This window comes from Phaenicophaeus curvirostris, chromosome 4 (genome assembly GCF_032191515.1).
Source record: "Phaenicophaeus curvirostris isolate KB17595 chromosome 4, BPBGC_Pcur_1.0, whole genome shotgun sequence".
In the NCBI taxonomy this organism is placed as follows: Eukaryota; Metazoa; Chordata; class Aves; order Cuculiformes; family Cuculidae; genus Phaenicophaeus; species Phaenicophaeus curvirostris.
In genome coordinates, this window is record NC_091395.1 from 40,358,106 (window position 1) to 40,420,547 (window position 62,442).

At 37.4% G+C, this 62,442-nt stretch overlaps 1 protein-coding gene across 2 annotated transcripts; it reads right to left on the bottom strand.

Annotated features, from left to right (window-relative positions):
* Positions 1 to 7,612: 7,612 nt before the first annotated feature.
* On the bottom strand, positions 7,613 to 60,046 carry GLRB (glycine receptor beta). Of its 2 annotated transcripts, XM_069855852.1 has the most exons (10): positions 59,969 to 60,046; positions 58,615 to 58,768; positions 46,100 to 46,206; positions 43,347 to 43,414; positions 36,366 to 36,595; positions 33,407 to 33,489; positions 30,603 to 30,743; positions 27,904 to 28,056; positions 22,489 to 22,781; positions 7,614 to 12,245 (listed from the first exon to the last, which is right to left on the bottom strand). In XM_069855852.1, exons 2-10 carry the CDS (start codon positions 58,734 to 58,736, stop codon positions 11,949 to 11,951), a joined length of 1,494 nt encoding a protein of 497 aa, XP_069711953.1. In that variant the 5' UTR covers positions 58,737 to 58,768; positions 59,969 to 60,046; the 3' UTR covers positions 7,614 to 11,948. The 2 variants fall into 2 exon arrangements, with proteins under 2 accessions (XP_069711954.1, XP_069711953.1); XM_069855853.1 differs by lacking the exon at positions 27,904 to 28,056 and having other exon boundaries at positions 7,613 to 12,245.
* Positions 60,047 to 62,442: the final 2,396 nt, after the last annotated feature.

The window sequence follows — 62,442 nt, forward strand, 5'->3', positions numbered from 1 at the left end:
TGTTACATTTTTCATAAAAATTAGTAGAAAAATTGCATCAACCATACAAAAACACTTGAGAAAATGTTAAATCAATGTATTTATGACACAAATAATTAAGAGACAAATTGAACTCTTGCAGAAATTATACTATGGAACTCAAGAATCTAGCAACATTAAAAATAAGATAAGTTGGAGGCATAGATAGAACTGCATAAGACAAGATAGTAGTTCATTTATTCAGGAAATATCAAAAAAATACAATTTTTTTGTTTGCTTTGTTCAATGACCTACTACAGGTATTTTACACTATTCTTTGAAAAAGTCAATAAAATAAGATATAAGTTTAAAAGGACTGTTGCGGTTTGAAACAACAGTTCTCTTATACTTATCATTATGAACCTTCAGCAACAGAAATTACTTTTTGAATTCACTGTTTACTTTTTTGGCATCAATAACTTTTATTTTGAGAAAAATCACCTTGTCAAGAAATAGCTCACTCAAGAAATCACGGAAATGTACAGACTTGTGCTCAACAGAAGTTTATTTTTAGTTCTAAAACACCACTTCAGTGGTTCAGGCCCAGAACTAGTTCACAGCACAGATAAGAGATATTTTTACTTTCACCTCTGCATAGGCAAACCTTCTCAGAGTTTAACTGTAATAAAGTGGGGTGTTAATGGTAAGCTTTTATGGAAGTAAAACCAACAAACCAAAAATGTAAGAAAAAAGAAACAATTCTTATGAGGTGTTTAATTCCATACTTTGGGCTAGGAATACATCTACATCACAGTAAATGTGCAAAAAAATAATGTTCTTCTAATTGCATAATTGCTTTAAACATAGGCTTTACTTGCAGCGTTTATAGTAGAAAAAATTCTGCTTATAATATTTGGCACCTAAGACAACTTAAATGATACTGCTTGCCTTCACTGAAACTTCTTTTGTGTTACAATGGGAAGTTGTCTTATAGAGATTAACTGCTAGCTGTTATTAGTCTCTGTAGTTGCCATTTAACCCAAGACTTAACTTTATTCTTTGCATTGCCCTAATAAGACATACACACAGAGATGATCTGCATGGGTATCTGAGTTCAGAACAATTTTACATTTTTGCTTTCCTTTCATTACATGTCGACATACAAAGTGCAACGCGTCAAGGGCTTAAAAATAAAGAGGCAAGGTGGGGTTTCAAGGGCAGCTCAAAGATGGCTGTTATGAGTGCACAAGAACCTAACCCTGAAATTAGAAGCATCACTGTACTGAGTCTAAAACACCTACAAAGAAAAACAACTTAAAGACGGAGAAAAAAATTATGCCACAACTATGAATATGTGGACCAACAACAGGAACGCTCACATATGGATCCATCACCCTCTCCCCCAAATTCTAGTTGTCACCAACCTGTCAGTGCAAGCTGTAGCAACTGTGAATATGGCATTTATATCTTTCTGTTAAGTCAAACAGATCTGCTAATGTCTAATGATCTCACTTTCCATAACTAAAACTATAAAAATTACTTGCTGATGATATCTGAAGGAAATGTTAAAACTGAAAGGCATTTTCCAAAGAACACTTGCTGATGTTCGCCTGTATTCTGCTGGGCTCCCCGTGGTTTTAGTAGTACTAACAAAACAGGTCCTTAATTTTAGAGGTTGTTTAGCTATAGCAAATAAGTGTCAAAGGCAATGAAATGAGCTTACCCAAAACACACAAGGTCTTTAGAAAAAACAAGGGAAATATAAAGATTAGAAACTTCTAGCCTCAAACATATATCCAGAATCATCCATTTTTTTCTGATGTTTTCATATCAGAATAGTTGCAATAGTTCAGATTTTCTTCACAGCAAGAAGAGTTCAGTTATTTGAGGATTATTTGAGGAAGCTAAGGAAAATCACAAATCTCGCAAGGACTCTAAGCGCTACTGCTGAACCGGATAGCAGAATGCAATATTATTTCTTAGCAACTATTGCAGCACTGCACATAAAAAGTCTATAATATACATATTATGCTTTGGAGTGGAATTTTCTTCATTAATTGTCTGATTATTTTATAATTTTATTAATTAAACCTAATCTCAATACAGTGCCTCATTAGGAAAACAATTTGGTGTTAGTGACAAATGACTGTGTGATACATATGGATAATCAATTACAGTAACATCCCATGAAACAACAGTGAAATTAAATGGATTGAAAATGCCACCCTTCATGGACTCCCACAATCTTTTGCTGATGAATTTTAAGAAATAAAGCCCTGCTTTCTGACAAGATCAGTGCTGGGCTTCCACTCCACCCCGGAGAGGGCAGTAAGCAACTTGTGAGTCAAACACATGTGTGGCATTCATTTTTAGCTTTCTGTATAGACAGCAATCCCTAGGTGATTATATCTATATTGCTGTTGTATTATTGTCCTGTAAATGACAGGCTGCATCACCTAATGTGAGCTTCCCATCTGAAAGATTTAGCTAACAACTCCCAGGAAACTTATCCATACTTTTTAGTACCCCTTTTGTTAGTTTGTTTACTAGTAATTAACTTAACATATGGAATATTTACTATATAGCATTACTAGTATTAACAAGCTAGAAAAAATAAGATGCTGATTAATCACCATTTTTCTTTAAAAAATAGTAATTATTGATTACATTATATGTGACAAAGCTTGTTCTAACCTTGCAATTGAAGGAGCTACTGCAGTATGGAATTTAATATCCTGTGGCCCACATAGCTCACTCAGCACCATTGCAGGGGATGATTTATTTTACAAGGAACTGAAAAAATACACAGTATGATATCGATGTACTTTGAAAATACTTGCAAAACAAAATAATACCAATGGAAGGGGGAAATAGTGTCAAGTTATTAAATCCTGACAAGCTGTTTTCATAAAAGCTTACTGCTAAGAATGCCGTTACATTAAATATGGACATTTATGCGTATGTACATCAAATTATAAATAAAAATAAAGGTACTGTTTCAAAAGGCACAACTTTTTCCTTTGTTATTCTGCAGATTCTTCTGCAGAATCTGGAACTGAGGGAGGAATTGTGAGGTTATTTTAAAGATCCATTTTAGAGATCAGAAAAGAGTGATATTAAAGGGAAGAATGTATACATGTAGTGGGTTTGATACTCCTCTGAGGGTAAATCATAAAGAACTACAGTGTAAAGCCAATGTAATTGTAGGGACTATCAGGAATTTGATATCAGAGCCAGATTACTTCCAGAAATGTTAAGAACAGGGAAAGACAAATACAGATATCACTACTATACAGCACTGAATCTATTATTAACAATGACTGAAATCATTTTTGTTATTATTTGTGCACATTACAGTAGTGCCTTGAGGCATTGAACAACATATAGCAACAGATTATTTTTCATCCAAGCCATATCCAGTCTAAACAAAAGGCCATTAGCACAATGGAAAGCAGCCTTGTTATCATCTATCGTTCAATGCAGAGGGAACAGTCTCCTAAACTTGCACAGGAGATCTGGAGAAGGGACACCTGGCTTTCTTTAGCTACTGGATATTGTGCTGAGGTGTAGACCATCACTTCTGTATGATGTTAAAACCTACACTGTATGCTGTGCCTTCAGTCATGCACCATGTGTCAGTCAGCTAACAGCAGTCGTTTTTCTGCTTGGTCAGAGAAGAAATAATTTAATCAATTGAATTCTTGCAGCATGAACTGGTAGAAAGACTGTACTACAGGAGAGCATGCTGGTCAGGGGCAGCTGTGAGGTCAGTATGGACAATGTTATCTGGTCTTTATTCTACAAAGCTGTATTTTTCTTTTCAGCTGAGAAATGCAAACTGTTGAAAGATTCAATGTTGTCTTGTCTTTTAAGGCTGGAATCTCCTTTCAGCCAAAATAATTTATTCCAATTGTCAAAGCTCATCAGACTCTCAGCATGAGTCTTGCATAAATGGATTTATTCCTGGCTGTTTCATTTGCACACTCCACGAAATTTTTTTCCACCTATTTAATTTCATCAAGTCTTTCTTCAGAGAAACTAGTAAACTTGCTGCAAGAGCACTGTAATGTAGGAGACACTATCTCTTACATTCCTGGGGAAAAAAGAGGATAAAACATGGTATGCTTTAATAATTCATATGCTTAGAAAAAAATCCCATTTTAAGATGCTGTTCCTGAAATGGGAACAATATGGAAGCATATGATAAATAAAGTAATAAAGCCACGCTTGTGCATAACAGATACTATTAAGTCCTGCCAACTTGGATAAATATTTTCTGTTTAAAGTCTCCCATGGTGAAATTCATAATATTCTGTATTCTACAGTAGTGGTGTAAAATCCTCCCATGAAACCAGTGTCTGGAAATTTTACTATGGCATTGTTGTTAGGTTTCTAAATAATGTGTCTCTCTTCTGCAAGAAAATTTAAGTGGAGAATGTGATGAACACGTCATTGCAAAGGCACAGAGTTTGGGGAACCTAGCTGTGTTTTCTTTTGTCTAGTTTGCTTTGAACGCAATTGTGTAGGGCAGGTCCTACACAGGGTACCTTGTCTTTGTCCATGCTTCTGTTGGGCAGTCATAATGACTTAGGCAGCAGTAGATCCTTCAAAGCCTTCTTGGCTTAAGACCACAGCAAAGGAAGAGCTTTAAGTCCACGGAAAACAAGCAGGGCCAAGCAATCCTCTCCTGCTGTTACACACATTTGTTTCTTCATTTAAAGAAATTTATTTACTTCAGAATTTTTCACTTCATGGAAATAAGCAACTAGAAAATTCAAAGAATTAATAAATAAAGACTAAAGTTTAATTCCACAGAATAGATTATAGCTCACAGTGGATGCTGTATTCATATTTGCTTGAAAAAAGAAGAATGTTTCTGATCCTGAAGCATATCCAGGAGGGGAATGGAAGCAGAGCTGCCTTGGAAGCCGATACAATCAGACAAATATCTTAAAAAGCCTGCAAAGTTTTTACGCCCTTCACTAGGCTGAGGCTAAACAGGATATGTCAGAAGAGGGAGCAGGTCTCAAGATAGGCTTTGTCAAAAGCAGAAACAGATGCTGCAGTGGATTGGTCAAAACTATTAGTCTTTAGAGTCAGTTCCTGTCAGCATTGTGGCTTTGAAACAGGCAGCGTTCAAATGAATGTTTTCCAATCAGCTGGCCTTTGGGAGTCAAAGAAACAAACAAATTAATCTGAAAGAATGAGCCTGCCTGAGACACTGATAAATCTATTATGACAATGTAAGACTTATTAAACACTGAGAAATATATCTTTCTATCCTCTGGGTCAAATTCAAGTTTTAAGGTTAAAAGAGAAAATTAACATTTTAAAAAAAGTCACATGTGCTACTTTTTCTTGTATTCTGTTTTTGACAAGAAATTCATGATTCAATAAACTTAACTAAAATATATAATGCGTGTAGTGAGGTGCTATCCAAATAACACAATATTCTGAGTTATAGGGACATAACTGACATGGGATAGCATGGATGATGTTAACATTTGAGAAACAAGAGGGTCCCAAGTCTTTTCATTTATTACTATAATCTGTTCTTGAACATCAGCACTGGTTTGTCCTCATGAACTCCATCAGTCACACACACGATCTTTGTTCTGACTCTACAGAGATGAAAGGTAGGATAGCTGAAGTGTATTGCTGAGAAAATAACTCAGTCTTGATAAAAGAAGTGCTTTGCAGAACAGAAAGGCTAAACAGCACTATTGATTATCATGATGTATGCTACAGTGAAAGAAGGCAGAAACACAAGGGCTGCCTACACACAGCTTTTCTTCTCAGCAGCAGCTATGGTTTCAGCAGGGATTTTTCTTGCAATTTATGGCATTAGAGATGGATTCCTCTGAGTTGAAAGGTTTTTACAGGGGAGCAGTGGTACAGCAACTTCACCTCAGGAGGGTTTACTGGGCCCAAAAAAATTCTTGAGTCTACTTCCTCAGCTGAAAAATGGTTCTGATTGTGGATGCTCATAGAAAGAAACAGACTTAAACAGATATCTGAAAAAACCCCATACTATTCACTGCCACAGCCTGAAGAACTTATCAGGTGGAGAACAGTTATCCAAAACCTTATCCTTTCTACCCGATGGTCCACATACTTCTTCCTTTCAAAGCAAACCGCATGGCTTAGGCAATTGCCTTTTGGCAGAGAAGTTCTTAGTTACCCATGTGGTCTTACTGGTTGGTGTATATCACTGTGAACCATGATTTCAAGCAGTAAGGGGAAAGAGTGTTTATTTTCTTGTACTAAAAGACCTGTGTTTTATATCCTGCTGTCTCTGTGTGTTAGTTAATAGAGCCAGGCAGACTTCAGCTTTACCTCAATACTCCAAAGATGGTTTGAATAACAAGCTTGAAGGTCCTTCAAGTATTTTCTGTTTGGAGAGAGTTGATGCTGTTCTCCAGCATCCTGATAGGCATTGACTTGTTGAGAAACACCACACTAAAAATAAATCAGTGCCCCCCAAACCCAGAGTTCACCTCCATGGGCAATCTAGAGGCCAAAAAATCAATTGTATAGTCTTTGTCTCATTAGTCTCACTGTCACTTCAGTCTCATTATTCTTTTAAAAATTTACAAACCAATATTCACTATTAAAGTGAGGGACGTCAAACAGAATGGCTCTTTTAATGTATGAAAGGGATTGTCTTATGACTTAGACTCGGTAGGCAATCTCATTCATGCTCAGGTGGGTGAATCCAGATCATTCTTTTACACATGCATTGGTTCAGGAAAATCAGTTTCCTTTTTGACGCTACCAGTGAACACATTTTCAATGCATGGAATTAAGTATGACAAAAATACTGTATATGTCATCAAGAGCCATAGAGAAAATATTTTACAGCAAATCTTTCACATCACCAGTAGGAAAAAAAATCCAATTCTATCACACAGTGTGTCATACAGTGTACATCTACATTTCACAGACACAGGTTGATAACACCCACATGAACTAACTTTAAACTGTTTGAGCGCAATAGCCAAGGCAGCATAAAGCTTTGTGGGGGTTAACACCAAAGGATATTTTTTCATTTCCTACGCCAGCAGGTAGGCTTCCCAGCCGGAGCTCACTGTTGCCATGGCTACATTGCCAGCCATCCCCAAGTCAGCTAGTTCAAAGCTAATTTGGATAAACCTGCATTAGCTGCAGACATTTTAGTGACTGCAGTGTGTACCTACTCATAGCAGTGAGGGTTTTCAGAAAGATTTCAAAATAGTTATGCAATTTTTAAAAAATGTCTGCTGACGCTGTTACCACTGATGGAATGAGGACAGGTGCTGTGAGTTGGATGGGAGGACGACTTCCCTAATTAAGTCAAAATGCAAGGGAATGCTGCAAGCAGCCCGGACAGTTTGTAGTTTATTTGTTACAGTAGACAAAACCACAACAATGAGAATTTTGTACCTTTGAAATTGCATTTTGCTCTCTGTATGTTACATTGGTTATTCAAGTGTGGAGCTTCCTGTGAAAAGAGCTAGTTTCTGTTATCTTTCTGGCACCACAGATGACCACCACATTTGATTCTGGCACACAGATGACCACCATTTCTGGCACCACAAGTTTTATCTCTTTTTTAGCAATTCTTTACATAAAAATAAGGTAATTTTTATAGCATACCTTTAGTATACAGAGCAATTAAATTTAGACACAATTCAATTGAATTGCAGACACAAATAAAACTATTATTCAATCTCTATGCATCTGAATTTTCTTTTCTTCTCACATTATCTTCCTTAATCCCAGAATTAGTATACTAAGGCACCAAGTAACAGTGTCCTATAATTCCCTTATCTGTTTCACATCGCATTTGTACTCATTTCAGCACTAAGCTATCTCTATAGCCTAAGAAATCACTTGACATTGCATATATTCAGGTTGCACTGCCTTGGAAATAAATAATTTATTGTTATATATTCTATAAATATCCTCAGCACAAGTCATCCAAAAACCATAATAGAAAGCTGCTTTAATTGAAGAAGAGACCAACAGGTTCAGCTGTATTAGAATGTCTCTTAATAGATTGTCTTAACAGCTATGACAGACCTCTTAAGTAAATTACTGTCACTCTTCAAAGTGAAACATTTTCAAATAAAGGTTATTTTTAAGTGCATTTCATACAAAACGATTATACAGCCAGATCAATCTCCGTGGTTCATGCTCATTGAAACCACCCCAAAAGGCAGTGTTACTCCTTTCTCTGTAGGAGGAGTGTAGGACACTGAGGATACTCTCTCTTTACCTACACTTTTCCTGTTACCAAGTCCAAATTTATTTGAAGACTTAAAAGAATGAAAGCTGATTGGCAATGTTTCCAAGTGACAAGTCAGTCTTCTGTATGCTGCACTTACTTACAAAAATAAACTCCCTTCCTTATTCAAAGTACAGACTGCTCACATACACCATATCTCAGCTAAAATTAATGCAAAAAAGAAAAGAAGGTGCCAAGAAACACCACAGAGCCGCTCCTAAAACTAGATGTCAAACATGAGTCAAATCAGCATGAAAAACTGATGTATGGATTACTCTACATGGTATATTTCACACATCCAAACAGGGAATTAATGCATAGCTGCCAATGTACTTTTCAAGTCACATCCTCATTTATCCTATAGGTTAAATTCATGTATGCAGGTCGAAATTAATTAACTAATCTCCAGGGAAATTCTTGATGCAGTGCTTGAATGTGATCTAAAATCCTGAAATAGAAAGGTATCTAAGCATCCATAACACTAAGAATGAAAGGAATTAACTACTTGTATATTACCCCTATATGCTTAAGAGCCAAGAATATATTGAGGCTTATGTAAAGGACAGAACAAAAAATTGTGACTCTCCTGTCAGTAAACATGAGAACTTAAAGTAAATGTCAACTGAAACACAGATGGTCTCTCCCTCACAAACAGATTTTGCATTCATGCAGTTTGTTCAGACAGCATGACTAGTTATTCTAGTTACTTACGTATACTTCATGAGCCTCACTTTTGCTACTATTTGAATGACTTACTTTCTACAGTTTTAAATTCATACTTCATGGCAAGTTTTTATAGTGGTCCATTAATTCTACTTCAATTTATTTTTACTTTATTAAATTTATTTTCCCCTCACATTGTCCTATCAAGTAACATCCTATATTGCGTATACAGTTTCATATTGGCACCTTGTTCTGGAAATAAGTCAACAGGCAGAATTTTACAACTAGAGGGTGCTGGAGGACCATAATGCGATATGGCATGCAAAACTAAATGACCTTTAATGGTAAGAAGAAAAAGAAAATAAATCAGTTATTACTGCTCAGTAGGACAAGCTACTCTATTCGGAGGTAATAAAATATTGCTGTATTATCTAATATAAGTACAAAGAAAATTAATATTTTGTAGCTGATACTGATTTATTTTAAATTTTGTTTCAATTTTGCTGCTAAGCTTTGCTTCTGTCCTTAGTTTTTGTGCTGTAATGAATGAAAAGTCTTTATCTTAAAAATACAGATTCCTTTTGCTTCCTTTTGTGTGAGATGGAAAGCAATTACAGTGTATTATTGATTAAATGCTTTATGATAAAACACAAAACCCGTTAAGTAAGCAGGAAAGCAAGAAGGAACAAAGATTAATTAAACAATAAAATCTATAATTGAGATTATACAGATAGAATGTGGACATTAATTACATAGAAATCATTTAATAAGAGTTCTAACAAGAAAATTATCTTCCAAAAGTCATATAATTTCAAACACAGGGTAATTATTTTCTTGCCTTCCAGTACTACAAGAAAAAATACAAGTATGAGAATAAATAATATCCATAAATATAGCACTCTGATTTTATGTATAAAAATTACCCCTCCCTTCCTTCCTCTCTTTGACTATCTTTATTGCTTCTCAGTCTCCAGCAATCCTCTACACACCTTCAACAGACAGTAATATTGAAACTTTGAACTAGACCTTAAAGATTCCACTCCCACAGATGAGTAACATTTGGGATTTCCTTTCTGTTTCCTCTGATGAGAAAGAAATCTAAAGGACAAACTGTGGTAAAGAGGCTCCCTGATATCTCCACTAGAAAGCGGCCAGGAGGCTGGTAGACAGGACATGACCAGGTTCTGAGGAGCAGATCTCTTCAACCCAAACATAAATTTTAACAACCAGACTGTTGATCATAAAGTGGCAGTGGCTAGAAAAAACCCTCCGTGTGTGTGGATCGGCCTGATGCCCAGTGAAGCTGGTGTGATATCCTTTACTTTTTTTATATTCCCACTTTTGACCTTATGGTTGTCCAGGCTGGCCATATGTGGAGAACACTCACATATTAGGCAATACCTAAGAGATTTGACTGTCCATTTGAAGCCTGACATCCTGAGCTAGAAACGCAGCACAAAAAGGGGGATTGTGTCTGTTTCCACTCTGTGGAAGCTTTCAGGCCTTTAATTCAGTCCCTTCCTTAGCTGTAATCCATACTTCCTTTTATGAATTGCCAAGTTAGTGAGAACTATCTTATTTTCATATTTTAACTAACTGTGGTGCCCAGGCTTTACAAGTGGAGACGTGTTTCTCCACAGCACACTCTCAAGGGCTGAGGCATATTCTCTGTGCATTCCCAGGGAATACATGCTGTTTAGATGCCTGTTTACAAGGAGCTTTCCTGCGGCTGCATTTCACTTCATGACTTGCCCTTATGAAGAGGTGCATCCTGGCACCCAAGGGAGACTGCAAGTCCTGCCCTACACACCTTGGCGGGGGATTATATTTCTGTAGTCTCCATGTCATGGGGTTTCCTCTGGGAAATGGAGACCAATCTCCTATCAGAGTAGATACACACGTAACACACTGTTTTCCAAAAAGTAGCTGCCAAATCAATGCGTTGGTAAGGGCAGCCATTAATTAACACATAGGCACAAGGGCTCATTATATATTTAAAAATCTCAGCCCTTTAGACCTTTGAACATTTCCTCACTTCTACAATAGGCAAACAAAAAAAGTGTAACTAGTAATAAAAGTGGGATTTATTCTTGACAACAACTGATTTGTTCAAACTGAAAGCCTTCAAAGGGATAGACAAAACAAATTGAGTAAGATGTACCTGATGTGACAACAAAAAAATGTGACATATATTGCAGGTTTGCTACATACCAAAGAAGATGAGCCTGAGGACAAAGTAATATAAAAAAAGTACAACATAACTTGATACTGAACTGCATCTTGTGATATTTCTCCAAAACTCCTGATACCTTTATCAGTCTAGAAAATGGCTTGTTTCTTTTTGACATACTGTATCTAGCTTGTGGCTAAGGAATCAGCAGTCAAAATTTAACCCGATGTTTTCTTGTCAGCATACTTACACACATGTAAGTGTGCCTGCTTGGTGGATAGAATTGCTGGTTTTTTACCTAAATGAGCTGATTTTACAAAGTTAGTAATTCTCTGATCTTTATTTTTCCACATAGACAAGATCAGCTTCTTCAATGCTGCCTTCACTTACAAAGTCTGAATAATATGAATTACAACTTATTTTTTTCTTCAACAGTGCCATCTAAAATTATACAAGAACAAGATGTTTGATTTTTTTTTTCCCTCTGGAAGTCAGCACAAAAGCTGTTAAATACTACATATACTAGAATACTGATTTTAATAATACGCAACGTGCACATCAATTTCATTGTCAGAAACACTTTAAATCTCTGTATGTTACTAATACTGAAGAGTGTTATTCAGCTTTATAATGCAGTAAGCACTGTCCTTCATATATATTCCTAAAGCAGGATGTATGCTGTACATTTATATACAAAGTTGGCTGGAGCACAGACATTGCAGTGTCATGCTTCATTCAGATTTCAGATGCCATATGTTCAGTACAATCGCATGGCATCAAAATGCAACATATTGCTTTGCAAATGCAAATAATTCACACAGTGGCCTTCATGACTGGGAAGGGGTAATGAAATGGTCTATATTTTACATATATAGGAAAAAAAAAGATTTATCATAAATATATGGACCAGTATATGACATTGAAGAACAAGAAGCAAAAAGGGAACAGTGCTCTTGCATAAAGATCAATTCTCTTTGCAGCTGATGGAATGACAGGCTTGGGAGGAGGAGGCTTCTTGTTGTTCTTGGCTTGAGATTTCCCGAGCCCATTGTTGACTTCAATGGGCTTCCCATAACAGTCATAATTCGATAATTCAAAATCCCTTGGCAAGCTTCCAACGATGCTGAAATCATTGGATCTCAGATCAGATTTCGAAGTGCAAACTTTTTTGCATCTGGTCTCACCAACCTATGAAATAAAGTGAGGGGAATCATGATCTAGTCACCGTATTTCATTTAACAAACTTAATGCAGCTGCTAGAGAACACTGCAAACAAACATATATGAAATTACTTGTTGACAGGGATACATTACGTCAGCCTAATTTGCTGAATGGTGGCATTATAAAGTACTTAAGGATGATCAGTCAATCATACAAACTAATCCAAACATTCATAATTGTGTAATTCTTCATGCACAAAGTGCCTCATGCTGCAGTTAGACTCCCTTATTTTAAGACGATAGAAGTGGAGAGAATATTTCTGTAGAGAGTATTTTTGGAAATGGGTTCTGTGCTGGTGAACCTGCAGGACAGACGCTATTCAATACTCATATTTTACTGAGGCCTGGAAGCTACAGTCAGAATTAACCCTAAAATTCAGTATTTGATACAACAATTAAAGTCTATTCTGATTCCACATAGTAGGAATCTCGAAATCCTATATCTCATCCTAGGGTGAACACCTTCCATGGCTAGAAGGCACTTTGTTTGTACCCTCAGTCCTTGGTGCCTCTCTAAAGACAGGTAGCAAAGATGTGACACTGTTCTCAGTGCTTCCCATCAGTACACTGGACAACTGCATAACTGGGAAATCTAAATGCAGCAGTTGAATACCTGTCTTTCCTATAGATCCATCAATCTTCTTGGGGATCAAGTACTACTGTGCTAATGGGGTAACCCCAAGAGAATGATTCTTTTTTACAGACTAGACAATAATTGTACTGGCGTATGCAATGAACATTTAAAAGAAAGAAGTATTTGATGCTCTTCAAACTCACTTGTTTTGTGGAGAAAACAAAACAAAGCCAAAAACATTCCTACATTGGCTTCTTTGAATTCTGTAAAGTTTATATTTCAGGTACAACAAATCTCTAGGAAGACTGAGGACTACCCCCAAAGTATTCAGGGACCTTGAGGAGACTACTTGCAAGGTACTGGGCTATGTGACCTGGGTATATCTCTCCCACAGTTTCATTTCAATTGGACCATGCAGCAAAGTAGGATAAAGAAAAAAAAAAGGAAAAAAAAAAAAGGATAGAGGTTGTGAAATTTAACTGCATTATTTATACTGCTATTTGTTCACATATGTAACCTAAGAGTTATTTGGAAAAATGCTGCTTTACAAAAGAGGTTATACACATGGGCAACTGTTACAACCATGAGTTTCACTAGGGCTTCCTGGAGCCACAGATACACTAAAACCTGGCTCTTCCCAAAGCTGCCTTTCCTTCCTTCCCAGTAGCTCATGTCTCCTTCACAAAGCCTTCAGGCATTTTACTCTCAGCTCTCTTCACCTCTGACATTTCTGCAGTCTTAGGCTAACGGTTCAGGATATCTGCATTATCACATTTTGTAATTAAATTAATAATAGCAGAATACAGTACCAGACTTATGGATGAATGAAAAACATTCTGGAGAACATCATTAGCTTCTCTATAACAACTGTGAAGGTATCCTGGATGAAAAGAACTCCCAAAGTCAGGAAGAGAGCTAAACTTTGAATAGAGCTTTTACTCCTACTATTGACAAGTCTGATTCTGGTGCAAGGTGGAAGAAAAGCACGGCACTGTTCCTCCAGCCAAACCTATATTTCTTAGGAAAACAGTAAATTTTGAAACCAAGGTGCAGGTTACATCACAAAAGGAAGAATACAGTTTATAAAAAAGAAAAATAAGATAGAAGGTCCATGATCAAAATCTTGCAATTTTGCATTGCAAAATTCTAGATACAAATTTCCTGTAACTGTTTCCCAGTCATTGATAGGAATAGTTGGACTTGATGATCCGGTGGGTCTTTTCCAACCTGGTGATTCTATGATTCTATGATCAAACAGCCGATAGTCTGGGACAGCGTTCAGTACTGGAGTAGCAGGGGCAAGCTGTCTAGTAAGGTGGTTATTGAGACACATGTAAACACAATCATGTCACCCTTTGTGGCAGGGGCTCAGATCACTGGTGATATGAGGGGTTCCTTCCAATCAGATCATATCCAGTGACGTGGGTGATAAAGATAGAATATACGTGCAATGAAAGGGTACTGGGAGGACTGGAGTGCACGTTAACCAAAGCGTCATAGGAATGCTACAGTTTTTTCCACAGTCAAAACTAGTAAGATTTAGTAAAGCCATAGAAATAGAATCATGTATGAAATTCTAAGCCTCCTTTTGGATTTGAAAATTTGCAGACCGTTCCTCATAGTACCAGTGATGTATTGTAAAACTCAATGACACTAATTGTAGCCCAAGTGCTCTCATTTACAATACAGAATATTCCTGTTCCAACTGCAGTATCTGGAAAGTGCTCCCCTAAAGGCTGTTATAAGTTGGTTCTCATTTCCTTGGGGAGTGCTGAACTGAGGGAATAGCTTCTAGGACACTTGTGCCCTATAAGCAGAGGACTGTTTGCAGCATATTCGCACACAGCTCTGCTTATTTTAGTGTCAACTGGAACACTGATTTATCAGGGTGACACAATTTCCCTTGTAAGAGCAACCTGGCCCACATTTTTCTTTAGTAAGTACATGTTACTCTTACAAATAGTTTCCTTCATTGCCCTGGGTTTATAAATCTAATTTGTTTCTACTTTCTATATTCTGTCACAGCCTAGACATATTTTTAAATTTCTTCCCATACATCTCTTCAACTCTTTCAATATTTCTGTAGTTTTAATCTAAATTTGCTGACCTACAGCTTTCCTTAAACAAAGTGAGATATGAGATAATTTATATTAAAAGTAGTTTGTCTGCTTTTTATTCATCCTGTCTTGGTTTGTGCTAGAAGTGCAACAACATACCTGACACTTACCAATGGCTATACAAACCATTTCTGCACAAAATGACAGCACAGTATTTGATTTTAAAGTCCTGCACTGAAGACTTGTACTGAAAGTAAAACATTGTTAAATGATCTACGCCACTGACTTCAACCTGACACAGAACTTAGCCCTGCGAAATATTTGATATTATTTGCCTTACCCTGCTCAGCATTGTGACCCATGGGCCAGGCCCAGCCCACAGGATGCTTCCACCAGATCTATGGCTTTGCCTCTGCACGGGACGGGGAGCAGCTGTGGGGGAGGAGAAGGTTTCTGGAACAGTGCGGGGCCTCCCCATGTTCCCAGTGGAGCTGGCAGCTGCTCCTCAGCTCTCCGGCGTGGGAAGTGAGGAGGGCATGGGAAGGTGACACGGCTTTGTGGGCTTGGCCCAAAACACACACCTAATTCCCATTTCTCCCAGGATTGGGCCACCTGGTCTAGGTTTGGTATGTTGGACAGGACACTTGCACTTGATGAACGCCTCCGAAATGCCAAAAAAATGAATCCTAGAAACCAGAAAGCCCTTTGCAATGATCTTTGCTCACCTTGTACAAAATTCAGGCTGATGGGTGCCCACTGCCAAGCTCAGCACCTACTGCTGCTCTGGATGCAGGAAGAGTTTTTTCCATGACCTTGTTCCTCACAAACATATGTACCTTATTTCTAACCTGAATTTATTTGGCTTGAATTTTAAGGCACAAGGCATGACTATAGTTAGTCTGATTAACTGCTGGTACTTACAGATGGTCACAAATCTAACCTTGACTTTGCGTAATTCAGATGACGTAAGCAGGCTGACATATGAAGCCAAGTCAAATGTTCTTCACAGTTTCCTACCTGCACATCATTACCTCTGTCAACTTAATTGATAATATTTAAAAAAATTATATTGTTTGATTAAATCAACAAACACATGGATCAGCTTTAATTTCACTGACCTATTTAAATTAATTAGCTAAAATGGGGCTGACTTATGAATAAAATTATTGATAATTAATATTTATGAATAATAATTATTAGTCAGCTCTCTGTTAGCGATGCAGTATTTTCCACTGATTGATGTCAGGTTTGTAATTATTCATGTTATGCCACTTAGCCTTTAAAAGAACTGGCACGATGTTAGCTTCTTGCTGTTTTTTGGAATCTTCCCAGTTTCAAACAATTTATTAAAAAATCAGCATTAGTGTTCCACAGCACTCACAGACCAGCTCTTTAAAAAAATCCTAGATGCAGCTTAAGCTGAAATCTCAGTTATAAAGTGTCTAGCTTTAATAGCTACTGTGTAACATCCTCATTAGCTTCTGTCAATGAATGTTTTTTCATCATCTGATTGGATATATCTGGCTTTTCCCCAAACACCGAGCAGAACATTTATTCAACACTTTTGCCTTTTCTGCTAATTCTTGATTCTTACAGCACGTCTATCTAGTACTGGACCAATACTCTTGTTATTGTTTATTTTGTATTCTTGCTATACATGCAAAGTAATTTCCTGTTGCCATCAGTTATGCCAACCATATATCTCTTTTGTTATCTACACTTATTATGTACACCTATTTTTTGGATTTCAACTTTTATTAATTGCTATCAACTTCTCCATTTGCCAGTGAGAAGAAAAGAGAAATGCTTGAAGCTGATTTAGTTTTCAATCTTTTGGGAAGTTTTTTTAAATTCTGCTGGGTTGTTTGATTTATTTATTTTTTCAATAGTATAGCTTCCCTTCTGGTCTTTAGCTGTTTTGAACACTGTGAAATAGCACACCAGCAACATCCATTTTTTATTATTATTCCACCCACAGAAGAGAAAATAGTTTTTAAATTTGTGAAATCTGTCCTTTCACAGCATCAGAAGTACCAGGACTTGACTAAATTTGTTTTGTACATATAGAATAAAGATCCTTCTCAATTGATTGTTCATCCTGGATCAAGTCCTCTTTACGTGTTAGGATGAGGTGTAATATAAAATGCCATTATTTTGGATTAAAGAATTTTTGAAAGCAGAAATGTATTATCCATAATTTCTAGTAAAGCTTCAAGCATGCTACAGCACTGGAAGCCTCTCAAGCTCAACATGCATCCCTCAGGCTGAAGTGCCTCCCTACTGTAGTGCAGCATTCTCTGCCCTACACAGCACCTCTTCTCTGCCGTAAAATCATTTCTTCTTCACACAACCTCTTCTGGCATGCAGATCTGGCACTAGTGCTGCCAGTTGTGCAAGTCTTCCATTCAAGATGAAGGAGCAGTTCTAACAAACCCTGTCATCAATCTTTCTTCCACTCATTTTGTGCTCTTTTCTTGCTCTTGCCATAATGATAGATGTAGATCATCAATAAAGTAATGACTGTTTGGCATTAATGTGTATTCAGACTGTGTATGTTTTCTGGTGCAGCTCAGCAGGAATTTGCTATCACATTCCAAATATTATACTCATAGCAAATTCTCGTTGCCCCACTAACTGCAGAGTACAGCACAAAAAATACTTATACATACAATGTCACAGGACCACGGCACTGCTGAAGTTGGCAGGTACCTCTGGAGATCATCTAGTCCAACCTCCTCCTCAAAGTGGATTGCCTGGGGACTTTTTACAGTCATGCTCTGAATTACCTCCAAGGATGGATACATGAGTCACTAGAGTTGAAAGTAACTACCCTGTACCTGAAATGCTGTCAGTAACTATTAAAATAGATTGCAGCCTGTGGTTTTGTGCACAAGATAAAATTAAACTGGGTTTCTGGTGTTTCTGCAAGAAAAAAAATTAGTCTGGACTGCCACTTGAGGGGAAAAGATGATGTGGGAAGATCATGTAACTACTGGTCACCACCAGTACTCACGTATATTATAAATCAGTGGGGATGGTTTCAGAGCCTAGATGCAGCTCTGACAATAAGCCAAGCAACAGCACTACTTCTCTTTAAAAATAACTGGGTTTAGAGATATTACCATCACTTGCATAGCATTATTCATCATCCGCCAGCGCCTTTCTTTTAGCAAATGTTCTCTGCAGTCATCAGCATATTATCTGTGGGGGGACAGCTTCTATAAAAGGGTTTGATGAAAACGCGACTTTTCAAACTGAGGGGTGTTGTTATAGTTAACAGTGCAATCTCTCCTTATAATCACAACACTAGCGAGAGCAAAAAGAAACTGATTCATCTTCAAAACATTTCCCTTGTTGCTTGTTTTTCTCACTGTATGATGTTACATTGCTAGGAAACACATGCAGACTCCTACTGAGGATTCCCAATAAAAACCCAGAGCCAGCAGTTACCACCAGGTTGCATAATTTTCTCCTCTGCTTAGAACAGCATCTACTTGCAGCCGCTGAGCTAAGGGAGACAAACTGTTCTTTCTCATGGCTTCTTGCCTGTAAATGCATAGCCATAGCAGCTCGTAGCAAACACAGCAGAAGTGCTTATGTTGATTTTTCTCTTTTTTTCTACAGATTCAGGTTGATCTTGCCAGATGGACCACTTGACTTTAATCAGACAGTCACATCGATAAACCTGTGGGCTTAAAATGGAAGTGACATTTCAAGGGTTTTTGTTGGAGGGTATATGAGTCATAAAGTGTGGACTCGGGGGTTTGGTGTATGCCGGCAACATACAGCTTTTACGTCAGTCAGTACCCAGGATTTGGTGGAAAGGAGAAGCAGCTATGCATCCATAGAAGGTTCTCTACATCTATGGCTGATTTTCAGATTTTGAGCATTGTTTTCATCCTGCCATCTTCACTCTTGTTGTTGATGACTATCACTCATGATCACTGACTTTACTGACACAGTAGTGCTTTTCCACTTCTATGTGGACCCTTACAGGTTCTGCTACAGGGGATCTCTTATCCTCACTTTCAATTACAAATGGCATCAAGCTTTTAGTTTTTAGAATATACTGAAAAGTTTATCCTTTGACCCAATTTCTTGTCATAAAAAAGGAACTAGAGATGCTTGTGTTTTTAACTCTGCCTTGTTTTTGGCAAATATCAAACATGCCAAGCCTCCAGATCACATGCCATTTTCATCTTGTACAAATGGAGCAAGCACATGAAAGCAGGATGTTCCGTGAGGGCTGAAATCAGGGAGGGCTGGAGCCAGGGAGGGCTGACCACCCCACTTGCTTCCCTGCACTCCCTCTGATCCTCCACCTGCCTGGGACCTTTCCACCTGAACAGCTCTGTCGTGCTGTATGTACTGGCCCCTTCCCCAAATGTCCTGCAGAGACATCATTGCTGCAATGCTGCACGGCAGTGAGAGGCAGCAAGAGCGCAACTTGATGCACAGGGAATGGCAAACTGGCCTGTCACTAGGATCAGGGGCATTTTCACAGAGTCATAGAATGGTTCGTATTGGAAGGGAACATGAAGGTCATCTAGTCCACCCCGCATGCAGTAAGCATGGACATCTTCAACTAGATCAGATTTCTCAGAGCCTCATCCAGCCTGACCTTGAATGTTTCCATGGATGAGCATCTAACACCTTCCTGGGCAACCTATTTGAGCAATTTATTTTTTTAAACTTTATTCCCCTCTAATAACTTACAGATATGTATCAACACCATTCAATTAATGCCTTACACTAAATAAGCGCTTCATTTAAGCTATGGCAACATTTATAAATGCAATTATTCTTGTTCTATGGGTTTTCCCACTTTGAGTCTTCTTCTTCCAGGTCTTTCCTGATGCATTTACCTTTCAACCCCATCTGTCTGTCCACTGCTTCAAACCTAGCTATGGTGAGATTTCTAGCTATATCCTCAGTTGCATTTGCCTTAGTACTACCTCCTGCATGGAAAAAGAACATCCTCAAACATTTTCATAAGATATACACTAATGACAGGGATGCAGTTCCAAGCTGTCCTTTTGTCCTAAAGCTGTACATTGGTTTACCTAAGTCTTTCCAGACATTTAGCACAATATTTTCTCTCTCCTCACACAAAATCCTACACAACCCTGATGAGAAACAGCTCCTGAAGCTCTGGGACATCAGTCTGGCCTATTTTTTTTCATTTTTTTTCTGCCTTTCAACATACAGCTTTTTTCCATTACCTGTTTCTTTAATGTTTTCCTCCCTCACATATTTGCCATATGACAAATGCATTCTCGATCATTACTAGGTCTGTATGGGAGCAATCCAAATTTTGTGGGGCAGGCCTACTTTTCTATTAGGAGCCAGAGCCACTGAAAGATTTAGATCTCTTCTGATTTAGAACTTTAGTAGAGGCTTTTCCAGGACTGAGAATTTTCAAAGTACTCCTACACGGTAACTGGTCCACAGAGGGAGTTTTCAGCTAGGCAGATTTATAGCATGCAAATATACAGAATCTGGAATCACTGTCCTACCACATCCGGATGTCAAAGGAGTCATCGGTCTGGGACTTTTTTCTATATCAGCCTGGTGATCTTCCCAGAAATTATCAGCCCAGCACACCCTTCCCCAGGTAGGCTATATTTCAAAGCAGGTGGCTGCATATGAGCTGGATCACTAGCCATAAGGGGAGCTGACCAGTTAGCCACATGATCAGCTTTTACAGTAATGAATATGTAATTCCAATATATCTTGGTAAACAAATGTTTTGTAACTCTCTGTATAAAGATCACCTGTAGCTACACATGCCCAGCACTCCATTTAAATCCAACACAGATTTTTTTTTTTGAATGGTAAAGGTCTCTCATAGAAAACTGGGAAGCCCCTGAGAAGTGCAGGCCAAACACGAGATGCTGGACTTTGCAAGATCATGGAGGCAAGACACTGCAAGATCTTGGAGGGCAGACTGAGGTCTGAATCCTAAAAATGTTCAGCCTACTGCTAGATGCCGTTCATTAGGAATGTTGTTTAATTTTTGTGGACAATGACTCCCCTTCCTCCAAGTCTTAAAATACACTGTACACCCAAACCTGAGTTCTTGAAAAAAAGTTATTAAAAGGTGAAAGGATAGCATAAGTATAGTAGTAGGTAAAATTTATGATTTTGTTCTTATGGCAATAACAATGGTAAACACCTTAAAGAGCTTACACACCAATTATAGTCAGTAATTTATCAATTTGTGTTTGTTCACACTACTGAAAAACTGTAGTTTCTTGATAATATTGTCATTGATCAAGGTGTACTCTTACATTTGTTAAGTACTTGAAATAGGAATAAACAGATTTTATGTTGCTCTGCTGGATTGTTGCAACTATTTTGTCACAAGAAACAGCTGAATTTGGGACCTGCAAATTGCTGAACAAAAAAATACTACATTCATTTCAGAGGAAGTAAAACTGTAGCAGAGCCATCTTTCTTCCTACTCATTTCCCACACTGCCTGGGCTCTGACAGAAGTCAAGGCAGACATGGTGTTGCTCTAAGCTGAGCCTGGTTGCCGGCTAAAACAGTATCCAGGTGACTCTTCTACCAGATGAGAATTATGATAAGCAAGTGTACTGCTCTGCAGTATCTACTGCTTTTCTGGGCTGGGGGTAATTAGCTATGGGGCAATGTCAGCCTTATAGTAGGTCAGAGTTTCTGCCATTCTGGCATAAATAACTCCCTCCTTAAAGAAGCTTTGCAGGCTTATTTTATGCTACTCACATTATCACTTGGATCTGGCCTAATAGCTCTATTTTACACATCTAAATTGCTAACATTGAAAACTATGGGCCAAATTCATAATTCATATATTGTAGCACAATGTGGTTTTTTCTGTCAAATAAATGACATTTAAATATCACTCAGAACTGAGAGAAGTTGGCTTGGGATGTCTGATAATACTTGGAGCACAAAGGGGGAGTTACACAACACCAGGAAGCCATCATCATGATGGAAAGCTTCGGCCTGAGCTAAGATGTATACCTCATCTTAAACCAAATAATCAGATCTGACCAAATTACCCATAAACTCTGTCTGGCAACACAAGAAATGCAGAAACTGTTTGACTGACTAACAGACTTGTCTCGTGTTTACAGATGCCACGACTTCTGGATCCCTGGCTTTAGAGATTTTTGACATGACATGTGGTGCAGCTGTGGCCATCCCAGGAAAAGCAATGAGACGAGTGATATTTGAATATGCTCTCAGCAAATACTGACTGAGTGTCCCGTCCTCAGAATAGTTACAGCTTGAAAGCTGCTTTTTAGTATGAGAAAAATTGCAACTGTAAAGCTGTTTGCTACTTTATTTACTTAAAGCTCAGCAGCAACCACGGCACTAGAATATTAAAAGACTCATTTTTCATTTAGTACATCTGACCCCAGATCACCAGGGACCAATTAATCAGATTGCTAGCCATTAATTATCAGCATGTTTTAAATGCCTTAGCCACTTCTAAGATTAAGTACTATCTAAAACTATTACAACACCATATTCCTGGAATTGCATTAACAGAGAATAATGCTGATTTTGTGTACACAGCTTAGCAGCTCTTACCTGTAAAGTACTGATATGGACAGGAGTCCCTGTGCCATTCACAGTGTTCTTCTTGGCAGCATTTCCACCCTTCCCTTCTGCTTGCTCTGCCTTGGCAATCTTTGCTTTTTCGGCTTCAATTCTCTTTGGATTGTTTAGCATTACCTGGACCACCGCATACTCCACCAGGGATGCAAACCCAAACAGAAGGCAAACAATTAGCCAGACATCTAAGGCCTTCACGTAAGACACTTTGGGAAGTTCAGCAGCCAGAGTGGTACATTCAGATGCCAAGCTGAGCACTGAGAAAATACCTACGGAAAGAAAAACAGTATGTTGACTTAAGAAAACTTGCCCTTATGGACACTGGATGTGCTTCTTCCTCTGAAACAGACAACACTGAATGATGCTTTGTAACAGTGAATGTGTTACACAATATGGTCGGTGTATTTTGCATCAGGTAGACAAAGTGCACATGCCTTCAGCTAATGAACAAGTTAAATCAAACAGGTAGGATATTGCAGTTAGTGATGAATTATTATTTTTATGAACAGAGAAATTAAAAAGTGATGTTGTTCAAGCTTACAGAACCTAGAGGAAGCTTTCTAGGTAAAGGGTTTTTCAGGAAGCCCTTTTCATGAAAAAACCCACATCTGCAAAGGCTGTTGAAAGGTTACACTCACCTTCAAACTAGGTTTCAATAAGCATTCCTCCTTACAAAGCTTTCAAACATCACCATCAACATAGGGTTCACATCCCAAGAGGCAAAATGCAAGTCTGATCTCAGAGGCTCCAATGAAAAGGAAATAGTAGCATAAATAGCTACATTTGGAAAAAGCTAACTTTAGAAACGGTTGTCATCTAGGGAAAACTTATTCCAATCTCACAGCTCACTACATTCCATTTCAGTTTTGTGAATGCTAATGACAAAAATCTTCTTTAGTTAGGAGAGGGCAGCTTCATGAAATGCAGTCAATGTCTGTAGACAAATGTTGGTCATAAGGGGATATTTAGTTAGTTCTAACTGTGTTTCTTACATTAGTCACGTGCTCTTCAAAGCATGAAATAGATAATTTTCTTCAGATCTTTTTTAAGTAGCTGAGAATGTGAAAATCTGAATAAAACTGAAACTGTCTGTATCGGTGTATTAAAGTATTCAACTCTACTTGTTCATAAATAGCATATTATGTTGCTGTTGTTGCTATTTGGATATTAATAAGATTGATAAAATACTTTATTTGGAATTAAACAGGCAACCTACTAGCTGCTAAAGCACTGCAGAGAAAGAATAAAGAAACTATTCAGTCACATGGTTTTAAAATATATAATGTTGTGGTATTTTATTTAGAAATTTATAATATCAACTTATGATTGCAAAGCTGAATTTGTTTATGCACCAGCATAATATGGAATGGCCAGATGCATGATGTCAGATGAAAATAACATGGTATATACTGAACAAACACGCCTCACTGTCTACTCTGACTTAATTGCAGGCTTAATATAGGAGTGTCATTATCATTCCTGCTGCTGAAAACATTTGTACAACCACTTTGTAGAGTTTAGAATGCTTGATCTTACAATCTTGGACTTAATTCTACAAAACTAACATATAAATTCTACTAGCCAAAAAGATTTTAATGGACCTTTCATCAATTTGTTCAGCAGGGCAATTGAGTTCATCATGAACTGCCACTAATTTCCATTTCCCTGGAATCCTAGGATAAAAACTCATTTGGAGTCCATGAAACTTCTAGGTTTTCAAGGTAATAATGAAGTGAGACACAAGCATAGAAATATTTAATTAAGCAATTGTTTGCTGCCAGATCAGAGTTGGAATGGCCTTGCAGACCAGAGTTTTAAGTTGCACCTTTGGCAGCAGCTGCACTAGTTGCCTACCTAGCACAGTCCAAAGCCCAGGGCTCATACTAAGTGAGGACAATGAATAATCTGCAAGACTAATTATTAAAGAAAAAAAAAAAGGAAACACAGCAATTCCCCTTTTTTTCTTCTCAGAGAGCACTAAAGAGGAGGGACAGAACTCCTTCCTCTACACTTGAAAAGTAAAGGGAAAGTTAGCCTTTCTGGGAAATACGTCTGTATTTTTGCCCCTGCTGTGGCATCCCTCTCAACAGCAAAGTTTAACTTATCAGTAACATTAGTTAGATCTCAGCCTAAAGCATGAATGTACAGAGCTATTATTTTAAAAATACTATTCATCTGGATAATATCAGAAAGTGCCAGTCTGGCAGAACACTTCAGCATGTGCTGCCAGATAAATAAACCTCCCTTTTTTTAATCCAGCAGACTTACTGGCCTCAGCACCATCTCCTAGCACTGAATTCCATGGGTTAATTATATGCTGTATAAAACAATATTTTCTGTTTTATATTACTACCTAAAAAAGTCTGGCTTCACTCACTAGTGTTATTGAAAAAGGTGATATTCTTTCTTCATTTCCTTACAGTTCGATATGTCTAATACATTCTCTTCTCTCACTGAAATTCATAAACTGAAAGACATGCTCTTGCCAATCCTTCCTCATACTACAGTTCTGACATATGTCTGTAGGTCTTCCTCTGAGACCCTACATTTCTTACAATTTTATTAAACAAAAGGACTAGAACTAAGACACATCTGAGGGCAGAAGTGATGAGGTGGGAGCATGCCTGGCCTCAGATCTATCTGTCCTTTGCATGGGTGGAATGCAGCTTCACTACTCGCAGCCTTCAATTACTCTGTTGTGTGCCCATCTGCACTCTGCACTACTGCTCCCTGCTGTCAAGCTGCTCTGCATGGACAGAAATCTGACATCTCTCAGATCCCTACAGCTTCAGGGAAGATCATACTCCCTTTGAGGATCACACAGCAGAGGAGGAAAGAAAAGAATTTTTGAATAGATGTTGGCACACTGTCCACCTGTAAAGAACTGGTGAATATCTGTCAGGCTCGCTGTATGGTGAAACACCAGAATTTAATTAGAAAAAAGCATTCAGTGATTTTAGACTTTACGTCGCTTATCCATAGCTGTTCAGGTACCAGTCCTATGTGGATTTCGCTACACCAGATGATCTAACTGGGTGAGACATTACAGGGCTTGCAACTTATTTATTTTCTACACAGATACAGTCTTTCTCTTCATACACACATCATTCTCCCAGCACATTAATCAGTCTAAAAAAAGATATTCTGCTTACTGGTTTACAAAGTATCTTTTACCCCTAAATTTCCTGGAAAATTCTGAGGTGCCTAGCCATGGGGAGCACTAGCCCACTATACTTAATTCAAAGGATAAATGCATTATGATACTCATAAGTGAATCTGAAGTAGCTTTACACTTAATGAGAAATGTATCTAGCCATTAGTACTACATTTTGGGGGGATTAGATATCATCCACTTGACATAAAAATGTTACCCTTTCAGATGTTAAGGTCAATCGTCTTCAAGAATGTAGCTAGAAGAGTTAGTCACCCCCTTACAAAGTGGAGAAACATAAAGCTTACCCAGTGACAGTGCTACCAACTTGCGTTACTAACTGCTGTCTCGTGCTGAAAAGATGGTCAGATTTCATGAATCTTGCTTCTCTATGGAGTCAGGAAAAGTCACACAACCTATCCAATGGTCAGTGTCTTTGAAAATGCATTATTTCAGAAATGCTAATTCATAAAAGGAACCAATAAACACTTAAAATAAATGAAAACAACTAAACAATAAACAAGCATGCATGTTTAGTCACAAAGACATCCATGTTACATAAATCAGCACTATGTCTGTTATACATCTAATATATAATTAATAAGCCTGCCTGGTCATCTATTTGAAATGCAGGATTATAAAGATAGAAACACAGCTCAGAGTTTTGATCATATTGAAGCTCGCTACAAGAAAAGTATTTCCAGTTCTTGTTTCTGTCTTTTGAATTTAACGCATGCTACATTTTCGCCACACATTTTTTTTTCTTAAAGTGTCTTATGTTTTGCACTTTGGAATGCATTCTTACTACTTTTCAAGGTAAGGAATTACATTTGGTACTTGCTATCAAACTGATATAGATTGTGACTCCTTCCCAAGTAACTATTAATATTTTTGAGAGTCAAGAAAAATAAAACTGATTTGTATTCTGAAATAGGAAAAAACATACAAGAAATATAAGTCAATAGTTGTTTTGTTACACTTAATTATAGCAAGGTAGCCAACAGTGACTCAGAAGCCAGTTCTGGTTCTCCAGAATTTTTACAGCTCTTAGCTTATTTTGCCTGTCATATCACTGGAGGAGGAAAAGGCATAGGAGATGACTTGAGAGGGGAGCAGTGGGGCTCAGGCTAGGGAGTATGTGAACGCTTTTACACCTAATAAAACTCAACAGGCACCCTTTCCACTCCAGTGGGCTCTTCACATGAGGATTTCAGCTACCTGCTACTGCAAGACTGTACTGATCACAGACACAGACTGGTAAGGTGATGCGGCAGGTCCTGACTCCAAGAGTGTCCAGTGCTTATTGACACACGTTAGGCTGCACAGGACTCATGTCCTGTGGGGGTGTGGAGATTCAAGTCAGGGTGAGAGGCTTCTGAGGAAAGCAGGGGGCTGGAGGGATTCTGCAACTGTACTCCTAAGGTCTTGAAAACAGGTGCACTGAACCTCCTGGGTCATGGGAAAGATTTAGACTTGTGGAGGAGTGTGAGGGAAATGGGGAGGACAGGAAGGCCAGAGCAAGGGGAAGGAGAGGTCATGGGGACAGGAATCTAAATAGAAGAAATGTTAGGATGCAAGAGCCTGGCTCTGGACTCCATTAAGCTTTCAGGTCAGCAGACTTGGCCACCTCAGAGCTGGTACCAGGTACAATATAATTATTAAAGAAAATATTGTTTTGATTAACTCCATGTCCTACTATCTCATAATAAATGAAGAGCCTACCTACTGTGTTGTGCTGAGCAGCATGGAAGCATGAGCCTTAAGCACTCTCATGAACTAAGTCTCTAATTAAATAAAGTCAATCAAATTACAAGGATGCAAATTCTCTTCCAGAAATCATTCTGTTTGTATTAATCTTCTGATAAACTGTTATGTAGCTATTTAGAGCCTTAGTCATCATCCTACTTTCTTACTGATAATTCAAATATTCAAATTTCTTTTAAATTCACATTGCCACAGTGTCTGCAGCACCACCCATACCTGGATAAGATCACAGTTGAGCAGGTTGAGAGGAGCAAGGACAGCATGCTTATCACATAAGTGCTGGAACCATTTTCAAGCAAAGTTTCAATGTGGAGGTGGATTTTACAGGACTAGGAATGAGAAGACTTCAGTGAAAATGATGAGCATATAATGGAAGTGAAGTTGCTTTCAGTGTCTAATGTCGTGTTGTCAAAGCAACTGTGAATGGCTCAATGGTGTTAAAGCGGATTGTGATGGTGTGTGTAAATGCAGGTTACCCAGTGGGACTCTTGCAGCACTTGCATCAGGATTGATCCAAAATGACAGCCAGGATAGAACAACAATTAGCAGTGTAGGAGCATAAACACCCATCATGTAAAATCCAACTTGTCTTCTTAAAGTGAAGATTACTTCTACACACGTGTAATAACCTTTAAAGAAATAAATGCATTAATTTTTAATGTGCTTTGCAGGTCAACTTCTTCTGATCCACATCTTCTAGGCCTTTTTCTATTTAAGAGCAAAAGTTCAATCAATTGATTTTCTTTGTAAAGGGAAAGATTTCCATTTGAAAAAAAAAAATGTTCAAAACATGGAATTGCCACGTGTGATCATCATGTTACAAACTGCACCCTCCATCTTTTCACAGCACATCAGTAACAGGCAGTTAAAGTCACTCTCATTTTGATGCTGGCTTCAAGATGCGCTTCAGACAAAATAAATGGGGTCTAACAGTCATACTAGCTTAAGCTCCTCTGAAAAAACCTACTTAGCATTAATTTGTACAAAATCCTGAAATTAAGAAACATTAGTGTAGAGAGTTTAGAGATGTGACTCTAAACAGATATTCTCTGGTACTGAAAGCTGGTACAGGTGACTTCTAAAATTGGCACAGACTTTTTAAATTTTGAATACAATGAATATTGCCTTTAATTTTTTAAAATGGCTATCTAAAGCATGCAAACATTTCAGAAGATATCAGTTAATTTCAATAAAAAATTGAATTACATATACTAGAGGTTCTCCTGGAAATAACAGATGGATCAGGAAGTCTGACAACCAGAAAAAAAATTCTGTTCATATTTTCTGTTAATTAGAAGAACTGGCATTTTTATGCTAATATCAACACAATAGCATCGTAAAAACAACTTCATAAACCGTTCTATGACACATAAAATGCACTCCTATTTTATACTACAACAATTTCAAAATTCAGAGCAGACTCTGTCTATCAATAAAGTTGGTGCAAGACTCATTTAGTAAGACAGAATCTGTCAAAATTATATCTATTTATCTTCTATAGTTTAGCAAGTAGGTGCCATAGAATGATAAGTCATCTTAAAAGTTCTGTTTGGGCATACAATAACCAAAACAACAGAACAATGAAACATTAAGGAAACATTTCCTTGTGTAGAAGACATTATTTGGTATTTTACAGTTTATTCTAGTCTCATGAATGATACATTGTTTTTCAAATTTCCTCTCTATATTTTCTGAATAGTTTCCAGATACTTTTAGGTTTTATTTTCAAATGACAGATGACCTTCAAAACACTTATCTATTTGCTTTATGCCAGAAATATGTTTTGTATTCCTTTGCACCATCTTTCATCAGGCTGAGAACGGTATCTATTTCCCTCACCATTCAGCTCTGGAAGACCTTTTTGGATCTGTCATACATTTTGATAAAAAAAAGAGTAGGCAATTTGCAAATTTAAATATTAAATTTATTGCCACAAAGAGTCACCTCAAATTTGTTTATCTTTTTTCTACTTAGGCAGGTATGATAAAACATCAGATCAAGTTCTTTGAACAGCCTATTTTTTGAGTAATTTCATTATCCTACTAAGAATAAAATATTTCTCCATTGCCAAGTAAACTTCTACCATTTGAATACAATCAATGCCAGCTGTTCATTGTGCTTTCACAAATGCAGAATTTTCCTGAGGAGAGCTGACTTTATATTATTTACTAATGGTAAATCATCTGAGATATTGAATTACATAGTTAGGTTAAGAGTTCGTTCATTTCTAGCAGTTAAAAAACAAACCTCATTTCAATTTTCACTAACTTTTTCAAGTTAAATTCCTTAGTTCTTGGATCTACTAAGGTTACTTGAGATCTCTTCAGACTTGGGATCTAGCTCAGGATGCAAATAACAGACCCTCAACTTCAACTGAATTGTCAATGAGAAGCTCGCAAAGGATCCTCAGAAGCTGCAGCACCACAGCCATCCTGATTGAATCTTAGTGGGAGATTTATTCATTTGATGGAAGACTTCTGACTAAAACACACCCTGATGATTTCTGTTATTGTAGAAATCCTTGCAGTTGCCACAGTGTGCGAGTAGTTTGGGTATAATTAAGGCAGGAATCAATCAAGGTAGAAAAGACAAAACACTAGAAGCCAAAGCACAGGAACCATTGGATAAATTTGTGGCCATGCTCAGAAAATAATCATAGGACAGAATAAACACAGGGCTGAGCATTGTAAGCAGCTTTCTGTAATGTCAGACTTTCCAAAACACAGAGAAAGAAAGAAACTGCAGGGCAAAGCATTTGTAATTGCACTCTAATATCCACTTCAGGATTAAAAGTCGAACTGGAAAACCAGTATTACCCTACTTTGCTGCAACTGACACAATACTATGTGGCCATGCTATCAGAAAAGTTAGGCATTTGCCTGCATAAAATAGTATTAGGAGTATAGAAACAAAACAGTGATAGTAACAACAGAAAACATGTAAGCAAAACCAACAAAAACATTGAATCTTGTCTTCAGGCGAGGTGTTTCTATATTTGAATTAGTTTGCAGTAATTATATATAATAGTTGCTATTGTATGAACTACTATTTGTTAAAGTAATCGATTTTCTCCTATAGAACATAAGACACAAACTGGAATATTACTCATTAACCTTAAACAGTAATTGAAGGAAGCTTAAAGCTTTATACCAAGAAAATCAGATATATTACCTACCTGTGCCTTTATAATACTTGGTACAGTTACCATATTCAATATCTTCTTTTTTAATATCAAACTGAGGCAGAGCAATCTTTTCTAGCTGCACAGGATCTCCAGACTGCCAGATAAACCGTAAGTCATCAGTTGTGTAACCAACTACAAGAACAAAATAATAATAATCATTTAAAGAACCATCTCAGTCAGAATGAGCTGCAAGAAAATCTAGCGTATATGTATCTTGTTTCTTTAACTTCTTTTCTTTCTATTTCCTGCTCAAAGAATTAAATACAAAAATGAAATAATCCACAATGAGCTTTTATGTGGGCCTAAATTAAGACTTTGTGGGTGAAACATTACATTATCAGCAATATTACAGTGATTAAGAGGTGTCTGTTACAGTGCATACTTATAAAGAAGAAAGCAAAGCTCTATTCTCTCCACAGCTTTGAAGCCTCCAGACTCATTCATACTCTACATCAGCAAATGATGCAAAATACACTGAACTTTAATATCACTCACAAGCCCTAGTAACTTCAAAAGAATTTAACAACTCAATTGCTGTGAAGTATCTTGGCTGTTGTGTAAAACAATCTTTCTGCCTAGTTTTACAGATTAAAGGCATTGCCATTCAGGAACTAATTGACCAGGTATCTAAGTAGATGTGTAGTCCTACTTAAATCAATTAAGATCCTTCATGATCTCCTGAGTATAGACAGACTTCAGCATATATCTAAGTCTCTAAATCATGATATATACAACACCACCAAGTGAGAGGCAGTGAAAGTTAAGCTCACAGTATTCAAGCATAAAGTAGTATTGATTAAATATGCACAATCATAATCATGATTTTACATGCTGTTTTTCTGCTACTTTCTGTTTATTAAGGATTAACTTAATTCAAACAGAGATAATGTGTGTTAAATGGGACCAGAGATGGGGAAACATAAAAAATATGGAGTTGGAATGCAGTGTTTTGCAGTTCAGAGCCTCTGAAAAAGTTCAAAGAGTCACTGTTTTTCTGGAGGCATTAGACACATTTTTTTTAAACTTTGAAAAGCCATTATGATTAAAAAAGGTAAACTGCTGATAAGCTAAGTTCTTTAAGATTCCCAACAACTTAATAAAAAATGCAATGTCTCAAAGCTTTGTGATGGAAGATAACATAAAAAACTAGTTGTTTTAATTCTTCATTCATAAAATCATGTCTCACCCCCTTAAAACATACAGCAAATCACAGAACTGCCAAGATCCTTTGTGTTAACAGCTACAGGACACTGCAGGTACTGATTATAGGGAATATGTAGAACTGGTAATCATAACTGCAAATAAAAGAACAGCTCAGTAAAAAGAAAAGTGGCCTCTATTTTGGAAATCTAGTGACTAGAAACAAAATATTGATTTGAAAATAAGTTAAGTAGAATAAAGCTGCCAACGGCTTACAGAGAAAGCAAGCCCACTGTTGGAGCTGGAGAGACAGACTGGATGTCACAGCTGAATGAAAGGCAGAAGAAATTTTAGTGCACACTCTTTTTTCCAAAGAGGAAAACTCCCCCTGAATTTGAATATATCAATATAGCAAGGAGAGGGACAACATAGTTGTTTAAATAAATTTTTTGAGAATTTTTTATGAGTAATCCTTCCTTGAATAATCATACCTTGCAATGCCTGTACAGCAACTCAGACTGAGAGAGCTCGTGCAAACTTCCATTAATACTACTGTTCAATTCCAGTTTAACCTCAAACTGATTTGGGGTTACCAGGAGAGTTTACTTCTGCTAATGTATCTATATATTAGTGAGTGGCAAAACTACTGTGGACATATTACAATTGTAAAGGTAAATGCTTGCAATCAAAAAATAAATTGTAAATTATTATTATTACTCTTGTCCACACTGGGATGCTCTGCTCAGCTTTGATTAACCTTGCTCTTCATTTGATATTGTCTTCCCTTCCCTAACCATGCATTCCCCATCTGACCAGGTGGAATAAAAGATGAACAAAGTTTTTGTATTATATTAGGAATGGGCTGAGGCAAGCCACTTTCCTTCTCTCTGCTTAAAATTTGTCCTTACTCAGCAAAACAGACTGAATGAAAGCAGGATCACCAGGGATTGAAGTATTGGGAAAAGGCTATACCGGTGTAAGCACCCTTGTTCTTACAGAGCTGGAAAGAAGATGGGTTTAAGAAACACTTTGTCTGCAACTTCAGAATGGCATGAAGCCCTTCAGAGATGAGACCTTGCTGCCCCTTCAAAAGATCAAAACACTCAGACAGCAGTGAAGGCTTGATAAGGGAGAAATGCCTGACTACCTCCACTACACATCTTGAAACCACTTTCAAAATTTTTCATAGTAAATGCTCTCAATGTATTGGTATCAAACACTTCCCCTTTTGTACCATATCAAAAGACATCCAAACAATACTGTGCTTCATCAATGCAAGGTGATATATCAAACCTCAACAATCTATGAAGCAGCAGGTTGTGGGAGTTAAAACTAATTGAGGAAATCATGGATACTTTTTCCCAAATTATACAAATTATATGTGTGTCCATTTTACTAAGTTTATTGTAAATTTTTATATAAAACTAATCAGTTGTCATAGCATTTGATAGCAAAAGCTAAAAACAGAGTGCATGGTGCTGTAACTGTAAGAAATATTTTCGATAAGGAAATGTGCTAGAGTAAGAACCGGTGAATACTAATTTCAAGATTCATCACAAATGTTGGCATAAACAATACAGAATTGATCAATTTTTGTTTGATTCTCAGGCATGCCTAGAAGGTAACTGTTTTTATGCACAGACTGATCTACATACAACTTTCCAATTGCATCTTGCAACGCTGTGTATCCATAGGAAACAAGGTCAAGTCCAGAGGGCATGACAGAGTAATAGACAATCTGAAAATACAGAAATGGAATTTAGAAAAGAAGTGTAAGCTGCCATGTAAGCAGTAGATTGCAATAAGAAAAAAAAATCACAGGTATTTCATTTTCAGCTTCTAAAATAGCAGAAAAAAACCAATTAAAGTTATAATAATCAGTTTGAAGTTGAGACATCTCTAGTGGTCTGAGAATAAAATTTTATAGAGAGTTTTAAACATATAGTGGTTCACAAATTAGAGATCTACTAATACATGGCAAAATATATGTAGGTCAGAAGAACAACCAAACCAAAGACCCATACAGAACAGAGTCCTGTCTCCAGCAGAAGCTGAGCGCAGACTCCTGAGGAAAAATATGAGACTACAGCAATCAGGAAATAATATTTCACCAGATATCCAGCAGCCTCCCTTGCACCTCAAGGACTTCCTAAACCAGAAGTGATGCTTTAGTATTTAAAGAACCTTGAAAACTTTTTTTTCTCAAAGAAGTCGCTTTGCTTCCAGTTGCTAACTGGAATCCATGCAAGCATTGATCATGCAGCATGGAATATGGTAGCTAAGCTGCACACACTTTTAATCATCTCCTTTTAGGTGAAAAAAATCAATGTCCATCTATTATCTCTGTGCCATTCATGACTTAAAGACATCTATACCACCACCTCAATTATCTAGTTATTTCCACTGTGAAAAGTTCTGCCTTGCTTAGCTTTTCATTATAAAGCATGCTGTTCTGTAGTTTTAAACAAGCTTGCCCCTTTTCTTGCAGTGGAAAAACAAGAACTGCACCTTATATTCAAGATGCAAGTGTAGCATGAATTTATACAGTGGCATAATGTTCTCTTTAGCCCCCAGTACTTGCTAGAATTCAATTCACTTTCTCAACCAGTACTGAGACACTAGCCGACATTTTCAGAGAACCAGCTGTTATTTCTCAAAGTTCATTTTCTTAATTGGTAATAATCTTCAGTTATTTGCATAATTTATGTAAAGTTAAAATATTTTTTTCCATGTGCATAATTTTCAATGATTTACATTGAATTTAATCTCACACTTTGTTGCCTAGTCATGAGATTTATTTGTAATTCTCACTGTTGTCTCATATCTTTACTATCCTGAATGCTTTGGCACCATCAAAAACACCTGCCAATTCACAGTTCACTGCTTTATCCAGATGATTTATTTTGAACAGCATGGACCCAAAAAAGACTTTCCTGTGGGACTCTCCTGCTTACTCCCCATCATGTGTGAACTCTATCTGCTTATTCCCACACTACATTTCCTAATACTAAACTATTTATGAAGGCAAGAGCTTTTTCTCACATGTGTTTTGTCATTCATATGTTTTAATAATTGGAGATTTTTTCATTTGTACATGACAATATCTGCATAAACTAAAATTACAAAGCATAACAATTCTATATTTTAAAAACTGAAAATCTTAGTAGCATGCAAACAAACCACAGTGCCTCAAAAAATTAATCTTACCTGCAGACATATAATTTATGAGCATATTGTATTATTAAAATCAACAGAATATCCCTAGAGGATTACATCAATTTCAAAACTTATTGAATTTAGTTTTTATTATTTGGAAGTTTTCAGTGACAGTTTTTTCCACCAGAAACACTTCTCTTAGTATTCACTTAATATTGACTAGTCACTAATGTAGCCTATCCACTAAAACAGGCTCATTGATGAATAGCTGCAATCTGCAAAATTATATAAAAAAATTCAGTTTCACTTCACATCTGCTATTTGAAATGGGAAGTTTCTTTTATAGCTGGAAGTGATTTTATATGTTGAAATTCTAATTTCTGCAGACTTCAAAACCTGCTACATAAAGCAATAGGAATTAGAACCAGGACCTTGACAATGAGCCAAATGAAATGCTTTGATTGCCCAATATATTTTATTTTCTTACCACGGTTGGCAAAAGTCTCGAGATTGTGTTTTCTCATTTAGATTTGGAATGGGTAAAAAAGAACCCAGAATCTCCCATTTTCTTTCTTTTTCACAGACCCTACTGCTCTGGGAACAAATAGTTCACATGACCATAATTTCAGAAGTCGTTCTCTCAATTCCTCTTTACTGAAAAAGTTGCAATATATTTGGGTAATCATTTTTGTTCTTTTTTTTCAGGGCAATATGTTCTAGTTTACACCAGAAGAAAATCCACTCACGGCTAATCTCTCCAAATTATTGTGTCTATATACTCTCGAGTATCTGTGACTCAACACGAGATCCTTTTTAATCAACCAATTTGCTATTTTCAGTGAATGATTACTTTTATGGCATGGTTTATACCTTTGATAACCAAGTCAAATGACAAAAAAAGTGTACATTAGTTAATGAAATTAAACAACAGTTTTGGGTCTTCTGAAAAAATCTACACCCAGTAAGGCACAGAACTTCATTGGGATTATGGGTAGTGCTATAACAAAACATTTATACTCACAGATATTTTAATTTCTGCCTTTCCCTATTTCATTAGTAAGTAATCAATGTTTTCTTCAGTTCAGATAGAAGTTCAAGTGGTGTGCAAATTATATTGTTTCACTGAAAGCTTTACTTCATTTATTTTATCCATTTCATTACACATCCAAGAATTTATGCAATTGTTGTTTCCAATGGCACCAGCTCAATAAATGCGTCAGCTCAACATGACATACACTCCAAACTTCTAGTATTTGTGCTATCTACTGACATGCTTTAAAACATCTTCATCTGATTTCTTGGCACATATTTAAATTATTGTATTATTGTTTGCAAACTGTCATATAAATTTAAATATTACTCATAAAATGTACTACATTACTAAGTCTAACACAGCATATATATCTCAAATCAAGTAATTAAAAAAAAAAAAAGAGTAGACATATATCAATAAAATACCTCATGCTGACTAGGACATCTCCATCCCGAAATATAAAAAGAAGGATGTTTTCTTGTGTGACATCATGGAAGTTAGCATTTTTTTCATTTGCAAAGAATAAGTCTGGCTTCCAAAGACATTTAAACATCGTTGGGTCCACTGTCAGCGTGTCTGAACCTCTCCAGTCATTGGGCAGTTTGAGTCTTGGGTCATTCCACTTCTGTCTTAGAAAGATGTTGACTCTATAATCCTGATGGGAAGAATACATAAATATTAGACTACAAAAAGTCTAGCCAAAAATCCATGCAGAAAGAAAACCACCATCAGACTCTGAAGAGAAAAGCAATTTATGCCCTGATTTTTCTGTCACAAAGTTAGTAATCACTATTCAAGTGAGATTAAGAATGCTAAGTTTAATAGACTTTACTACAAGTAGGTAGATAGTGTCTCACTCATGTTTTTGAATATAGTAATTTTCTTTTAAAAAAGGACTAAATCGTGTCACCCAGAATAATTTTGAAATCCCCTCAATAGTATCTCCCTGTTACCTAGGCATGCAGCAAGGCAGAAGGAGGCCATAGCTTGACTGTACTAAACTGCTACAGGCAGCAGGCACGATGTTACTTCTGTTAAGACATCCTGTGAGTGTAAATTCCAACTTATTCTCCATTTGGTTAAGTGACACACTGATGGCAAAATATCACACCATAAAAGCATAAAACAGACCAGGTGGATAAGAGATTTTATACCACATGCCAAGAACACAATCTCAGACCTTTCAGCGGTGCTTTAGAACTATTTTGGCAACTGAGAAAAACAGATGCGAGCTTGCAACACAAGTACTGAGGTAGCATGTATGAAAGCAGAAACAGAATAGGTCTCAAACAGACAAAATCAAGTCTTTATACAGAAGAAACTTCCCTCTGAATTCAGCAGGACCCTTGCTCAAGGATGGACAGTGGCAGGGGCATGCTCGATGAGAACCTAATTTTGCCTTCGGGAATTGAAGAAGCATGTGTCTCAGGGCAAAACAATACCCACGTGCAGTCTATTCTCAGTGAAAGCTGTGTGCATGCGAAGAAAAATCTAACCCAGTACGTCAGTTATGACTTTTCAATCTTACCTCTAATTCTTTTTGCTTTTTAGAATTGTATTTAGGTCAGGGCCTCTTTTTTTTTTTTTTTACATATATGTAAACTAGGCAGATTACATACAGAAAAATAATAACAGTATTGTTTAAATAAAGTAAAAAAAACCATCAACAAAATAAACCAAAATTCTATATGTAAGACAATTTCTACATGCAGTCTTCGTGGTTGTCTTCTATGGCACGCTTTGTTTTTTTCATAATTGTCTATCTGGCATAAAGAATCCTGAGATAAGGGCTATGCCTTTTAAAGCACTGAAAACATTTTTACTTCTTTACAATTATAGAAAATTGATAGAAATCTGGGAGTGAAGGTTCTCAACATATTGTTTGTCAATGTATTCTGCATAACAATCTAATTTTATAAAAGTTCTTTGTTTTACACATTAATGCCCTCTTACACGTTTTTTCTGTCGATACAATTTGAGTTCCCTTCTGTTGTACTTACTATAATGTATAAATTTACAGTCCAAAGCAAGCGCATGTTGAAACAGTCATGCTAACTCCAACAGGAAGAAGTTCACTTGGCTAAGACCCCATGCAGAATAATTTACCCAGTCAATTTACCCTGTTAATTGGAATAGAGTGCCCACTTTCCCCAGTTCACTAGTCTGATCAACCCAGATATTTCTTTATTACACTATACTTTGTAGTATTTTTCCTTACTGCATTGCATGGAAAAGCAAAGCATCAAAACTAAATAGAGAGAACTGAGGTAACATTAACTAACAAGCATAATTCTGAGAGATATGTTACTTGTTGGCAGTCCATTTTTGAAAAAACATATGTAGCCTGACTTTTATTTATATAAAGACCTATATTATCTTGTCAAAGTAAAGAAGAAGTATAAAATAATAGTTGATATGAAGTTACTTTGTACTGGAAAGCTCTCATAGAGAAGCTTCAGAACAGAAGGGATTTCAGGTCATTATCTCACAAAGCAGCTTTTCAATAGTTACATACATAACTGAAAATTTACTTTACTTGCTTCTTGCTAGGGTTCCCATTCCATAGGCACTTCTTTTCTCAGTGAAAATGATCACTTTAAACCATATGAGATAAATACTGCATACCATTCATGCTCACAAGCATTACACTATTCATTACACTAAACTTAATTTCCCCATAAACAAGTGCATTACTCTATTCTTAACAAAATAAAATGCCTTATCAAAGCCATAGGCAAATGATAAGCAGTGTCCAATGCTTGCCTTCAGCTTACTCATTCAGAAGATGATGATCACTGAAAGATGATCACTGAAAAGCAGAATGCACTGACAAAATAAGAATTGGAAGTAAGATCAGGTGGACGCTATTTTATTTCCTTCCTTGCTCTGCTACAAATGAACTTAAATATACCAAACAATGGGATGTTGTGACATCTTAAGAACTTGTTTCCCATTTAAGTCAATGGAAGAAAAACCCCATAAACCTAAAATAGCTAGGTTCAAACCTACCTAAATTACTAGAAACTTGTGACAGGGTGTGGCTAGAGAGGAAGGCCAGCAACGTACTTGAGGCAACATAGAAAATGTAGAAAGAAGCAGAGAGATGTGGGGATACAAAACTTTGGTTAGTCAGACAGTGACATGCAGAAGGACTTATTTTTAGAAGACTATGAACTATTGCAGCATCTGGCAGCAGTATACACTTTGTTCCGGTATAATCTGTTTTGAAATAAGCCTGAAAACAGCCCTCTCAAATTTGGGCATGAATTTGAAGGTTCAGCATGTGCACTACAATTAGGTTCAATAGGGGGTGAAAAAGTAGTCTGCATGAAGCAAATGATCTTCCTCTTATACATTTAACAAAGATCCTTTGACTATTTCAGAACGATGGGCATTTTATAATAAAGGAGAGTTCAATAGCAATTAAAAAGCCTGAAACAACGTGGGGGGTAGAAGAGATATTCACCAGCATTAGACCTAGGAGGACCTGGCAGGTAAAAAGAATCACAAAAGTATTCTACAGGGCTTTGCTTTCTCATGAAAATCCAAGAGAAGGCAAGCTGTCTTCAAGGAGGTTGAAAGGGGAGACATTCTAGGAAATATTTCAAATGCAGCCTACTAAACAGTGGGCATGTTGCCAGAGAAACTCCTCACATCAGAAATCAGACAGAGCTGATAGATCTCTTTCTGCAAAGTGGAGCACATAGTAGTTCATGAAAGGTTTTTTTTCTACATGAACTGCAGTCACACCAAGAAAGGAAGCATAGTAGCACTGTCTGTTATTAAGATATGAAATGGCATTTTTAATATTAAAATAAGGAATTTTCCTTTATACACATAAATATTAGAAAGACCTTTCTGGAAGGTTTTAAAGTAAAGAAGGAGCATTTTACCATTTGAGTCAGTAAAGAAAGGTTACACTGAAAGCAAAGAGTCAGACCATAAGCACAACTAAAATATCACAGCCCTGTTGGTATTTATACCAGGAAGGATCTATTCCAAGGATACTTGGCTGGTCATCTAGTCTATAACGGTTTCTAAATGTGACATAATTACCATATTATCCCACAAATCTGCAGTCTAAAAAAAAATCTGCAAAATCAGAAAGAGAGGAAGCGTGTGGATCCTAGACAAGTAGTCTAATGAGCTAGAAGAAAAGAAGTTATAGGGTTCAAGATAAAAGGAGTTTACTGGAAGGTAGCAGCACCAGTATAATTTCTTCTCAATCTTAGCTTTACAAATTCTTAATCACTTTCTAGTTAACTAATTTTTTTGTTCAGTTTTTCCAGGTAAGATGTTTGATACATATGCGAAAACATTGCAAATCTCTAGGATATTCAACAACACAATAGGAACACTGCTGTTTCTAGACACAGAGCAAACATCTGCCCTTCAGTTTCTTCACAGAGTTTTCTGTGCACAGCATCCACACTATGAGTCCTATCTTGCTTCAAATCAATACTATTTCATAGCTGTCAATGCTTTTGTATAAATAAATTCCTTTCTTTCTTAAAACTAGGTAGACTCTACTTCAGTGGAAGGTATTTTCTACTGTTTTTGATGAGGATGAGCCAACTGCATAGCTAAGAATGCAATCATCATGGGACCAGAAGGACAGAAAGCAAAAAATAATTGACAATAATTCTGAGGGAATCCTGAAATATGTGAGGAACTATCAGAATCAGACACCATGAAAATGTGGGAGCCTGTTGACTAGTTAGAAGTTCCAGACATTGAACTGAGAGTTGGCTGTTTCAGAAAGGGGTCTAAGAGTAGAATACATGACATCTTGTTGAAGATATTTTTCTTCTGCATCTCTTTTAACATCCTTCTGAAATAAAGGAAATCAGCATGCCAAGTAGCCTTTTCTCACAACCACTCTACACTTTTGTTTGTTGAGCCTTCTACCACCACTTTGCTTCCAATCACAGGCACCAACGGTCATTTTTCCCCACCCTTCCATCACCCAAAAGAAGAAGCAATCTCTTTAACATGGCTGAAATAGGATGCTTAACCCCTACACAGACAGATGAAAAAGTATGAATTCATCTGTTACAGCTAGAAGTGGCTACAAAGCCAAGAATCTTCAGGATACTTCATCGAGTGTAATACTTAGAAATACATTATTTTACAGCTTTTGATATCAGTAATGATATCATTCCAATCCATTTAGTAGCTTCTGGTAACTTTAAAGACAGTCAAGAAATAAATATTCCTCATGATTCACACCAATGCGTGAGACAGTATGGATGCAGGTAGCCACTTTCTTCTCCAACACTGAAGAAGATTTTTCAGCAGTTCTGTTAATGCCTGCAAATGTCTGCAAGGGACCTCTTTGGTCCTTCACAGAAGCTCCAGGAAGCTCTTTACCTGTAATTCTGGAGATGTAAGATTTTTCCTAGTCTAAGGTGCGCTGTCCGGTGCATTTCCAGACCACCTGAAGGCAAGTACTGCACTATCCCCAAGAGAACAGTGGTACCTGAATGTCCACAGGACCCAGTGCTCACTGCAGCAGGAGGAGTTTCACTAGTAATATATGAAAGAATAAATTGACCATTTCTTTTGTCAGTGATTCCTGTGATATATTAAGGCAACCAAGAAGTAATCCACACTTCACATAAACATGTTTAGCTATCATGGTAATCAGCTGGACAAAGAAATCTAAATAAAAGCATAAATTAAAGTAAAGATAGTGTCTAAAGTTCCGAAATTTGGAGGAAAGCACAAACTATCTTAGAGAACATCCTAGTAATTATGTAAGTGACCATATCAGGGATTAACAGACATGAATACATGCATTGATGTAGAGAGTGCACTTAATTTTTGGCAGAGAAGCATCCCCCTTACATTAACACTTTGTTATTATTTGGATCTGGGTGAATTGTAAAAGAGGCTCTGTTAAAGTCGCTTGTTAAAGCACGCAATAAATTTCAGAAACTTGAAAGGGCCATCTGGCCTAATATACCTGCCATCTTAGACACTTATCTCACTCCTACTTTCCTGCTCTTCCTCCCTGCCTCTTTTTAAACTTTGGTTCCTTTTTTGTTTTCAGAAATAAATTTCAAGGTATCTTCAACATCCTTGCATTCTTTGTTTTAATATCATTTCCCACTAATGCCATTAGCTCACTTACTAACATTTGCAATCATATCTAAATCTTTTTTCTCTTCTAATGAAAGAAACAGAAATTTCTGGCCAAGCAGTACAAAAGCTGTTTCAGCCATCACATATGTTTAACTTTGAGTGGCTCTGCAGTCTCACTAAAATGTTATTAGGGTATTGTGTAAGCTGGTTTTGTATTGTAAGATGACTACTTACTTCCACTGACAACATAAGGTGTTTTATTATGTATTAGCCATATTATGACTTATTACTTTTATGCCATTCTGAGTAGGAATGCTGCCTTAGTCACAGCATCTAAAAAGCAGGCTGATTTTGGGAACTGCCTCAGTGCTTTAGATGCAGCAGATCACCAAAGTTATTTACGAATGGGATGCTCAAGGAGCATCTCAGAACTCCCATGCTGAGTGCATGCCCCGACTGTGGCTTCCAATGTACTGAGAAGACATGGCGTACTTCCCTCTTCTTTACACAAAAGTAAAATGCTGATCAGGTTAGAACATCTTCAACAATTAAAGGCAATTTTTTGGCAATATTTTTGACAGAATTTATTGGAAATACCATTGCAAAAAAGATCTTCAAGTACTAAAACATTGGAAAGGGCTTTGTTGAAATGATTTCTTATTTTGAAATAGATTTTATTTCCGAAAGAAATGAAAAGGTCAAAATTGTAAGGAGGATTATTTGATACTGTTATTGACATATTGAAATTTTCTGACAGAACTGGAAACACATTTTTAGAAACTTCACTCCTCAGTTTATGTCTCTCATACAGTAAATAAACAGAAATAAGGGAATTATCATTGATGGTCTACTCCTTTACTCTTCTTCCTTCTGTACCTCTACAATTTACTCCTAAACTCATATTTACATAAAACAGAGAACCTGTATGCTTCAGCCTTATGCATGTATAGTCTTTTTCTCTCATATACAGTCCTAGTATTTTCTTCAGTAATACACCAAGCAACCTATATATTAACTCTCAAGAAGATTACTTAAGTCATACTACTGAATGTGTTCTTCCTCTGAATTTATGGAGATAAATACATTGTCTGCATCTTAGATACACGTACATCAGATTCTAAAAGTTATAACAATCTGTGGACAGCTATAGATTAATAGGTTTATGGCATAAAGCACAGTTAGCCTATCACTAACCCCATTAACTCGATTCTCAGTGTCCACATAACAAGCATTTCTACTTTACAGTTCACAATCATCAGTCTGAAATTTTATTTAATGAGAAAATCTCCATGTGTGCCAAATTAATTTCATTTCAGTCTTACCATAGTTGTCTCTTGAATTGACCCAAAGCTGTTAATGAAGATGTTAACTGCAACATCGACTGGAATTCCTTAAAAAAAAAAAAAGTTTTCTAGTGAACTGCACAATCCAGTAAAGTAAAGTTATCCATCATTTAAAGTTCCTTTATACTGGTAGCACAACGTGAAATGTTTTTTTTATAGGGTCATACACTTTATCTTTTCAAGTTAGTATATACACAGTTTTCAAAAGCTGTGGTTTAATCTATTTCCATTGAAAGCTAACAGATATCACAAAAAATCTTTTCAATCCAGCGATAAGAACACAGAAAAAGAAATACTTAGTCCAGCGTGCTGAGTTTAAAGCATTTCACAGATCATAAATGTGAATAATTTTCAAATTCCATGATTTTCTGTTATCACAGAATGCTCAACCCAGTGTTACTTTTCCGCACAGTATAATGGATAGAGGCAATTCACATTTCTAGCAGTGGGCACTTTTAACTGTCAAGGCCATAATGATGATCTATCAACCCAAATTACCTGTTCACGATTTATGATGAGACATTTACTTACATTGTAAGAGGATACTTCTTTGTGCAAGTCAAGTACGTAACTGTAAAATATGAATACAGGTTGTTGCATGCAGCTTTCACAGCTGTCTAGCTTTGGTGCAAGAGACCTGGAAAGCTGCTCCATGTTACAGTGGTCACCAAACTGACAAGAAAAATTTCTAGAAGCCAGCAGCTTCTAGATCTTCAGATGGCCTGGATTTTTTCCTCTTTTTCTACTTCCTGTAGTCAAAGAGTATCTGTGACAGCTGCTACATCTGCCCTCTGTCACCCTGTGGGAACTGATTGGCAGTCATTTAATCTGGTGTTAACAGAGTTAATGGTTGGACTCGATGATCCAGTGGGTCTCTTCCTACCTGGTTATTCTATGATTCTATGATTCTATGATTCTATGAGTTATCATGAAGCAGGGAGAAGTGGCCTGATGGTTGTGCAAACTAATTATGGTCCATTAGTTTTATTTAGCACCTATATGTTGAGAGTGTCAGTATGTACAGTAGGTGCATGTATCTGATCTCATTTACACCATTACAAATACTTAATTCAGTGAGTTTCTTCTTATTTTCAGAAAAAGAGAGAGATAAGAATATATGAAGACTATTTTGACAGAGTGAGCAAATACAGTGTGAAGTAATATATGCCTCATCTAACAGCTTGCTTGGCTGTGTAAAATATTTTGGTGTACATTTAATACATAAATTCATACTCATTCTCTTGGTTCACCAGAAAGTCAATAAGATAAAATTTCACTTTTTTCAGTCAAACCAGTTTGTGGGGTTTGTTTTTTTTTTTTCAAATGAGACCAGTTAAGTGTGATGGGTTTGGTTATGCAATAAGCATACTTTATTTAGTGCCTAAAACGTGTGACAGAGCATCCACCACATCACTAGTAGCCAAGAGTGTACTATCTCTCCCAGATTTGAATAGGAAGTGCTGTCCAAGAAAATCACTCATGCGTGAGGAATGTTTTAACATGGGCAAACCACTTGTCAGAAAATGTTCTTTTTAATTCCACCTCCCTGTGAGTTAACATTACATATCCTGCTTTTTCTGTCCGCCTTGATTCTTACCAGACTGCCAGCAGGCTTATCAAAAATACAAAGAAATCTGCAACATGCTTTGTGATTACAAGCTGATCATGCTGAAGAACAGGTAGAGCAGAGGCCGAATGGTTATTCTTTGTGACAAGGCTCAGTACTGAAAACATATTAATATAATGCTACAGAGAATAAGAAAGAAGTAGGCCACTTGCTAAGAACCAAGTTTAACACATTTATAAAACTTTGTTAAACAGAACATCTAAAAATGTTTTCTTTTGAAAGCACAATAAAAATTACAGATTTCCAAATTTCTCATACTATTCACATGCATGTTAAAGTATCTCTTAATATGCATCTAATTAAATATAAGTTCTAAAATGAAAGAACTGATTGATGTAAACCACAGTGTCTGTAGTGTAATAAAATTGTTTGTCTTTTTCCAGAAAGAAAATATTCTAATTCCTGGAAAGTGTAACTTACAGGCCTACCAATTATTGGAGGTTTTGCAGAGAATATGTATTTCAACCTTTTCTGCATACATAAGGAAATTACATTTGCTTACATGAAAGATTCCTACAACATTTGACTACTGGGGAGATGTTTTAAAGTCAGAGAATATGTTTAAATTCATTAACTATTTGAAAACCCAAAGTGAATAAGATGTATTACTAACATATCTTTAAAGGATCTAATAACTGTATGATTTCCAAAGAGTGTTACTGCTGATACCAACTTTTGTAAAGTCATCTTGAAGGATGACTATAGAGAATTTTGATCTTTTTAAATACAGTAAAGTGGTGATATTACTAAAGTCTAATTAAAAAGTAGGGATACAAGGACATTTAAAAAACTTTTTTGATGAAATCCAATTATATTTTCTAAAAATCTTTAACACAATAGCAATAATAATAATAACAATATTAATAATAATAACAATAATAATAATAATGCATCACATTATGGTAATGATATCCTATCATATTACCTTTCAGCTTGAAAGGGTGAATATCATCTGCAATTTCATACTATCTAGTGAAATTTCCATTTAAAAAAAACCCCAGCAGTATTTCGGTTGTGAATATTATCTCAATATAAATTTTCTGTTTGCAAAAAGAGCAAAAGTTAAATTCCAACAATTAAATAAAAGCTGAAATATCTGACAAACCTTTGAAATTAGGCCTTATCCTGGGATCATAACTGAGCAATAGCCTATTCAAGATATTGCTGGTAGAATTGACAGGTACTCTTGCAAGGTCTTCAGCTGATTGCTGTCTGTAAAAAAAAGTGCATTATTTACTATTAAGACAGAAACAACTATGTGTTAAGTTGTTAAACTTGAGTAAGTTTAAAGTCATGCCATAAATGCCATTTCATGAGTGAAATATGTTCACTATTTCAGGTTCCACCCTATGTAGTCTTCTTTTCATTGTGATGTTTCAGTATTTTTCAAGAAACTATAACAAATATGAAAGCTCTCCTATACTCTTAACTGTAAACTTGGAAGTAAATAAACTGCATTTTACTAACTGTCCCTATCCTTGCTAACATAAATATCCAGCGGGACATGATTTCTTCATGAGTAGAAAGCAGCCACCTGAACTATTTTTAGCGACTGTCAGATTAGGAATGTAAGTAAACTGACAGCCGCTTTGTAAGTGCCAAACCATGCAGTGGCTTTTGGCAGTCTCCCGCTCTCCCATGCCAGTGCCAGCTATTCCACCCAGAGCTGGAGCCATTGCATATTCTCCTTGTCAAGTGCTAATAAAAGCTTTGTTACGGAAAACGTGGCCTTGGACTCTCCTTTGCTTTCGTAGGGAAAATCAAACTTCCCCATTTGCCTTGTTATTGAGTTTGGTGTTAAACTAAAACCACTGCTAAAATTAAAAGGAATCTGTGATGGCAAATGGAGCTACAAGAGAAACATTAAATAATGTTTAATTATTTAATGTTTAATTATTTAAAGCAAAAAAGCCATGAGGGTGCATCAGTCCCCACCCCATGTACTTTATGCACCTAGTGGGCTGATAATGTCATGTAAATGAATTTATACATGGTTTGTAGAATCCATTCAGTGATGTTTTCCAGTTTTGAATCCTGTCTTGTAATCACTTTTCCATCCATTTTAGGAAGACTACTCTGCTGACTTTCTGTTATTATAATTTAGTAACAAAGTTGCCATGTAAAATAAGACAAACAGAGGCATAGGTCATAGACATCAACAGTCACCTCTAGCAAGCAAATATATGAACATATTTAAAAAATTATTCCATCTATTGCCTACATACTTCCTGTAATCACTATCAGCTGCTATTGCCTCCTTTACCCTGTGTTGTTCCTTTTTTTTCATCATTCTTTCCCATATCAATGTCATCTTGACAGACCTGTGGGTTATTCTTTATACCATCTCGGTTCACTGCTAGTTTTCTTCTCATCCTTCAGTCTCCGTCATGTCTCCTGGGACTGCTACATTATTCAAACATTACTGAAGAAAATATGAACTTTCCAAAAGGCTTTTGGCCAGGTTTTGATTTTTGTTTTGTTTTTTTAAAAAAAAAAATTAAAAAAGCTGCATGAGTATATCAGATCTCTGGACTGTTAAGATACCTGATTATAGTAGTTCCTGTTCAGCATCTTCCTTAATGTCTACTGAGAAATTAATTATTTAATTAATAAATAGCTTCCACCAGTGCATGAGATCACTATTTTATTGAAAACTGGAGATGAGACCAGATTCTAGTCCTTTCAGAGCTTTCATGAATAACACCACCTTTAAAATCAACTGTTTGAAACCATAAGGGAAACAACAGGAGCAATTGAACAATATCTGTTCAACTAATTGCTTGTATTTGCTTGCTGTTTCACACGATGGAGAAAAGTAGACCAACTCAGCTAAGACAGCAAATACCCATCCATTTCTCCTTGAAATTTCAGACACCTCACCAGTTCCTAGCAGGATCTATATGAATTCTGAAGAATACCCAAGATACAGCTACCAAAAAGTGTATATACATGAGTACACTTTAAACTATACAATGCAAGATGAGAAAAAAACGTGGAGCAGCTTTAAGTGGCTACAGTATTTAACTCCCCACCCACTTACTGCAAACACAGTAAAACTGTTGGCAGATTTAACAACCGCATAGGTGAACAACTGGTTCTATCAGCACTTTTCCAGAGATAAATGGACCACTAATGAAACAAGTAATTTTTTACTTTTAGTAACAAATGTTAATTTCCACTAGCTGGCCTTATTCTATGTACAATAACCTTCTGCTATTTCAATATTAGAGCTATTAAATTGCAATTGATGTTCTAATCCCTTTGAATAACTGATAAATTCCCTTTCAAACAGCTTTCCCAGTGTTGTGTTTATCGCTTTTTATATTTTATTTGTATTCTGGTCACTATGCAAAAGAACTGATTTATTTCTGTCATTTTTATATTTGTGTTCAGTTTTCAGTGATGACCTTTACCAATGAATAGGTTGTTACAGAAATATCATAAACCAGCTTGAATGTTTTTTATGCAGTTACCACTAATTGTACATAGGAAAACATTAAATGTTTAGATTATAATTTTCCATTTTGTATCAGGAACAAGGCAGAAAAGAATGTTCATTTAAGTATTCAAAAGGCAGGCAAACACTTTGTACACTGTATTCTGTCTGATATGAAAAGGTTAATGATGTTGCTTCCTTGCAAGTTGCACATATTGAGATCTAAAACTTTTATATCAGATGCCTACAGAAATGATATTTATAGGAGAGTCTCCTTAATACAAGCAAGAGAATTTCTTTCTACATCATGTATGAAATATCAAACCAAAAGCAAACAAAAGCCACTGAACAAACATAAATCTTATTTTTTCTATATTTCTGCTATGGATATACAAAGAAGTTCATTAAATAGTGGTGATGGTAATCTGAACCACACAGTATAACGTGGACACATAAATTAAACACAGTTGCTCATAAAACTCAATGAGGAAAAGAGGAAAGAAGTCTGAGAAATTAAATGAGTGAGCATCAAACAGCAAAAGAAAGCAAAACATAGCTGACAGGTTTATTTGGCTGTTCAAGGAAGAGGAATAAAGCAGTAGTTTTGCAAGATCTGAGTTGCACTGCAGATGAATGTTAATATAAATATCTGTTCAGGCTGTTTGTTAGAAGGTCAACCATGAATTAGGCAAAGGAAAGTTACTACACTTGGAAGACAGTGATGAGATGAAGAATGTTGTTGGGTAGTATTTTGAACTTGCACATGTATAATGCATCCATGTTTATCCTCATTTATATAAGAATCTAGTGAAACACAACAATGTTGGCTGGTTTGAGTTGGCAGAAGCATATAGTGTCAGAAATTGCTATCTTTTAGAGGTGACTTTGAATGAAGTGGTTGCAATAGATGCTGGAAAAAAAACTTTGCTGAGTAGCAACTGTATTTCCACTCGGACCTTTTATAGCATGCTGTCATGGATCTACCATCACTGAACCACACTCACGCAACTAAACATTGTCACAAGGACTGCATTTCCCTTAGAGAGCATTACTGATCAAATCACCTAAATATCAACAGCATATCAATAAATCATATATGTAGTTTTTGGTGAGTTAAGAGATTATGTCACTTGCAGAGTGATACACGAGCACAACGACTTAACAGAACAGTAAATGGAATGGGTTAGGCACTTAGAGAAACAGGCTGGGACAATTCATGCCACTGTGATATTTACCTAAAGCCACTACCACCCCTGCTTAATTGGCTATTCTGGAATGTATTAATGATAGGTAAATGTGTAGACTATGTAAGAAAAAAAGAACTTGAGCTGAAAGTTTCCTTCCTAATAGAAGCAGGACTCCAATTTACTATAGGCTGTCTTGACTCCTAAATAATGATAGTCACACCAATTGAGAATGTTCTTATTCAACCTACAATTTTCACATTTGTGAAAAGCTGATAACTACCCTAAGATTTCCTTTAGAATTCTACTGGCTGTGGCATGTGTTGTGTTTTTAATACATTTATTTCAACTTGTGTTGGATGCATGCAGAGCTGCTGGAAAGCATTAGGAAATGGAAAATCACCAGCATTCTTCACAGTAACTGGCGAATTCTAATCAAGATACAGTGAACACCAAACAAATGGTAAGGCAACATAAATCTCATAGTTGATACAAAAGGATTTTAAAAGCAAGCAATTGTAAAGCTAGAAATTGCCTTATCAGGAATTTTGCATAAAGGACAATTTTGGGGGCAAAATAATTATACTTTCTCTTTTTCTGAAAAAAAAAAAGACAGAAACCAAACAGTATTCCCAAAAGTGTTCTCACTTCTGTGACCAGTGTCCTCAAAAGCCAGAAAGAAAACAAAGTACAGTTAGTCTTTTGGCATAACATTTCTGTGTGATATGACTGGCCTCTCTCTAGTCTTTGTGAGGTTAGTTCTGCTATTATTGATAAACGCAAATATGACTTTAAATACTGTATTTCACAGGATATGCAGTAAGGTGTCCATGTCCTCTTCCACTGCAGCTCTACACATTTTATCACTGACTTTGAAAAATATGATTAACATTTTCATTTGCTGGCAACAGATAATTATTTTCATAAATCACTAATCAAAATCCAGAAGTTTAGATAAGTAGAGATACATGACAAAAGGAAACACACATTATACTTGATTTGAAATGTATATAGCTTCCTTACATTTGTGCTAGGCAAATGTGCCAGAAGAGATTATATTTCTATAGGTTATCATTACATTTAGTCTCTCAGAGTTCACTGAAATTACAAGGAGACCTTATCGTAGGCAGCACTATAGGAGGATAATTGGTGAAAAGGATTTAAACTATATTGAAAACAAGTGGGAATAAGAACCTTTGCTATTATATTAATTTACCTATTGCCCTGATGTCTAGTCTTGAGATCTCATTATGCTGAAGAATCTCTAATTTTAGATGAGAACATGAATATACTTTTTACTTAGGGCATGATGATCAGGAAAATACAGAGACAAGTTGCAGGGATGCATTTACATGCCATCTTATAATACATTGCAGTTCAGGCAGTCAGGGAGCAGGCTTGTTCTATTTTTGCTGTTTGCTCAGAATGCACAGTTTGGATGAACTAGCATTAAGCTTTGCCTTTGAATAGTTCTAGATTACTGTTTGACAGATAAAAATATATATGCCTACTCATACAGTTCAGTTATCTCTGACAAGATTTCCTATATAATGCTGAAACAACAGCTTTTAGTACGGTTTATCTAATCTATGTTTTGGAAAGTGACATTCTAGTCACATAAAACAGCAGTGTGTATCAGAGAATGATAAAAATAAGTTTTGGGAAATGCAATATCTGTCATCTCACAATATATTGTAGGTGTCATTTCCCTGATATAAACTATCAGTGTTCTGATTTGCAGGCATTTGCTTCTCTGTATGCAGTAACTCAAAATATAAACCTAGGTTAATACCAATCAACAAGATACTATATAATTCTTCTAAGTGATCCCCATGATCTCTAGTACATTTAGTAGCTACATATTCAAACTGAACTGGGTGACATTTCTGTTATTAGTAAGAATAATTATGATGCATCCAATGCAAAGTGACATCACTCAAATTACATTAAAAATACGGAACTCTGAAGAACTGTTTATATATCCTCACAAATGCAGTTGACAGCTAAACACCTAAAATTAGACACATAATTTCAGTAACTAAATTTGGAGGTAATGCAGTGTGATGAACAAAGAGAAAGGTTTTTTGTCATGGAATTTGAAACAGAAACCCAGACTGGGCACCCTGAATTAAAACCCTGAGTTGTGGGGCTTAAACAACTCATCTTTCATCTCCTGTTGTAGACAGAAAAAGACCATAGTGTCCTAGTGTGGGTGGGTAAGCAACCCTCCTGAAGCTGGGTGGTGTGAATAGCTCAGTTAGCGTCACTACTTTTGTCCATGTCTATTACTGTTTTTGGTTGAGATAGAGTAAATTTTCTTCCTAGTATCATAAGAATTATAGAATGGTTTGAGTTGGAAGGGACCTTAAAGATCATCTAATTCCAACCCCACAGCCATGGGCTTGGCCACCCTGCACTAGCTCAGGCTGCCCAAAGCCCCATCCAACCTGGCCTGGAATGCTTCCAGGGATGGGGCATCCACAACCTCCTTGTGCAACTTGTTTCAGTGCCTCACCACCCTCATTGAGAAGAATTTCCTTATGTCTAGTCTAAATCTGCCCCTCTCCAATTTATAGCCACTCCCTCAAGTCCTGTCCCTACAGGCCTTTATAAACAGTCCCTCTCCAGCTTTCTTGTAGCCCCTTCATATACTGGAAGGTCGCTATAAGGTCTCCTTGGAGCCATCTCTTCTCCAGGCTGAAAAACCCCAACTCTCTCAGCCTGTCCTCATACGGAGGTGCTCACACAGCTGGCATGCTGCTGTGTTTTGGATTTGTTATAAGAATAATGTCAATAACACATTGATGTTTTACTTGTTGCTAAGTAGTGCTTGCAGTAAGTCAGGGACTTTTCAATTTCTCTGCTTTGCCAGTGAGTAGGTGCACAAGAAGCTGGGAGAGAGCATAGCCCGGACAGATGACGAAGCTGGCCAAAGGAATATTCCATACCATATGATGTCATGCTCAGTATATGAACTGGGGGTCATTGGTCAATGGACTGTGATCGCTGCTCAGGGGACAGAGTGCGCACTGGTCAACAGGAGGTGAGCAATTGCACTGTATCACTCATTTTGTGTATTCTGTTACTACTACTATTATTATTATTATTATTTTATTTTTCCTTTGCCATCTGATAAAACTGTCTTTATCCCAACCCACAAGTCTTATATTTTTTTTTCCCATTTTCCTCTCCATCCAACTGGAGGGTAGAGAGAGAGTGAGCGAGGATCTGTGGGGTTTTTGGTTACTGGCTGGGGTTAAACCACTACAATCAGAAAGCTCTCAGTCCAGCTTTTGGGCTTATATTCAACTTTGCCATGGTTGGACACCTTAAGGAGTGTTTGTATGGTAATCTAAAGGACCTTTTTATCATTCCCTGAGTTTGAAAAAAGCAAACTGATCCCTCTGCCCACCACAGAGGTGACAGCCCCCGAAGCAGTACGAGCAGGTTAGTATGGTACGCCAACCAGCCCGACTAGTACTGCTTACTGCAAGCTAACTGTGGTTCCATTCCTAAAATTAGCTTGTTGCTCCCAGCTCAGGCATCTCTGCATCCTACTAAAGGCACCACCTAAGTGACCTTTGCACATAGCTGGCATCCTGTTGTGTCCCAATATCACACGCAGACATGAAACATGATCAGCATCCAGCTGTTTATGCAGAACTACAGACTTTAAAAATAATTTCTCTCATCAGTTCCACGTCCCAGTCTTTTTTCAAAATGCAGTAAGTAGTAAGACAATACACAGATCTTGGTAAAATCTAACTACCTTGTAAGGTGAAATAAGTGGACATATGTAATTTGTCTGTCAAAGATCCATTTGGTAGAGCTTAGAACAAAATTTAGTCCCATGGTTTTCCTTGCATATAGGTTCAGTGGGTGCAATTTAACCTGCAGAAACAAGTATTTTCTCAATCTGGAGTTTGCATATGGAATATAAAATCTGTAACTTCACTACACAACTGTAGTGTCGCATCACTACAGTGTTCAGAATAGACAACATTGTGCTCACTGAGAGGGAGAATTACTGAACAAGAACCAGCCTACCATGCTTAATTACTGTTTTACAAGATAACTTAGGTTTTGCTTATATAGCTTTATCTTTTACTCCCCAGCATGTCTATCCACTCTGAAAACAAATTCCTGAACCTCCTGGAATGCGGATCTATCTGTTTGGGATCTCAGCTTTCCATCAGAGTTACTTGCTACAGAACAATTAAACCATTGACCAACTGCTGTTAATATAGGGCAGAAGAAATTTTATAGGAACCAGACCTGGGCTTTGCAATGTACTTATCTTCAGAATGAGTTTTAGATGTAACTGCCTACACAATGAAATTCAGGCTTTTCTTTCAACTTCACTTTATCTTCTCCCACAAACTGTATCAACTCTCTCATCATACCTACAAATGCAAATCTTTACAACTATAATCTTTTGTCTTCTACAAGATGGGAATGAAGACGGAGATGATTCTACTTTTCCACCATTTACATTTTGGTGATGATCATACATTACAGAGAGAACAGCAATGTATATCCAGATGTTTGATATAATTAAAAAAAAGTCCTTGTCTATGAGAAGGTGGAGGGGATTCAGGATTCAAGATACACTTTGAACGTCCAGTTTAGTATTCATGAAAACAGTGTGTCAGAAGCTGATAGTTAACCAAGAGAAATTTTATGACAGGCTTTCATACAACTGTGTTTTAAACACATCAAAGACTTCATTCCCTAGTTCCACTGTCTTTTGTTGTTATTTTTTAAAAGAAGCTGTTGATTGAACCTTGGCATCTGTGACCTTTCTAAGCTTCTGCCCTGGCAGATGGCACAAGCCATGTTTTCTGGAGGGCTTAGAGGGCCATTTCACAGTTTCTGAAGTAGCTGATATGCTTTATTGAACACAAGCCAAAATATGATTTGTACTTCTGTTTTGTGGGTAGAAAATCTATACATATTGTACAGTATTTAGTTAATCATCTAGATGGATATAAATCTCCATATGGAAAAATCCATAAAGGTGAGGAAAGACACTATTTTACAAGCACAGTCTTGATATCCAGACAAAAGAACGAGATTTAGTGATTAAGGTTATACTCTTAGCATTGATGTAGCATTGATGTAGAGATGCTGCGGGATGTTCAGAAGTGAACACTGTGCAAGTGAACACTGTGCAAGTGAACAGCTGAGTCATAGTAAAACTATAATTAATAGGGATGGTTGTGGTTATAAGAACAGTCATAACTGGTTTTTTTAGCTGCTATTTGACACTCTCACATATCTATGCCTTCTAGAACACCATCATAACCTATTTTCCTTCTCCTTAAATTTAATTTTTCTAGAGAATTCCTTATTTGAGGAGAGACCTTCTGGGCTATTAGGGATTGTGGTGATAACAGCAGCAGCTTGAACATCATAAAATAACCAAAGTATTTATTATGCCTAACAAAAGGAAAATAATTTTTCGGTACTGCTCTTAGAAAAAGTCACAGCTAAGTATCCAACATTTACCAGAAACAAGGTATTATGAGGAATTATGAAGAAGTTAAGAAGAAGTAACAGAGGTATTGCAGCTGATTGGTAGCCTACAATCAAGGGAGTTAGTAACTAAATCCATCAGTAGCTGTATAGAAATTATCTGTATTCAGTATAGTGAGTAATAAGTAAGCTTTGAAACCAGAAGACTCTGATCCACAAAACTCTGAATTTTTTTCTTGAAGGTGTGGACCTGTTGGGTTTTTAAAATATTTTCAATGGAGACAAAAAGCAAGAGTTTTGTTACACTAAGTGTTAATACGCTATTGCAGTATGCATCTGTGAAAGCCAGCTTCTCAGATTCATGCTGGAGTATGCTAAGATTTTAGACCTAATATATCAATTTCTTTGTTAACCAATGAACATTCAGGAATCAGACATAAGTATAATTACTTTATGTTTCATTTGTAAAGCCTGAGGTAAGATGCAAAATGATCTAAATGTAAGACGTGAAATCTTACATCTGTTCCAAGCAAGCATTAAATCGAAATAAGAACCAAGTGATTAAGCATCAGCTTCATGAAATCCCTCGATAAATAAGCTGGGAAAAACAGTTTCAGAAATAAATGAAAATAAGATAGCCAGTTCAGCCACTATCACATGATGCCCTGAGAAATGCAGTGTCAGGAATAATCAAAAGTAAGAGTTTTTGCTGTAGGATGCAAAGTAGAATTCTCCTAATTGAAGGAAGCAAATATCTCTTTATGACACAACAATGAACTTTTTATAGGCTTTCCAATCAGCTTGCTTTCAGCTTATTCTAATAGTAGTTAATTTCGTGCCAGCAGGGTACATTTGGTGTAAGGCTTGTATTTTAGAGAGCCAGAAGAGGAAAAGTTCAACTATGCTCATTTTTCATACAAACAAATTCATGATAAATGTCCCAAGTCAGTCTTATAAGCATTCATCTCTTAACATCAAACTAAGGAATTGAAGTAATAACACCAGGTTCAGCATAAATCTTTCCCGGAAAATTATTTGCATACATTTGAATTTCATTATAAAATTTGTAAAAAAAAAGACTGTTCCTTCTAGAGACTACTGTGTTTTTCTGTTCTCTTGAGGAGGTAAAGTTTACCATTTCAGACATTGTAAGGAAACAAAACACAATAATTCATTACAATTAAGTTTCAAATTTTATTGCACTACTAGCCAATGCAAATGAAAAGTAGAGTAAGATTTTGTTGTAAATTTTCATTTTTATTAGGAATTGGTACCATTCAATTTTATAAATTGTGCAAAATCTTGTTTGGCTTCTTTAAAAACTATATGCTACATTCTCTAAAAGATCTCTTTTGTACTTTACTGGTAAATTTTTCATACATCTACTTCCTTTGAGACTATTTTTCATCAATCCTTATGGTATCACTTAATTCCCACTCCACTGCACTGATTTTTTTGCTTGTCTCTGAGGGAAGATTCCTTCCTTTTTTTCACAGGAAAATATTTTCTAAGAGTAGGCAACCTCTTTTATACTGCAGAGTGCCACCAAGTAAATAAGTTTTGTGAAAGATTATAAAAGACATGCTGGTGATTGAAAGTTTGCTATCATCAGTAGCCTGAGTTAAGAGAGCATTGGGTACTTTCTTTGCAACACAGAACTGACTTTCATTGCTCATTCAGATGACAGGTCTTCCAGGTGCCAGCCACACAAACAGCAGTCCTGCAACCCTCCTGCTACAAGCGGTTCTCCCTCAAGCTGTGAACTTCTGCCAAGTAAGACACAGACAACTTGTTCATTATTCAGAAAATCCAATACGGCTTAGTGCTACAGCAATTAATTCTAGCTAGCAACACTGCATGCATGATAGTTGAGACAAATACTGGATTCTGCTAGTATTGTCACAGAAAGCTTCAACTGGCTGGAATGTAAAAGTATCACTTTGAAAACTATAGCATTAATTCAATGCTTTTCAAGCGTATCAGTGACAAATGACATCATACTTAATGTTAACTGGCATCAAAAAGAACAGGGTACCAAGAAATAGTGTGCTTAAGAGAAAAACAGCAACAAAAGACATCCACCAATTTATCAAGACAAAATGACATCAGTGTTTTGAAATATAATTATGGCCAGGTCTAGAACAGGGGGAAAAATGCTGGCTGCTTCAATGAGACCACAGAATATCTGAATTCAGATCCCAGCTGTGTAACTCACTTTCTGAGGACTTCGGTGCTTATTTCTGTCCTAGGATCTACGATGTTGTCTCCTTGCTACAAATCCTTATAGTAGCTCAGACCAAAAGTCCCATACAGAGCTCAACTTTTCAAAGGGGATAGAATGGTAGGGGTCACTTCAGATGACTCATGATCACATTTGAGATTTCTATATTAATGTATCCAAATCAAAAGATACATCTCATATTTTAGGTTCGACATAAAAACAGAATAAAACCACTGGCCATATGCAGAAACTTTGCAAGAATTTTGGATTAGAAATAAAAATCACTGTCAACGTTTAAAAAGAGTGAAAACATTTTAAAGTATTATTCAAACATTGCTTCCATCTGATTATTCTACTTATTTTTTTCTTTTCTGTGGAAAAAGTATATTGATAAATAGCCAGCCTCATCTTTCAGTCACCTTCTTTTATGGTCAAAGAAGAAATGTTTTTTTTAAATTTGTGTAAAATAATTATCATTTCAGTCATAGTGCTTTTCTATGCTTATTGGCAACTTATTATATTCTATTGATCTCAGATACTTATAACGTAACACTAAAACACTAACAAGATGAGCAAGGGTGGCCAAGAAAATGGCAAAAAAAGGCATTCGCAAATGAAACTTTTGCACTGTCCTATGGAACACAACCTAAAGTGTGGCAGACACTGGAAACAAGGAGTATTTCTAACATCAGGTAAACAGAAGTGTCCAGAATACACTATCTATTCAGCTGGGCAATCACAGATTTGAATTTCTGTATTTTTACAGACAGGTTATTCCGTAAGGGTATACTTCATAGCAACACTTAATCTACCTCCATAAAAGTTATAGTACTGTAAATCATTGACTGAAGATGCTGAAGACCTTTGTCTTATTCATCATGCAGTAAGAATATGCACAGAACAAGTCTTCTCTTGCAGAACTAATCCAACCAGAAACTGAATTTCAATATGACAGTTTTGCATCCTCTTTGCTTTTCTTATTATACCTGCAATATGATGATAGACAGCACAGTACTATGTGAACACATTACTTGTCACTCCATAAATAGCAAGACACTGGGTTGGAATCCCCCACAAATAAACAAATTATTTACTTTTCCCTTCATTAAAACAGAGGACCTGATACAGAAGAAGCCCACTCATCATCAGAACTTAGCTATGATGCTGGTCAAACCCTCTTCCTTCCATTCCCACCTCAAACAGCATTCTTTCACCTTCCACTTCAACTGTCACATAGATTTCCACTATCAAAAATATAGCAGGATCATCATCACAAAAAAGAATAAAAGAAATAAGGAACATACGATGGACATAGGTATTGCTTCTTTTTCCCTTTTCCTTTCTTTGAAGACTTCTCTTTGGAATAGACTTCTTCAACCCATAAGGAGAATAAGACAAAAAAGAAAATCGCTAGTAAGAACTTCATCTTGAAGGTTAAGCTTCAGAGAAACCTTCAGTCTATGGCAAAAGAAAAGAAAGAAGTTTATGTTGATAGGACTAGATATGGCACACATACCTACACGCACCTACAAAACAAAGCTGTTTTCAGTTTCGGTTTTGGTTCTTAAAATAAGTTTGATCTTAGTTACCTTGGGAGAGAGAGTCTGTTGAGGTGTACCTCTGGTATGGACCCAACTTAAGCAATTTTCTGAGAGTCAAGCAGCTTCCCAAAGTTAATCTTAATGACAGCAAAGAGCAGATTGAAGTGCAAGTTTGCTCTGTTGTGTCTAAGAAATAAACATTATGTCCTTCAAGGGCTGCTTGAGTCAAAATCCTCAGAGTTCTTCACCAAATGTGTCATGTATCGACTGCATTGGAATAGTGTTAAATGACCAGTGTAGCAAGGCAGAGAACTGTAAGCCCTCTACGACCTTGCAGAGATAAAACAGCAATCACTTCAATGCTAGTGAAGAGATTTAATTTTATCTACCGAATTTAAACATAAATTACTATACTGCAGGAAGTATTCTTGCTGCGGAGCCAGCACTAATGTGGCCTGGCAAAGATGACTAAACACAATCTGCAATACAGTGCTTTTTTACACTGCCTTCAGTTTGCTATTTTACCTTCTCACGGGCAAAGGCAGGTGCTCAAAGACCAGGAGCTGGTTTGCGTTCGGCCCCACCTGCCCCTGATCGCAGCCGCAAAACACCCTGGGCATTTTCCATTTGTTTCCCATCCCATAGATATATCCTTGGGCCAGCAGAAACCTCGCGGGTGCCTCAGCACCGGCTGCACCTCCCACTTTTATTCTATTTATTTATTTGTTTTGAAATCTCTTTCAGGAGCACCGGCTGCCTCTCTCTCCCCCTCCCCCGCTCCCTGGCCCACCTGCACCTCCGGGAGGCACCGGGATGCTTCAGCTCCCCCCCGGCAGCCGCAGCACCCCCTCCCCGGGCCGGTAGGAGCCTCCTCCCCGTCCCCCGCCCCCCTCGCCCCCCGGGGCTCCCGGCGCCCGGGGTCGCCGAGCCCCGGCCCCGCCGGCGCTGGCCGTGGTGCTGACGGGGCCGGGGAGGCGGCCGCGCCCCCCTCCCCGCCGCTCAGGGCTCCGCCGCGGCCCCGCGCCACCCGGCCCCGCGGCTCGGTTCGGGGCCCGGCCGTATCGCGGCCCGGTCGGAGCGAAAGCGCCGCTCCTCCGGCGGCGGAAAAAGCCCTTACCTCCGACGGTGCCCTCCGCGGCCAGTGAGCATGTGCGGCTCCGCGGCGCCTCCCAGGGAGCGTGGCCGCCCGCCCGCACATGGGCACTGGGCGAGCGGGGGGGACGCGGGGATGAGCCGCGGGGGTCCCCGGGTGGCGCCTCGTCCCCGCGGCCCTCCCGCCGCCGAACACGGAGAGTGATGGGTCATGGGATCGTGGAATCGCTAGGTTGGAAAAGACCTTTGAGGCCATCATCTCAATCGGAGCTGTCTGCTACTAAATCATATTCCTAATCACTTCATCTACCCGCCTTTTAAACACCTCCAGGGATGGGGACTCAGCCACCTCCCTGGGCAGCCTCTGCCAGTGCCCAATGACCCTTTCTGAGAAAAAAAAATTCCTGATGACCAATCTGAACCTCCCGTGGTGCAACTTGAGGCCATGGGCCCCTCACCACAAGAAGGATGTTGAGGTTCTGGAGCGAGTCCAGAGGAGAGTGACAAAGCTGGTGAGGGGGCTGGAGAACAGGCCTTATGAGGAGCGGCTGAGAGAGCTGGGGTTGTTTAGCCTGGAGAAGAGGAGGCTGAGGGGAGACCTCATTGCTCTCTACAACTACCTGAAAGGACGTGGTAGAGAGAAGGGAGCTGGGCTCTTCTCCCAAGTGACAGGGGACAGGACAAGAGGGAATGGCCTCAAGCTCCACCAGGGGAGCTTGGACATTAGGAAAAAAAATTTCACAGAAAGGGTGATTGGGCACTGGAACAGGCTGCCCAGGGAGGTGGTTGAGTCACCTTCCTTGGAGGTGTTTAAGGCACAGGTGGACGAGGTGCTGAGGGGCATGGTTTAGTGATTGATATCGTTGGACTCAATGATCCGATGGGTCTTTTCCAACCTGGTTATTCTGTGATTGTCTCTCGTCCTACCACTTATCACTTGGGAGAAGTGACCAGCACCCACCTCACTACAACATCCTTTCAGATAGTTGTAGGTGACGATAAGGTTTCCCCTCAGCCTCCTTTGCTCTAGGCAGGAGGCACAGCAGAGAAGCTGATGCAGGGCAAGCATCCTCTGGTCTCTAGCAGGAGAACATTAGTGCAGAGGGCTAAGGAGGATGGCAGGAATACAAGGTTCAATGATGCACAGATTATATATATATATATTTCGTCAATAATTATTTGATCTTTATTTAATAGCCAGTTGAATATGAGCCAACAGTGTGTCCAGGTGGCCAAGCAGGCCAATAGCATCCTGGCTGGTATCAGAAATAGTGTGGCCACCAGAAGCAGGGAAGACATTGAGCCCCTGTATTCAGTACTGGTGAGGCCACACCTTAAATACTGTGTTCAGTTTTGGGCCCCCCACTATAAGAAAGACATTGAGGTGCTGGAGTGTGTGCAAAGAAGGGCAACGAAGCTGGTGAAGGGTCTAGGGCACAAGTATTATGAAGCGTGGCGGAGGGAACTGGGGTTGTTAAGTCTGGAGAAAAGGAGGCTGAGGGGAGACCTTATCGCTCTTTACCTTAAAGAAGGTTATAGTGAAGAATATGTCAGTCTCTTCTCCCAAGTAACAACTGATAAGACAAGAGAAAACAGCCTCAAGTTGAGCAAGGGAAGGTTTCAACTGGATATTAGGAAACATTATTTCACCCACAGAACTGCAAACATTCGAACAGGGTGCTCAGGACAGTGGTTGACTCACTATCCCATAGATGTCATGCTTAGGGATATGATTTAGTGGTGGACTTGGCGATGTTACGGTTATGGTTAGACTCGATGAACTTAAAGGTCTTCTCCAACCTAAATGATTGTATTGTATTGGATTTGCTGCCATATGGTGTACTTATATTTTCCAGCTCAAACACAGAAACTTGCAAAATTCAACAGAGTGATGTTGTTTCATGAAACAGAAAGCAAAGATCAGAGGCTTCCCATAACACTGTCTATGTGCAGGGAAAAAAAGGTAAGCCTATATTTTTTTAAAACCCTTCTGAACTTTGTCTTAGGAATAGAGACCAAAATCCTGTAGTTGTTCTGGAAGAACTAGCATAAGTGTGTCTAAGATGAGGTACCCACTGACTGTCATTTCCATTTTTCTGCATTTTTGTTGCTGCTGGGGATGGCGACGGGGACATGAAAAATAAGGCAGCAATATGGCGTGAGGAAAGACGTGTCCCCTGTTTGTGTTAAGAAAGCCTTAACACAGTAGCGCAGAACAATCATCTACAACATGCTGTAGTAGTGGCAGCAAAGGAAAAAAATGAACTGTCAGCAGTAGCAGCCTGAGCTACTGCAGCCACAGCATTTCTGAATGCTGCTTCCTGAAGTCACTGAGTTTGGCTGCTTGTTACCTCCTCTTGCAAAGCACCTAATGTCTTCCTTTGGGCTGCTGGCAGGTCCACTGATATTTGCTTCCCAATGCAGCTATAGTTGTAAACACCTCAGAGTAGAAGAATAGTTGTGATAACCCAACAGGACCAATGCATAAAGTAGAAATGG

What these genes read in the sequence shown, in the direction of transcription:
- GLRB (XM_069855852.1), bottom strand. Translation starts at nt 58,736, where the DNA reads ATGAAGTTCTTACTAGCGATTTTCTTTTTTGTCTTATTCTCCTTATGG. An exon ending in CAATTCAAGAGACAACTATG is followed by an intron (nt 36,596 to 43,346) that starts GTAAGACTGAAA and finishes TCTTCCCATCAG; the next exon opens with GATTATAGAGTCAACATCTT. An exon ending in GATGTCCTAGTCAGCATGAG is followed by an intron (nt 33,490 to 36,365) that starts GTATTTTATTGA and finishes CTGTATTTTCAG; the next exon opens with ATTGTCTATTACTCTGTCAT.